The 72,089-nt window shown below is 34.1% G+C and overlaps 2 protein-coding genes across 9 annotated transcripts; both read right to left on the bottom strand.

The window, feature by feature from the left end:
* Window positions 1-52,735: 52,735 nt before the first annotated feature.
* LOC139839979 (pentatricopeptide repeat-containing protein At2g30780-like) lies at window positions 52,736-56,738 on the bottom strand. Of its 4 annotated transcripts, XM_071830197.1 has the most exons (4): window positions 56,484-56,738; window positions 56,146-56,206; window positions 54,264-54,663; window positions 52,736-54,172 (listed from the first exon to the last, which is right to left on the bottom strand). In XM_071830197.1, exons 3-4 carry the CDS (start codon window positions 54,651-54,653, stop codon window positions 53,057-53,059), a joined length of 1,506 nt encoding a protein of 501 aa, XP_071686298.1. In that variant the 5' UTR covers window positions 54,654-54,663; window positions 56,146-56,206; window positions 56,484-56,738; the 3' UTR covers window positions 52,736-53,056. The 4 variants fall into 4 exon arrangements, with proteins under 4 accessions (XP_071686298.1, XP_071686297.1, XP_071686299.1 ...); XM_071830196.1 differs by lacking the exon at window positions 56,146-56,206; XM_071830198.1 differs by lacking the exon at window positions 56,146-56,206 and having other exon boundaries at window positions 56,517-56,738.
* A 1,225-nt stretch (window positions 56,739-57,963) lies between these two features.
* On the bottom strand, window positions 57,964-61,749 carry LOC139839597 (pre-mRNA splicing factor SR-like 1). Of its 5 annotated transcripts, none has more exons than XM_071829702.1 (5): window positions 61,584-61,749; window positions 60,986-61,339; window positions 60,558-60,638; window positions 59,083-59,154; window positions 57,964-58,990 (listed from the first exon to the last, which is right to left on the bottom strand). In XM_071829702.1, the coding sequence occupies exons 2-5, from the start codon at window positions 61,265-61,267 to the stop codon at window positions 58,250-58,252; spliced, it is 1,176 nt and encodes a 391-aa protein (XP_071685803.1). In that variant the 5' UTR covers window positions 61,268-61,339; window positions 61,584-61,749; the 3' UTR covers window positions 57,964-58,249. The 5 variants fall into 5 exon arrangements, with proteins under 5 accessions (XP_071685803.1, XP_071685804.1, XP_071685807.1 ...); XM_071829703.1 differs by having other exon boundaries at window positions 60,986-61,269; XM_071829706.1 differs by lacking the exon at window positions 61,584-61,749 and adding an exon at window positions 59,359-59,404 and having other exon boundaries at window positions 60,986-61,021.
* Between the last annotated feature and the right edge of the window lie 10,340 nt (window positions 61,750-72,089).

Raw genomic sequence — 72,089 nt, 5'->3', positions numbered from 1 at the left:
AGGACTTTAAACAATTTACCCCTTACATTTACTAGCATGGCTAAGATTCAGTGATTTATTTTGGATGCTTCGAGTGCTATTTTTGCAAATCATGCTAACTAGTTGTGGAGCCCTCGCTTCGCGCCGGGGGCTCCATTTGGAATGCGAGTTAAAAAAAAAAGTGTTGATCTATTTTGTAAAAAAAAATAAAAATTTCGACATCTAACATTGAAGGGTTGTTCCTTTGTGAAAGTTGCTTCTTTTAGCGTTCGGGTTTTTTTTTTTTTTAAAGGTAGTTGATCTATTTTGTAAAAAAAAAACATTTTTCGACATCTTTTGGTACCATTGAAGGGTTGTTCCTTTTATGAAAGTTGCTTTTTTATCGTTTGAGACAAAAAAAAAATTAGCACAGTAGTAGCGTGGTGAGTGTTATTATTCAATATTTTTAGTATTAGTGATGGAATAAATAATATTTTTGAATATAGGTATAAAATGGGGGGGTTCGATTTGTATTTTAATGAAAGTTAGGGGGTTGGGTTTGTGAAAAATGAAATATTAAATAGTACTATAAAATGGGGGGTTCGATTTGTATTTTAGTGAAAGTTAGGGGGTTGGGTGTATGAAAAATGAAATATTAAATAGTACTATTCATAACTAATAAGATAAATTTTGTCTATTAGTTATATTAGTAAAGTAATAACGGACTTAATGAGTCTCAATCGGCCACTGACAGAAAGAAGAGAGGCAATCCACAACCGACAACGGATTTGTAAAACTCACTTTCTCTCGGCATTCATCTACAACCAGTAGCCATAGTGTATCCGAATTGTAAAAATGATATGATCTTTACCATCATCAGAACAAATCATTTCAATCGGAACCAATGATTTCAACAATTGGTGATGCATGTGGGGGTGATAAAAGAGCTTCTAGCAACTTCACGTTTGCACCCACATACTACCTGACCTTCTTGAGAATATGTGACTTAGCTAAAATGAATTTCACAAACTCAAGTCTGCTTCTTGTTGAAATAACTTGTAATCTCAAATTCATTATATTATTTCATATTATATATTATTATATTAAATATAAATAGAAGAAAGAAAAAGTAACTTGAAACCGTCAAATCAGCTAAACCGGATCAACTTACATTGTTTGGTTTGATCCAGTAAGACAACTTACTTGGTTTGATCTGGTGTTTGATATATGTTGTTGAAATTGGGGATGCTAGTTTGTTCTGGCATTTAATTAAAACTGGACCGCCAAAGTGAACCGTGAGCATCATTCTCAAAATTGAAAGAAAAATAGAATCGTATACAACCATGAGGGACTAAATTGCATAAACTCTGATTCTTGTCCCACTGAAACCGGCTATGCCCTGGTTGGTACCAACATTCTTTAAAAAGAATTTTCCGAACTCTGCGACGTCCAGTCACTTCTCATACGAGTCTCCTTGATTCTTCCGTTTCCTCATATTATTATATCACTTCCACTTCACCGATCACATCTTCTCACTAAGGTTATGTTTTCCCTCAGATCTGTTTTTTGTTGTTAATTTTAGCTTGATTTGCTATTTGCTATTCGATATGTTAGTTAAATACTTATTAATTCGATTTTGCTTCATAGTCGGTTAACTTGTTCTTTTTCAGTATGCATTACAATTACAATGATTTGATTGTCATGGTGTTCACACTTACATACGTTCATATATAGTTATCTATTGTGAATTTAGAGTTAACTAGCTCTTCGTGATGTTAATTTTGTGCTTAATTACGGTGTACTTAGTTTTAGTTATCTTTGCTGATTTGATTGTATAGGGTCCATGTTGCTCTTTTCTATACTTTGCTGATTTTATTTGGAATATTCTATACTTTGGAATAAGATTTTTAAAAATCTCTTCTAAAAATTTGTAATGATTACAATTTGTTCATGATTTGTCATCATTGAAACTTGTTGATGTGTATTTTTTGGTCAACGAGACTCATTGATATTTTGTATCATATATACTGATCAAGCTTTTCTGTAAAACTAGTTGCAATTTCATGGAGACTGATAGTCATAAGTATGGTATTGTTTCTTATTTTAATAAGCATTTTTTTAACTTAAATTTTAGGTGTTCTACATTAAAAAGTGACGCAGTTGCATTTTTTGTGGTAGGCTAGATTTTATTGTTAATCTTTGCAACAAATGAATTATCAAGATACACAAATGTAAAAAAAAAAAATATTTATCATTCAATCTCGTTGTAAATAAGGTTTAAAAAACTTTTGATGTCATGGTTAGTTAATGGTTTGAGAACAATTATGTATTTAGAATTTGTTGTGAACCGATGGATACACAAATTACACGTATAATCTATCAGTGAATATAAAAAGACTTGACAAAATTGTTTCATGTCATTGTAGATGAAAAAATCCAAGAAACAGATTACTTCTCCTCCAGATGATGATGACGATGATGATGATTATGCTGGTGATGATGATGATGATGATGATGGTAGTGGTGGTGGTGGTGGTGGTGGTGGTGGTGGTGGTCCTTCAGAGTCTGTAAGGGTCAAAAGAAGGTAATATAACTAACTAGTTCCTTCATTCTTTCTTAAAATATTTATATGATTCACTTGTAATTTTTGACTTTCCAATGTGTTCTTCATATTATACATCAAGTTATTCCTTCCAGCCTAATACATAACGAACAAAGACAATCCATTCTCCATTAATTCTTACCATCACAATGCCATCAAAGCTTGAAATTATCAGAAATATCACAACTATTATCCAATGTCTGCCTTGAGCAACAAACTTTCATAAATGATAATCCCAAGGCCAAAGCTTCCTGACTATGGTTTTTTTCCACAAAAAATACATGCGTTTTTAGCAACAACTATGGTTTTAATAATAAAACCTTACTTCCCTTCATCAAGAACCCTAACCCTATTCTGCAAATGGAGCCCAAATCTAAAAACCAAATCTTTTTACACTAATACTTACATGAAACAAACCCTCAATTTTTAGGAAACTCGGAAGTTTGAACGTCTGCGAGAGCTAATGCAACGGTTAGCTGATGCTAAACAAAAGCTCAGGGTATGGTTTTTTGGTTATCATAAATAAGTGTTAATTATTTACTTTTAATGATGGTTTATTTTAATTGATTGTTGTTATTATTATTATTATTTTTCTTATCAGGAAGCTGATTCAGCCCGCGAGGAACGCGTTACAGAGTAAATATCGTCAACAGCAGAGTAGAATAAAAGAACTTCGCGATACAATTATGGTAATTCTAACACTTTATCACCAACGAAGCATTGCTTCAATGGTACCGCTGTTACACTTGTGTACTCGCAGGGCTAGAGGTCTCGGGTTCGAGCCTCGTCACCCGCTCTAGGAATTGAAATATATTCCTTGAAGGTGGCCCAAAGGGAAGGTTTTACCGACCCGCTCCGGGACTAAGATCCGGCCCGCCTGCCCCTCGGGATGGTTAAAGGTTCGGATCCTCAGAGTGTGGTTCGGGTTTCCTGCCCGAAAGCGCGTGTGTGTGCAAATGATGACTAGGCTTCGGTCCGGACTGATGCAAGCTTGCTTTTCAAAAAAAAAAAAAAAAAATTCTAACACTTTATCTATACAAACTGTTCAAGTAGTGTGGGCAGTTTCTGTTCATTTACTTGTATACATGTTAATTGAGGAGGCTAAGATTGTTGTTGTTCTTATTCTTCTTCTTATTATTATTATTATTGTTATTGTTATGTTATTGTTATTAGTTAATTAGTTGTGATTGTGATGGTGATGGTGGTTGTAATTGTGATCGCAGGACTTAGAAAGCGAGCGTACCACATTGAAAAATAAGAAAAGGTGAATGCTGAAGTGGACTAAGAAAAGGCGAACTTGATGCATATCCATTAGATAATCATATTGGGTTGCACGAGTACATTGGGTTTCATGTTTTTGGGCTTTGGAACTTGCTTATTTTGGAGTTGTTTTTGAAGAAAAGTATTAGTTTATGTTTATCCAATTAATAATTAGTTAATTTGTTCCTATCCATATCACAAGTATATGGGGTTTAAATATGACTCCTTGTTTTGTTTTTATATGGTTTTTGTGTTATCGAATTTATTCAAGTGAAAAAAAAATTAAACCGTGAAGGTTTTGTTTCCCAATCGAGAAAGTTGTTTACAGTAAAGCCGAGAAGTTTTTGCTATTTATCTTGTTCTATTATTTAGTCAAGATCCTTTCAATACACTAAAACTACTGTAGTACTTTTGCTATATGCTAGTAAATGTATAGTTAATATAGTTGGCTTACATGTATATCTATAAGGATATAGCTGTATGCTATAGGTGTTGGTGTTGGATTGTTACGCATTTTTGAAATCCATCATCTACAAATAACCGCCTTGATCATTTTAAGTCTGTCCTTTGGCTGTAATTTAGAGATTGGTGTTACCTGTGATGCATGTTTCATTCTGCAATACAACAAATCTATATCTTAAAGTTAAGCTGTACGGAAATTAAAGAATAAAAGAATACTTATATTTTAAAGTACAGGTACAGATGATGTTATGCTAAATGCTTGTGTTGTAGATTGTATCTAGAAACTCTTTGTAGACTATTTTTTTTAAGTATTTTCGTTTTGGTTATATTGCTTCTTTATAAACATTTTAAGCTCGTTCGGTGATTTTGCCCTGATAGAGCAACACAGAGTTGCCTGTGCCCAAAAACAGGTTTAGGCAAGTATATGCCTATTTTAATAAAATGATGACATTTATTTATAGTCGTAGCATAGGATAAGATAACTTTACTCGATATTGTATTCTTTTAAAGACAAAAAAGGTAAAGCAGAATCTTTATGAACTAAATGTATTCTAGGAACATAAACTTTGTGACCAAACTTTGTTCCTGTTATGATTTCAGCCTCAATGATTCTTTGTAAAAAATGTGTCACTATCATCCTTGTTCCCTTACACAACCCCTCCTGATATAACCTTGTAACCGATTGGATCAACTATAGGATCTGATAGTTAAGCAATAATTTATAAGTGTCTCAGAAGAGGAATAAACCCCCCATAATAGAGTTGTAGGATCTGTTACATTTTTTAAAATTTCAATTTTTTTTAGGATATTCGGTTTTAACTGAAACCGAATTCAGTTTTTTGGTTTCGGTTTCGGTTCATTTTTATTTTTGAATTCGGTGTTCGGTTCGATTTTCGGTTTTGCTTCAAAAATTTCAAAATCAAACCGAATAAAACAAACCGAGGAACACCCCTAAATTTGCCACTAAGGGTTCCAATAGAAATGGTATTAGTGGATTTAAGGCTGGGAATATCACCAAAATGCTCAGTTTTTTGAAGCTTGTTAACTGACAGGCCTTAAAAAAAAACTTTGACAAATTACCCTCGCAAGGCGCAAGAGGCCTTGCGCCATTGCGTCCTTGCGACCTTGCGTCTTGCCTAAAAAAAAGCTAGGTTAAATAATCACTTTGCGTTCACTGTTCACCCTCGCAACCCCACACATACGCAAGTTCTCTAGTGCCCACTCGCTCGTCACTCGCAAAATAGTCATGTTCGTCCTTACATACTGGCAAACACTCGCAAATCACTCGCAAAATCTTCATCTTCATCCTCACATCTTCATCCTTACTAGATCATCTTCATCCTTCCATCTTCATCGTCGCTAATGTTAGGATATTAGGACCCAAACAACGCTAGTAATTCTACAAGATTAATAGCCGAGTAGTGATACTACCAAGATCACTCAACCCACTTAATGAACGAAAGATTAAAATGCAAGAAATGTAAGAATGACACAAGATATAACGTGGTTATATGCAATCGTTGTGATTGCTTTACTCCACGGACCAACTAGAGATCGTTTATTTACTGAATATTTGAGAGTGGTATGTTACAATTGCATACAATGAGTTCTATATATAGGAGAAGTAACAAACACAAGTGTGTCAACTTGATCACCACTTGTTCTTTATCATTATCTTCATGGAATCATCATGGACAAGTTGTAAGGCTTTACACCCATGCTATGGCATGATCACAGCCATAAATGGTGGACAAAAGCAGCCAAGCATGCACCTAAAGTGCAAGTGGACTCAATCAAGAACGGATCTTTTGGTTGCAACTTGAGCAAGTGGCAGGCAGCAAGAGATGCGCCGCATCTGAAGGTGATGCGCCGCATCCCTTCAATTTCCACGACAGAAACTAAGAACCAGCAGCAGATGCGCCGCATCTCTGCCCTTGGATGCGCCATATCAGCCCAATGCTCCGCATCCAAAACCTTCGAACTATTTTGCTCTATGAATGCGCCGCATCTAAAGAGTGATGCGCCGCATTTCATTGTTTCACGTTTACCGAAATCTGCAAAATTCGTGCAACACTATAACTCATCTTTTGTGGCGACATTTCCAACTTTGTTTAAATGTCTCCATACTCCAACAATCTCCCACTTGGAGACTTTGAACAAACTCCATTCATATAAATGATCTAACCAAGTACATTAAACCACCTTCGATTACTGCCAAATTCCATTTGGGACACGCACGCTCAACACATTCTTCGGATGAGTAGAATTTCGATAAAAAGGTCTTCAATACTACTTGTTAAACTTGTAACACCATTCACATCTCTAGCTGGGGTCTTCTCTCATCAATTCGTGAGAAGACCAATTGAGGTAATGCAAAACCTCAATTTCTCTGTCGTGACCACTTTAGTAAACATATCGGCAGGATTCTTCGTACCAAGGATTTTCTCTACGAATAAAGTGCCATCATTTATATGTTGTCGAATAAAATGATACCTTATCTTGATGTGTTTCGTACGACTCTGAAACGCCGGGTTCTTCCCAAGATGAACCGCACTTTGATTATCACAATACAAGACGCAATAGTCTTGTCTTTTACCCAACTCGCCTAAGAAGTTCTTCAACTACACTAGCTCTTTAGAAGCTTCCGCAATAGCCATGTATTCGGCTTCGGTGGTTGACAAAGCAACACTCTTTTGCAATCGAGATAACCAACTAATCGCCGTCTTCCCCATTGTGAAAACATAACCCGTAGTGCTTTTCCCCGAATCATCACATACACCCAAATTAGCATCCGCATAGCCTCTAAGTAGGAGATTGTTTTTAGAGAAACATAATCCCATATTAGAAGTACCTTTCAAATAACGAAGCAACCATTTGACCGCTTCCCAATGCTCTTTCCTCGGATTAGACATATAACGACTTACAACTCCCACTGCTTGAGCAATATCGGGTCTTGTACAAACCATGGCATACATTATACTACCCACGGCTGATGCATATGGAACCTTTCCATATCCTTCTTGTCTCTTTTTGTCTTTGGTGATTGACTTTTCAATAGTTTTAAGGTGCTTCCCAAAGGCATAGAACGAGCCTTTGAATCTTCCATGTTGAACCTCTCTACTACTTTCTCAATATATTTAGATTGAGACAAGTATAGAGTACCCTTCACACGATCACGCACAATACTCATGCCAAGTATTTGCTTAGCACCACCAAGATCTTTCACCTCGAATTCTCGGGAAAGTAATCCCTTCAACTTGTTAATTTCGGACATGTTAGAACCTGCAAGCAACATGTCATCAACATACAACAATAAGATTATGTAAGAAGACTTGAATTTCTTCAAGTAGCAACAGTGATCTGCTTCACATCTTAAGAAACCAATCTTCTTCATAAACTCGTCAAACTTCAAGTACCATTGCCGAGGTGCTTGTTTCAATCCATACAAACTTTTCTTTAGCTTACAAACCCACTTCTCTTTACCCTTTACCTCAAAGCCCTCGGGTTGCCTCATGTAGATCTCTTCAACAAGATCACCATGTAAGAATGCAGTTTTTACATCTAGTTGCTCAAGATGTAAGTCTTCGGATGCAACCATAGAAAGTACCAAACGGATAGTAGTCATTTTAACTACCGGTGAAAATATCTCTTTGTAGTCAACTCCTTCCTTTTGTTGAAAGCCTTTGACTACCAAACGATCCTTGTACCTTCTCTTTCCATCTAACTCATTCTTGATTCTATACACCCATTTGCTTTGCAATGCCCTTTTATCATGAGGTAACTTCACTAGTGACCAAGTCTTGTTCTTCTCAAGTGATCCCATCTCTTCTTTCATGGCAAGCTCCCATTGTATGTATTCTTTTGTTTTTCTTGCCTCAAAGTAACTTTCGGGTTCACCATTCTCGTTATAGAGCAAGTAGTTTGCTGATGGAGAATACCTAGGATTAGGTTTAGGCACTCTAGTCGAGCGTCTTGGTATAGGAGTAACCGGAATGGTTGGACCGGCTTCATATGTGTCCTCCTCATCACTAGAACTCGTACTATGTTTGAAATCATCACCGCTTTCCGAATTATCCCCATCATTAGCATTTTCCGACGCCTCACCGTCATTCGGCAATTCATTGTTTCTCAAACTCCTATTAGAACCTGCAAGATTGTAACGACCCGGCTTTTTCGACTTGCTTTTGTGCCTTGTGTTTTTGCGAAACTGCGTATTTGTGCGTACTGTGTTACTTTATACTCTGGAAACTTGATTTACGTGGTTTACTTCCATTTATATGTTAAAACGTGCCTTAGAGTACGTAGGATACATAACTTGATCATTGGAAGCCTTTATAACCGTTAGTGTTATTTGACGTTTCGAATAAACCGCGAACTTGCGCGCACGTTTAACTTTTGTCATAATCGGAATATTATGACTGCGAAATATTAATTATTATTTTATAATAATAATTACCTGGGTTTTTGGATGCTTAATTACGCGTAGTAATTTAATTATGCACAATAGTTAGTCTTGTTGGACTTTCTACCTTGTTGAGCTCAAGCCCACCCTACTCTAGCTAGTGACCCAATTAATTAGTCCTTGTCCATGTCATCAATCCTTTTCAAATTCCTTGCTTATAAATACTAGCCCTTGTCCATGTCATCAATCCTTGTCAAATTCCTTGCTTATAAATACTAGCCCTTGTCCATGTCATCAATCCTTGTCAAATTCCTTGCTTATAAATACTAGCCCTTGTCCATGTCATCAATCCTTGTCAAATTCCTTGCTTATAAATACTAGCCCTTGTCCATGTCATCAATCCTTGTCAAATTCCTTGCTTATAAATACTAGCCCTTGTCCATGTTATCAATCCTTGTCAAATTCCTTGCTTATAAATACTAGCCATTTACCTCTCATTCAAATCACTTGCTCATTTGGTTTTCACACACACTTGTTCTTTCTTTCTTTCCTTTCTAGTATTGCTTGTAAGTCTTCTTTTTCTTCTTCTTTTCCTTTCATTTTCGTGGACATCATCATCATATTATGGAGATCAAAGTTCCTTTTAGCTTTGATCTTGCTTATATCTTGTTGATTCAAGCATGAATCTTTCAAGAACATGGAAGATTCAAGCTTTCTAGCTTTGAATCTTCACCAACTTTGTAGATTCATCTTTCTTTTACTTTAATCTTGTTATTTTGTGATAAAGATTCAAACTTTTGTTTGTTATCTTCATATATCTTAAAGATCCAAGCTTTATGCTTCAAGATCTTCAAGAACACTAAAGGTTCAAGTTTTCTAGCTTTGTGACCTTATAAATTGTGTGAAAGGGATCCAAGCTCTCTAGCTTAGGGTTCCATTACCTCTTTTGACTTGGATCATGTTCATACTTGTTTGATTGATGTAAAGTTTGTAACTTTGTTTGTAAATAGGACTTGTAATTGTGTTAAGACTAAGGATATGATGTAACCTTGGTTCATCATCCATTTAAGACTCTTAAATTAGTTGTGTTACCACTTGGTCTTAACATATTGTGTATTGATGGTAGAATCTTGGTCAAAAGTGATGCTAAACCATCAACGAGTTATACACTTGAAGCTACAGCATCAAGGATGAGAACCGTGATGAGCATCAAGCACCAAGAACCTCACCAGAGCACTTGTCCACTGATTTTCGTATCTGATTAGACCACCTGGGCTACTGGAAAGTTGATTTTCAGTTAGTTCGGTTCGAGTAGATGATTTTCCGTTTATGCCTCATCTTAATCCGAGTTACGGTTTAGGATTTATGGCCCTCCGAGAGTCACTACACCCTATTAACGTTGTGCTGAAATTTCTGACCTACTCGCACTTAAACCGTCGCCACGGTCAAACGAAGACGAGTTAGGTTCTGAAAATTGGTCAGCGGTTAGGGGACTCAAATACGGAGCCATAGCCACTTACTATCCATCTTTTTGATTTACGTAGAGGTCGCAGCAGCTGACTGAAGTCAGCCTATTGTTTCGATCTCTATTCTTGTCGAACTTACTTTGCTTTTATGATGATGAATGATGATGATGATGACACTTAAACTTACTTTATGCACTATTAGAATTTATAAAAACAACTGATGTCGTAGGGGGTGTATACAAAATAGTATTATTTTTAGTGCGAAATACTATTAAATATGCTACAATTTTACACAAGTTATTTATTTATTTATCGAGTGGATATACTTAAACCTTGCTACAACACTTATAGGCAGTGTACCTAATCGTATTATAGTATAGTTTTTAGTAAGTCCGGTTCGTTCCACAGGGAGCTCGTGAAGTTTAACGCTATATTTTTTTTACACACAATATTTGTAAAAATACAAAAATATATATGTACTAGTAGTATTATTATTATAAAGGGGGGTTTTTACCGTTTAATGACCGGTTTGTCGATTTTAAAACTTTAGTCGCAGTTAAAACCAAATGTAAAATATAAATACAAGACTTAAATTAAAGCATAAAGTAAATAACGATAATGAAATTGCGAATAATAAAAGTGCGATAAAATAAACTTGCGATAATTAAAAAGTACGATAATTAAAAGTGCAATACAATAACAATAAAAATGCGATAATTAGAAGTGCAATTAAATATAAAATAAAGGAAATTAAATATGAAATAAAAGAATTATGCTTATTTAAACTTCCGTAATCATGATGTTCGACGTGTTGATTTTAGTTTTATGCCCATGGGTTAATTGTCCTTTGTCCTGGATTATTTAATATGTCCGTCTGGTTTTTGTCCATAACAGTCCATCAGTCATAAATATAAAGTGCGAGTGTCCTCGTCAAATTATCCTTATACCCGAAGTTAAATATTCCAACTAATTGGGGATTTAAACTGTAACAAGATTTTAATACTTTGTTTAATAATTACACCAGGTTGTCGACTGAGTGTAACCCAAGGTTTTAATATTTTGTTATCAATTATACCAAGTGTCCTTGTACATAATTTCACCCCTGTTTTAATTATTCTAGTGGCTATTAATCCATTCCCGTGTCCGGTTAAATGAACGATTATTCGTACATATAAATACCCCGCCCATCGTGTCCGATTGAGTGTATATGGTAATTTATAGGGACGCCCAATTGTAAATCTTTATATTAACATTAACAAACTATCATTTAGTTAAACAAATATAAAGCCCATTAATAGCCCATAGTCTAATTTCCACAAGTGTCGTTCTTTTGTCCAAACCCCAATTATGGTACAAAGCCCAATTACCCAATTTTAGTAATTAGCCCAACATCATGATTACTTCGTTTTAAATAAGCATAATAATAACTTAGCTACGAGACATTAATATAAAAAGGTTGAACATAACTTACAATGATTAAAAATAGCGTAGCGTTACACGGACAGAATTTCGACTTATACACTCAAAACATTCTCTATCATAATCTTATTATTATTATAATTTAAGATTAAAATTAAAATTATTATTATAATATTTATATTAATATTACGATAGAGAAAGATATAAGAAAAGAAAAAGATGTAAAAGGTGTAGAAAAGAGATGCCTTAAAATGGATCGAATGATCTTGATTTTATAGGCGAATTATGAAATGAAATTTTCACTTATGACCCCTGAACTATACTCAATTAACAACTTTTTATTATTTAATATTATTCTTATTATGAATTATTTAAATATTATATTTTATTCTTGTGCATAGTTGACTCATAATTTTTACACCGTTGCGTCGAGCGTTGAAAGTTGGTTCATGTCTTGGTTCCGAATTTTCGAACGCCTTTTCGTACAATTTTATATCGTGTACTTTGCGTTTTGTAACTTGTACTCTTGTCATTTTTAGACGTTCTTCATCAATAATTTGAACCTTTTTGATTGTATCTTGTACTTTTGAGCTTTTTGGACCTTTGTGTCTTCAATTCGTCGTTTTCGCCTTTTGTCTTCGCACTTATTTAATATAAACGAATATTACTTGAAAATGGAACAATTGCAACTAAAATCTTGTCTTTCTTGGGGGATAATGCTATGAAATATATGTTCCTTTTTAGCCTTATCAATATCCCCACACTTGAGTGTTGCTTGTCCTCAAGCAATACAGTCTTGAAATAATATAATACATCACACGAATCACTTCTTTATTCTTCACACTTTGTACATCAGTGATTTTGATAGAGCGGTATAAACAATGATAGTAACGATATGGTTAAAGGTGGGTGTGTCATCCACAGTTGCCTTGGGTTTAGGACAACGACACTTGCAATCAAATAGCCGATTTACTTTCGGTTTCCAAAGCAAAGTGCACATTTGAAAGGCGGTTTACAGTCCCACATGACTATAAAAATTTAGATCCTTTAAGGAAATTGGATCTTTATGAAAACATTTGATCTTTTGAAAATTCAAGCTAGATTTTACCCTAGACAAGTTTTCTGATTTGATCCATCATCGGTGTTGCAAAATATATTTGTGGATCAATATTTTGGCTAAAACTTTTAGGTTCGTGTAATCCACTGCTATCCCGGTATCGAATAGCACACATCCAGTTTACTTGTTCCGTATATTACCTTTCGGTAAACTACCGTCCGGTTGTAAAGGAAAGCGATGAACAAGAAACTGTTAAGGCAATGTCCCGTGACATGCAAATGATTATGGTCTTATTAACGTGTCGGATGCTAGAACTATCCTTGGTAGAAGCAATAGTAAAGATCATCCTATGATTTTTCGGTCTGGCACAAGGTCCTGTCTCTGACCATGCTATGCAACCACCGTTCTTACGGTTGACACCCGATTTGGTTCAGGTGACCTAATGAATTCCAGGTGAATTTCTTAGGATTTTACGTTCAATGGTAATGAACGCATTGAAAATGGTTTTTCAGAAAACAAATCGGTTTGTATTTTTGATCAAAATATTTTCTCGTTCATGCTCGAGTTTAGATATCATTGAATTCCATGAGTTTGAATTCTCAATCTTTAAGATCAATCTCTAGGATTGAGTAATATCAATCTTAAAAGCTGATTTTTAATCTTTAAGGAGATTATCCTTTCTGGGGATCTGATTCATTAGTTGTAACATCCCGCGTTTTTCCGTTAAATTTAATTTTAACACCGTCTTTTTTTTTTAAAAACATAATCTTTCGTATTTAAATTAATAATTTCCGTGAGTAACGTTCATTATATTCCCGCTATTTAATTTTGACATCACCCGTTTACTCGAGCGTTTTAAAAATATTCGATCGGTTAAATCCCGCACCCGCTTCTAAACTCGAGGGACTAAAATTGACACGGGGCAAACTAGTTGACTAGGTCAACTAGTCCACCCCAATCACCACCATTCAATCACCTCCATCTCTCTCTCTTTCTCTCTAGCAAGAACACACACACAAACACCCAATTCAATCATTCATCATCTAAATTCGATCTAGGAGGCTTACAACAAAACAAATTACATATTTGGAATCCTCTCTTCATCCTCTACAATTTGATACCAACTTTATCTCGTTTGGGTAACATTTCTAAAACTCTAGATTTCTCTAAATTCGTGTTTTTGATTTGAAATGGTGTTAGTTAGTGTCTATGGCTCGTGTCTAGCATGAATATATGATTTACTTGCTCGATTTGTTGTTTCGAGTAACTAGTTTGAACATTTGAAATGGGTTTGCTTAATCTTGCATTTTGGAAGATTAAATGTTGTTTGATTGTTAAAGTTCATGTTTTAATTGTGTTACAAGTATCACTAGCTTCGTTTTGATGCGTAGGTTGATTAAGAAAACTTCAAACACATGATTATTGATTTTTGTGAATTTTGGTTAGGGTTTGATAGACTTTGAAATGAACTTTTGATGCGTTGAATGCTTGTTAATGTTGTTAGTAAGTGTTTAGATGCAATGTATGCTTAATTACCTTCGAAACGGCATATCGTATGTGTAAATTGGATTCCCGAATCATAAAATACGTTTTACGAACTTGAAACTTTGAAAATAAACCTTTCTTGATCAATTGACGAGTTTTCGGTTATTGTAAATGATGTTTTTGATTGATGATATGTGGTTAGTTGTATTCCTCGTCAAAATACCTTTTCGACGATATATGATAGGCATTATAAGTGTTTGCGGGTCAAGAGTTGGGTTGGAAAATGTTTTGGTTCGTGCATACTTTGAAAAACTGACCAGAAATCTCTGCCCAGATGGTGGCGCGGCGCGCCCCATCCCCGCGCGGCGCGCGGATTGGCCTGGCCAGATTCTGCTTTGTTTGGCGCATTTCACGCGAAATGTTTGACTAGCTATCGACCTCCGATTCACATGAAACTTGTTTTAATATACTTGTATATGAATATTTAGCATAGAAAAATAGTTCGGGACCCGACCCGAACGCGTTGACTTTTTCGTTGACTTTGACCAAGTTTGACTTTTAGTCAAACTTAACCAAACTTTTATACAATCATTCTAACATGCTTTTATACTTGTTTCTTGTATGAAACTTGACAACGTGATTCACATGCTATACTTAATCGAGTCGTAACGAGCCATAGGACTAATTGAACACATTTCACCCGACCTTGTGTCGTAACCGGTTAATTGATACAACTTATTTGTTTAGGTCAAGGCTAAGCAACTTTCATGCACACGTTTACTTTGTGAAGTACATTTATACTCGTGCACTCGAGGTGAGATCATAGTCCCACCTTTTCAACAACTTTTTATACTTTTAAATTGTGGGCTGAGAAACATATACTTTGTTACATTTTGTACTACTTATTTTTATACTTTGAACACAAGTACAAGGAAAACAAACATTCCACAGCGAGTTAGAACAAAAATCCTCAATTCGATTATCATTAGTTACACTTGCAGGGTGTAAGCGAGAACTTATATTGTGTGGCCATACGGGTTTGACAAACCCTCATTACGGACGGTTCGCTACCGTCTACGGATGAAATATATTTTCGAGAAACAGTGTATGTTCTAACACTATTGTGATGGGGTTCTATGGAAGGAAACGTTAAGTCTTGATAATTGGGTGCTCGCGAACAATACTTTTGGAATGCAAACGATTTTGATAATCAACTATGGGAATACTAAATCTTGTGGTTCAAAAACAACGTTTACAAATACATCTATGATTTCACCAACGTTTTTCGTTGACAGTTTTCTATATGTTTCTCAGGTTCATACTCGGCTACTTGATACATGCTTCCGCACACTTTGATTTCTTGCTTGAGGTCAAGCATACATGCATACGCTAGTGATAGCACTTTTGGATTAAACCTTAAAGCATACATACTTACGCTATTTATAGCAACTGTGATTTTCAACTTATATTATGTCGCAAGTTATTTCATTTATACTTTACAATTTTTGTAATCTTAAACTTGTTGTCGAATTGTTTGTAAACTAAACTTTGCAAGTCTTGTACGTTTCAAATGAATGCGACATAATTTTGGTCAAACGAGTCTCATATAGGGACTACGACCACGCAACGGGACCTAAGTTAACGGCGCCGTCAATAACGGTTTTGGTCGGGTCGTTACAAGTGGTATCAGAGCGTTGGTTGTAGAGAACTAGGATGCATTAGTGTGTCTAACAGAGTCGTTAGGACGCATTAGTGAGTCTAGACTACAACCGGATAGTTAGCATTTGCATTCTGACATACATTTGCTATAGATAGCACTTACTTGACTACTTGTGCATTATACTTGAATCATTCTTAGGCAAACTTTTTAATGGTACCCAACCTTCATCATACGAACTCGTATTCCGCCACTTTTTGGTAACACACGTAAATTCATGATTCATACACGTATGGATGACGACGACTTCATTAGTCACACTTGTTCGGGAACTCTGTCTCCCGGATTGTTATTTGCCACCGTTTCAACTTACTATCGGTTTCCCACTGGTGTTTCTTACTATCTACTTTTTGGTGTTACTACCATCACTACTCTAGGTGAGTATCGTCATCAACATTTATCACTACGGTTGCGTGCTACTCGTTATCATGACTCGTTACTCTTTTCATACCTGAATACCTTATTGTCTGACTCGAACCACATTGACGTGAACAATCATTTATACACTTCCCTCGGGAAATGCATCTTCAGAGTTGCACAAATTCTTTTGATTAATACGAGTCACGTTAGAGACGTCGTTACACTTTGTTTATTTTAAATTTTCACGATTACACGAACTTGATTCTATGGAGTGATGTGGGAATGGAGGTATGAGTTAGCGTAATATAACGTCATTTGATCAACGTAGTTATATTACGGTAAGTCATACCAAAGTTCTAATGACACGTGATGGTGGTTGGACTCGATCAACCTAATCACCACCATGTGCCATGTACATTACTTCATCTTTCTTGATTGGATATCCGAAAACTCCGAGAATATTGATAACAACCATACCCGGGACACATCTTCGATTATTGTCGAACCGTATTTATGCTTCCGAATGAATGACAAATTCTTTCAACTTCAAACATACGTTATACATAAATACTATCTCGTCCTCGCACAGTTTTATCAACGAACTACAATATACCTGTTATGCTCACAACGAGGTGGAAAACTTCTCTCGCCTTACACTCGTACTTCCGTTTAAGGAAATATTTTATCTAAATTCTCAATGGAGAGAGAGACTCTTCACACTATACTAGTATTCGCCTCAAGGGTGAATAGTCCTATCGAACATTTTCGGAAACCGATAAATCTTTCGCGGCGCGAAATTCTTGAGAAACAGAAACTTGTTCCAACAAACATTTTCAAGTCCTAACAAACTTGTTCGAATATACCTTACAGAACTGTACCTCATTTCGGATCGAAGTCCTCGTTTCACTTCTAGATTTTGGAGTACCTTACAAAAAGCCTCGGGACCGCGTTTAGACATGAGTACCGCGTACCATCCACAACCCGACGGACCGAACAAACATGCGATTTAAACCTTGGAAACCATAATACAAGTTTGTATTACCAACTTCAAATTTACTTGAGAAAAGTATTTTCCTTTAACCGAATCCTCGTACTACAATGATTTTCATTCGAGTTTTAACGTCACTCCTTTTGAAACCACATGTGACCGGAAACGTCATTCTCTTTTGTCGAACAAAGTAAACGATGATCAATTCACCGGGGCCGAGTTTATTCATGAGCAACCGAGAAAATTTATTCATATTCAGGTAAAACCCTACGCGACTCGTAATCACCAAGAGCTAAGCCGATGTTAGACGTAAACATTTCAAATTCCACGTGGGAAACCGCGTCACGTTAAGAGTCGCACCTTGGAAAGGTGCAATCCGTTTCGGGAAAATGTAGGAAGCTAAATCCGCGATATTTTGATCCTTTAAATTCTTGGGGTGTTTTGGACCCGTCGCTAGCCGTTTAGACTTTTCCGACTCATTTTGGGTCTCCGTTATCCTACATTTGATGTATCAACTCAAAGACGTGTTTTGCGAAACGAGAACTTGTTATCTCCTTTGATGAACTCACTATCGACGATAACCCTCACTTCCTAGGAGGACCGGTTGAAACCATAAATCGTGAAGCCAAACCTTAAAACAACATATGATCCCGACCGTCAAAATTCGTTGAAATGCCCAAGGGAGTACCTTCACTTATTCGTAGAACCGACAACGCAAGATCTCGAGGAAGATTCAACAACTACTACTTCCAACTAAATTTCGGGACGAAATTTCTTTTGAGGCGTGGATAATGTAACATCCCGCGTTTTTCCGTTAAATTTAATTTTAACACCGTCTTTTTTTTTTTAAAAAACATAATCTTTCGTATTTAAATTAATAATTTCCGTGAGTAACGTTCATTATATTCCCGCTATTTAATTTTGACATCACCCGTTTACTCGAGCGTTTTAAAAATATTCGATCGGTTAAATCCCGCACCCGCTTCTAAACTCGAGGGACTAAAATTGACACGGGGCAAACTAGTTGACTAGGTCAACTAGTCCACCCCAATCACCACCATTCAATCACCTCCATCTCTCTCTCTTTCTCTCTAGCAAGAACACACACACAAACACCTAATTCAATCATTCATCATCTAAATTCGATCTAGGAGGCTTACAACAAAACAAATTACATATTTGGAATCCTCTCTTCATCCTCTACAATTTGATACCAACTTCATCTCGTTTGGGTAACATTTCTAAAACTCTAGATTTCTCTAAATTCGTGTTTTTGATTTGAAATGGTGTTAGTTAGTGTCTATGGCTCGTGTCTAGCATGAATATATGATTTACTTGCTCGATTTGTTGTTTCGAGTAACTAGTTTGAACATTTGAAATGGGTTTGCTTAATCTTGCATTTTGGAAGATTAAATGTTGTTTGATTGTTAAAGTTCATGTTTTAATTGTGTTACAAGTATCACTAGCTTCGTTTTGATGCGTAGGTTGATTAAGAAAACTTCAAACACATGATTATTGATTTTTGTGAATTTTGGTTAGGGTTTGATAGACTTTGAAATGAACTTTTGATGCGTTGAATGCTTGTTAATGTTGTTAGTAAGTGTTTAGATGCAATGTATGCTTAATTACCTTCGAAACGGCATATCGTATGTGTAAATTGGATTCCCGAATCATAAAATACGTTTTACGAACTTGAAACTTTGAAAATAAACCTTTCTTGATCAATTGACGAGTTTTCGGTTATTGTAAATGATGTTTTTGATTGATGATATGTGGTTAGTTGTATTCCTCGTCAAAATACCTTTTCGACGATATATGATAGGCATTATAAGTGTTTGCGGGTCAAGAGTTGGGTTGGAAAATGTTTTGGTTCGTGCATACTTTGAAAAACTGACCAGAAATCTCTGCCCAGATGGTGGCGCGGCGCGCCCCATCCCCGCGCGGCGCGCGGATTGGCCTGGCCAGATTCTGCTTTGTTTGGCGCATTTCACGCGAAATGTTTGACTAGCTATCGACCTCCGATTCACATGAAACTTGTTTTAATATACTTGTATATGAATATTTAGCATAGAAAAATAGTTCGGGACCCGACCCGAACGCGTTGACTTTTTCGTTGACTTTGACCAAGTTTGACTTTTAGTCAAACTTAACCAAACTTTTATACAATCATTCTAACATGCTTTTATACTTGTTTCTTGTATGAAACTTGACAACGTGATTCACATGCTATACTTAATCGAGTCGTAACGAGCCATAGGACTAATTGAACACATTTCACCCGACCTTGTGTCGTAACCAGTTAATTGATACAACTTATTTGTTTAGGTCAAGGCTAAGCAACTTTCATGCACACGTTTACTTTGTGAAGTACATTTATACTCGTGCACTCGAGGTGAGATCATAGTCCTACCTTTTCAACAACTTTTTATACTTTTAAATTGTGGGCTGAGAAACATATACTTTGTTACATTTTGTACTACTTATTTTTATACTTTGAACACAAGTACAAGGAAAACAAACATTCCACAGCGAGTTAGAACAAAAATCCTCAATTCGATTATCATTAGTTACACTTGCAGGGTGTAAGCGAGAACTTATATTGTGTGGCCATACGGGTTTGACAAACCCTCATTACGGACGGTTAGCTACCGTCTACGGATGAAATATATTTTCGAGAAACAGTGTATGTTCTAACACTATTGTGATGGGGTTCTATGGAAGGAAACGTTAAGTCTTGATAATTGGGTGCTCGCGAACAATACTTTTGGAATGCAAACGATTTTGATAATCAACTATGGGAATACTAAATCTTGTGGTTCAAAAACAACGTTTACAAATACATCTATGATTTCACCAACGTTTTTCGTTGACAGTTTTCTATATGTTTCTCAGGTTCATACTCGGCTACTTGATACATGCTTCCGCACACTTTGATTTCTTGCTTGAGGTCAAGCATACATGCATACGCTAGTGATAGCACTTTTGGATTAAACCTTAAAGCATACATACTTACGCTATTTATAGCAACTGTGATTTTCAACTTATATTATGTCGCAAGTTATTTCATTTATACTTTACAATTTTTGTAATCTTAAACTTGTTGTCGAATTGTTTGTAAACTAAACTTTGCAAGTCTTGTACGTTTCAAATGAATGCGACATAATTTTGGTCAAACGAGTCTCATATAGGGACTACGACCACGCAACGGGACCTAAGTTAACGGCGCCGTCAATAACGGTTTTGGTCGGGTCGTTACATTAGTCTTATCCAGCTAATTTTCACGGTGCCCCCCCATTGTACGAGATAAATCCTTCTCATGGTTAGGATAAATCTGACCACTTGGCGACCCTGTTTGATGCTGAGGTCCGTGGATTTCCAGCCGATTTTAGTGATGACTTTTCTAGATTTTTCGTCAACCTACAGCTGGTCTGGACGACAACTTCATGACCTAAATCAAGAAGCGCGTGTCTTTTTCGGAAGACTTTACTTCCTTTTAAATGATGGAATTGATTCATCGTGTAGATCCATCTCTTCTTTTCTTTCATCGGATAAAACAGTTGATTATCGTTCCAAAACAAAAGTATTTTCAAAAATTTGTACAAAAATATGTGATATATGTTTTGAATAGTTTGGTAAAGTTTTCCCACACTTGGCTTTTATTTATGTTTTTCTTTGCCTTTTTCTCCTCTATTCCATTCTTAAATGAATTCTAACATTTTAGTTGTTTCTCAATTTATGTCCTTTCCGAGGTAACGATAATTTCGGCTCAATGACCTAGTTTTCATCGTTCATAAATATGTATAAACATGATTTTGAATTCATTTTGTTGAAAATTTTGAAAAATTTTACTAGAAGTGGGTAGTCAGTATATAAGACTAGGGCTGTTCCTTGTTATCGGAGAGCACTAGATTCTAACACAACTACTGCGTTACTAGTATTTTTAATGGTAACCAAGTGTTTAAATCAAAAATTTTTAAAATCCGAAAGAATTTAACCCCTTCCCACACTTAAGATCTTGCAATGCCCTCATTTGCAAGAAATCAGTAACAATTCAAATTATTGATGAAGAACGTCTAAAAATGACAAGAGTACAAGTTACAAAACGCAAAGTACACGATATAAAATTGTACGAAAAGGCGTTCGAAAATTCGGAACCAAGACATGAACCAACTTTCAACGCTCGACGCAACGGTGTAAAAATTATGAGTCAACTATGCACAAGAATAAAATATAATATTTAAATAATTCATAATAAGAATAATATTAAATAATAAAAAGTTGTTAATTGAGTATAGTTCAGGGGTCATAAGTGAAAATTTCATTTCATAATTCGCCTATAAAATCAAGATCATTCGATCCATTTTAAGGCATCTCTTTTCTACACCTTTTACATCTTTTTCTTTTCTTATATCTTTCTCTATCGTAATATTAATATAAATATTATAATAATAATTTTAATTTTAATCTTAAATTATAATAATAATAAGATTATGATAGAGAATGTTTTGAGTGTATAAGTCGAAATTCTGTCCGTGTAACGCTACGCTATTTTTAATCATTGTAAGTTATGTTCAACCTTTTTATATTAATGTCTCGTAGCTAAGTTATTATTATGCTTATTTAAAACGAAGTAATCATGATGTTGGGCTAATTACTAAAATTGGGTAATTGGGCTTTGTACCATAATTGGGGTTTGGACAAAAGAACGACACTTGTGGAAATTAGACTATGGGCTATTAATGGGCTTTATATTTGTTTAACTAAATGATAGTTTGTTAATGTTAATATAAAGATTTACAATTGGGCGTCCCTATAAATTACCATATACACTCAATCGGACACGATGGGCGGGGTATTTATATGTACGAATAATCGTTCATTTAACCGGACACGGGAATGGATTAATAGCCACTCGAATAATTAAAACAGGGGTGAAATTATGTACAAGGACACTTGGTATAATTGATAACAAAATATTAAAACCTTGGGTTACACTCAGTCGACAACCTGGTGTAATTATTAAACAAAGTATTAAAATCTTGTTACAGTTTAAATCCCCAATTAGTTGGAATATTTAACTTCGGGTATAAGGATAATTTGACGAGGACACTCGCACTTTATATTTATGACTGATGGACTGTTATGGACAAAAACCAGACGGACATATTAAATAATCCAGGACAAAGGACAATTAACCCATGGGCATAAAACTAAAATCAACACGTCGAACATCATGATTACGGAAGTTTAAATAAGCATAATTCTTTTATTTCATATTTAATTTCCTTTATTTTATATTTAATTGCACTTCTAATTATCGCATTTTTATTGTTATTGTATTGCACTTTTAATTATCGTACTTTTTAATTATCGCAAGTTTATTTTATCGCACTTTTATTATTCGCAATTTCATTATCGTTATTTACTTTATGCTTTAATTTAAGTCTTGTATTTATATTTTACATTTGGTTTTAACTGCGACTAAAGTTTAAAATCGACAAACCGGTCATTAAACGGTAAAAATCCCCCTTTATAATAATAATACTACTAGTACATATATATTTTTGTATTTTTACAAATATTGTGTGTAAAAAAAAATATAGCGTTAAACTTCACGAGCTCCCTGTGGAACGAACCGAACTTACAAAAAACTATACTATAATACGATTATGTACACTGCCTATAAGTGTTGTAGCAAGGTTTAAGTATATCCACTCGATAAATAAATAAATAACTTGTGTAAAATTGTAGCATATTTAATAGTATTTCGCACTAAAAATAATACTATTTTGTATACACCCCCTACGACATCAAGTATTTTTGGCGCCGCTGCCGGGGACCGCTGAAAAACGCTATATCTTTGTAAACTATGTTTGTTTAAAAGTAATTTTTATTTTTATTTTGTAATAAGTCTCGAAAAAAAAAAAGTAAAAAAAAAAAAATACGTAAAAAAAAAAAAAAATTAAAAAATTATATATTTTTAAGATTTTGTCTATAAAAAAATTATTTTAAGTTTTATTACCTTTAGTTTTTTTTAGACTATAGTCGCAACTTTTAGTATTAAGTATAGTTTTTGCCTTAGTATTTATTTTTACTTCTAGAATTTTTAGGCTTTGCCGTAAAATCCCTTAAGTGCTTTTTCTTTAGACTAAGATTTAGGTGCCTTAGAATTTTGCGACGCCATTTTTCGTGCTACTTTCTTATTTTTATTTATCTTTCGACGCCGTTTACCTATGTATCAATTACAATTCCAATTAGTAATCTCTATTTGTAGTTTTAATTTTAAGATAGTGATAGTTATAAGGTTGGATTAACCGCGTGTTTACAAACCACTCTTCGTCTTTTTCATTTTTCGACACTTTTCGACGCGCAATCTTTTTCTTTCTTATTTCTCGCCATTCTAGTTTTTAGGACTTAGAATTTTTTCTACTTCTTCTCTAAATTTCTTAAAATTACGAAAATTTATTTTAAGTGGTTAAATTGATAGACATCAAAATTTTCTGGTTCGTAGTAATAGTTGGATTTGTACGTGGACCGGGTTATTGGAGCCAAACAGTACTCAATTATATTGAGACCAAACGAATCCTGCCCCTCTGCTGCATCTTTTGGCTATTCAAAACGTGGGCAAAATCAGAAAAGTCTATTAATTGGATAACTTATTATAATTTTTCTTTCCTTTTTAAAAACTAATAGGATATTCAGTGAATGCACCGAGCAAGACGTTCGCCGCCGGTCATACGTTCACCACCTGTAACTCGATCAAGACATCGTTTAACGAATATCGCCGCCGTTGATTTTTCTTTAGAATCGTCATCAAGTCGACCAAATCCTCAAACTCAAATTTCCGATAATCCAGTTTTTGAAACAAACCTCACAATTGAGAATCCGGAGAATATTCAGGAACGGTTTGTAGATCCCGAACCATTAAACTTTCCTCCGGAACCACCAATCATTCAAACAGAGATTGTTGAGGAACGAACCATTAAATCAGAATCATCTAGTGATACCGATTCAACAAATTCAATTATGGAGAATCTGGAACCTCTAAGTATGGAAGACCGAATGAGAGCTAAACGCACTGGCCAAGGTCACGCAATTACTCATCCAGACATTAATGCGCCAGATTATGAAATCAAAGGACAAATTCTACACATGGTGACTAATCAATGCCAATTTAGTGGTGCGCTGAAGGAAGATCCAAATGAACATCTACGTACCTTTAATAGGATCTGCACACTATTTAAAATCCGAGAAGTGGAGGATGAACAGATATATCTCATGTTATTTCCCAGGACTTTAAAGGGAGAAGCCAAAGATTGGTTGGAATCGTTACCTGAAGGGGCGATCGATACATGGGATGTTTTAGTTGACAAATTTCTTAAACAATTCTTTCCTGCATCTAAAGCCGTAAGACTTCAAGCAGAAATTGTTACGTTCACACAGAAGCCAAATGAAACTCTATATGAGGCGTGGACAAGATATGGAAAGTTGTTAAGAGGATGTCCGCAACATGGTTTAGACACGTGTCAAATAGTACAAATATTCTACCAAGGATGCGACATCACTACAAGGAAAGACATAGATATAGCAGCTGGTGGTTCTATTATGAAGAAAACCGAAACTGATGCTTACAAAATTATTGATAACACTGCTTCCCACTCACATGAGTGGCACCAAGAAAAAGATATCATTAGATCATCTAAAGCAGCTAGAGCCGATTCTAGCCATGACTTAGATTCCATTTCCGCAAAGATAGATGCTGTGGAGAGACGAATGGAAAAGATGACTAAGGATATTCACTCAATACGAATTAGTTGTGAGCAGTGTGGAGGACCACATTTGACAAAAGATTGTCTCAGTATTGAATTAACAATGGAACAAAGAGAGAATATTTCATACATAAACCAAAGGCCTGGAAATAATTATCAGAATAATTATCAACCGCCAAGACCGATTTACAATCAAAACCAAAATTATAACCGAAATATTCCATACAACAACCAACAAGGTCCTAGCAATCAACAAGTATCTAATAATACTTATAATCAGCAAAGACCTAATTTTCAAAACAAACCACCACAACAAACCGATGATAAAAAGCCAAATTTAGAAGATATGATGACGAAGCTAGTTGAAACTCAAACGCAGTTTTTCACATCTCAGAAACAAACCAATGAACAAAATGCTCAAGCATTTAGAAATCAACAAGCTTCTATTCAAAATCTGGAACAAGAAGTAAGTAACCTAGCAAGGTTAATAGGTGAAAGAAAATCGGGAAGTCTACCTAGTGATACAAATGCTAATCCCCGGAATGAAACAGCTAAAGCCATTACCACAAGAAGTGGTACAACACTTAAACCACCTGAAATACCTGTAACTTCTGATGAAACTATTTCTACACCACAAGAACCACAACCTGATCAAGATAAGGAAAAAGAACCGGTAGTTGAAAAGGTTAATGAAGATAACACAGTTAAGGCTAAACCTTATGTTAAACCATACCAACCACCACTTCCTTACCCGAGTAAAATGAAGAAAGAGAAACTTGAAGTCGAGCAATCCAAATTCTTGGATATGTTTAAACAGATAAATGTAAATCTTCCTTTCATTGATGTGATTTCAGGAATGCCTAGATATGCTAAATTCTTGAAAGATCTAATCTCAAATAGAAAGAAAATGGAAGAACTCTCGGCTGTTACTATGAATGCTAATTGTTCAGCAGTCCTGTTGAATAAGATACCAGAAAAATTATCTGATCCAGGAAGTTTCACAATTCCATGTTTTCTGGGTAGTCTTAGTTCAATAGAAGCATTGGCAGACTTAGGTGCTAGTTTTTAGTGCGAAATACTATTAAATATGCTACAATTTTACACAAGTTATTTATTTATTTATCGAGTGGATATACTTAAACCTTGCTACAACACTTATAGGCAGTGTACCTAATCGTATTATAGTATAGTTTTTAGTAAGTCCGGTTCGTTCCACAGGGAGCTCGTGAAGTTTAACGCTATATTTTTTTTACACACAATATTTGTAAAAATACAAAAATATATATGTACTAGTAGTATTATTATTATAAAGGGGGGTTTTTACCGTTTAATGACCGGTTTGTCGATTTTAAAACTTTAGTCGCAGTTAAAACCAAATGTAAAATATAAATACAAGACTTAAATTAAAGCATAAAGTAAATAACGATAATGAAATTGCGAATAATAAAAGTGCGATAAAATAAACTTGCGATAATTAAAAAGTACGATAATTAAAAGTGCAATACAATAACAATAAAAATGCGATAATTAGAAGTGCAATTAAATATAAAATAAAGGAAATTAAATATGAAATAAAAGAATTATGCTTATTTAAACTTCCGTAATCATGATGTTCGACGTGTTGATTTTAGTTTTATGCCCATGGGTTAATTGTCCTTTGTCCTGGATTATTTAATATGTCCGTCTGGTTTTTGTCCATAACAGTCCATCAGTCATAAATATAAAGTGCGAGTGTCCTCGTCAAATTATCCTTATACCCGAAGTTAAATATTCCAACTAATTGGGGATTTAAACTGTAACAAGATTTTAATACTTTGTTTAATAATTACACCAGGTTGTCGACTGAGTGTAACCCAAGGTTTTAATATTTTGTTATCAATTATACCAAGTGTCCTTGTACATAATTTCACCCCTGTTTTAATTATTCTAGTGGCTATTAATCCATTCCCGTGTCCGGTTAAATGAACGATTATTCGTACATATAAATACCCCGCCCATCGTGTCCGATTGAGTGTATATGGTAATTTGTAGGGACGCCCAATTGTAAATCTTTATATTAACATTAACAAACTATCATTTAGTTAAACAAATATAAAGCCCATTAATAGCCCATAGTCTAATTTCCACAAGTGTCGTTCTTTTGTCCAAACCCCAATTATGGTACAAAGCCCAATTACCCAATTTTAGTAATTAGCCCAACATCATGATTACTTCGTTTTAAATAAGCATAATAATAACTTAGCTACGAGACATTAATATAAAAAGGTTGAACATAACTTACAATGATTAAAAATAGCGTAGCGTTACACGGACAGAATTTCGACTTATACACTCAAAACATTCTCTATCATAATCTTATTATTATTATAATTTAAGATTAAAATTAAAATTATTATTATAATATTTATATTAATATTACGATAGAGAAAGATATAAGAAAAGAAAAAGATGTAAAAGGTGTAGAAAAGAGATGCCTTAAAATGGATCGAATGATCTTGATTTTATAGGCGAATTATGAAATGAAATTTTCACTTATGACCCCTGAACTATACTCAATTAACAACTTTTTATTATTTAATATTATTCTTATTATGAATTATTTAAATATTATATTTTATTCTTGTGCATAGTTGACTCATAATTTTTACACCGTTGCGTCGAGCGTTGAAAGTTGGTTCATGTCTTGGTTCCGAATTTTCGAACGCCTTTTCGTACAATTTTATATCGTGTACTTTGCGTTTTGTAACTTGTACTCTTGTCATTTTTAGACGTTCTTCATCAATAATTTGAACCTTTTTGATTGTATCTTGTACTTTTGAGCTTTTTGGACCTTTGTGTCTTCAATTCGTCGTTTTCGCCTTTTGTCTTCGCACTTATTTAATATAAACGAATATTACTTGAAAATGGAACAATTGCAACTAAAATCTTGTCTTTTTTGGGGGATAATGCTATGAAATATATGTTCCTTTTTAGCCTTATCAATATCCCCACACTTGAGCGTTGCTTGTCCTCAAGCAATACAGTCTTGAAATAATAGAATACATCACACGAATCACTTCTTTATTCTTCACACTTTGTACATCAGTGATTTTGATAGAGCGGTATAAACAATGATAGTAACGATATGGTTAAAGGTGGGTGTGTCATCCACAGTTGCCTTGGGTTTAGGACAACGACACTTGCAATCAAATAGCCGATTTACTTTCGGTTTTCAAAGCAAAGTGCACATTTGAAAGGCGGTTTACAGTCCCACATGACTATAAAAATTTAGATCCTTTAAGGAAATTGGATCTTTATGAAAACATTTGATCTTTTGAAAATTCAAGCTAGATTTTACCCTAGACAAGTTTTCTGATTTGATCCATCATCGGTGTTGCAAAATATATTTGTGGATCAATATTTTGGCTAAAACTTTTAGGTTCGTGTAATTCACTGCTATCCCGGTATCGAATAGCACACATCCAGTTTACTTGTTCCGTATATTACCTTTCGGTAAACTACCGTCCGGTTGTAAAGGAAAGCGATGAACAAGAAACTGTTAAGGCAATGTCCCGTGACATACAAATGATTATGGTCTTATTAACGTGTCGGATGCTAGAAATATCCTTGGTAGAAGCAATAGTAAAGATCATCCTATGATTTTTCGGTCTGGCACAAGGTCCTGTCTCTGACCATGCTATGCAACCACCGTTCTTACGGTTGACACCCGATTTGGTTCAGGTGACCTAATGAATTCCAGGTGAATTTCTTAGGATTTTACGTTCAATGGTAATGAACGCATTGAAAATGGTTTTTCAGAAAACAAATCGGTTTGTATTTTTGATCAAAATATTTTCTCGTTCATGCTCGAGTTTAGATATCATTGAATTCCATGAGTTTGAATTCTCAATCTTTAAGGTCAATCTCTAGGATTGAGTAATATCAGTCTTAAAAGCTGATTTTTAATCTTTAAGGAGATTATCCTTTCTGGGGATCTGATTCATTAGTCTTATCCAGCTAATTTGCACGGTGCCCCCCCATTGTACGAGATAAATCCTTCTCATGGTTAGGATAAATCTGACCACTTGGAGACCCTGTTTGATGCTGAGGTCCGTGGATTTCCAGCCGATTTTAGTGATGACTTTTCTAGATTTTTCGTCAACCTACAGCTGGTCTGGACGACAACTTCATGACCTAAATCAAGAAGCGCGTGTCTTTTTCGGAAGACTTTACTTCTTTTTAAATGATGGAATTGATTCATCGTGTAGATCCATCTCTTCTTTTCTTTCATCGGATAAAACAGTTGATTATCGTTCCAAAACAAAAGTATTTTCAAAAATTTGTACAAAAATATGTGATATATGTTTTGAATAGTTTGGTAAAGTTTTCCCACACTTGGCTTTTATTTATGTTTTTCTTTGCCTTTTTCTCCTCTATTCCATTCTTAAATGAATTCTAACATTTTAGTTGTTTCTCAATTTATGTCCTTTCCGAGGTAACGATAATTTCGGCTCAATGACCTAGTTTTCATCGTTCATAAATATGTATAAACATGATTTTGAATTCATTTTGTTGAAAATTTTGAAAAATTTTACTAGAAGTGGGTAGTCAGTATATAAGACTAGGGCTGTTCCTTGTTATCGGAGAGCACTAGATTCTAACACAACTACTGCGTTACTAGTATTTTTAATGGTAACCAAGTGTTTAAATCAAAAATTTTTAAAATCCGAAAGAATTTAACCCCTTCCCACACTTAAGATCTTGCAATGCCCTCATTTGCAAGAAATCAGTAACAATTCAAATTATTGATGAAGAACGTCTAAAAATGACAAGAGTACAAGTTACAAAACGCAAAGTACACGATATAAAATTGTACGAAAAGGCGTTCGAAAATTCGGAACCAAGACATGAACCAACTTTCAACGCTCGACGCAACGGTGTAAAAATTATGAGTCAACTATGCACAAGAATAAAATATAATATTTAAATAATTCATAATAAGAATAATATTAAATAATAAAAAGTTGTTAATTGAGTATAGTTCAGGGGTCATAAGTGAAAATTTCATTTCATAATTCGCCTATAAAATCAAGATCATTCGATCCATTTTAAGGCATCTCTTTTCTACACCTTTTACATCTTTTTCTTTTCTTATATCTTTCTCTATCGTAATATTAATATAAATATTATAATAATAATTTTAATTTTAATCTTAAATTATAATAATAATAAGATTATGATAGAGAATGTTTTGAGTGTATAAGTCGAAATTCTGTCCGTGTAACGCTACGCTATTTTTAATCATTGTAAGTTATGTTCAACCTTTTTATATTAATGTCTCGTAGCTAAGTTATTATTATGCTTATTTAAAACGAAGTAATCATGATGTTGGGCTAATTACTAAAATTGGGTAATTGGGCTTTGTACCATAATTGGGGTTTGGACAAAAGAACGACACTTGTGGAAATTAGACTATGGGCTATTAATGGGCTTTATATTTGTTTAACTAAATGATAGTTTGTTAATGTTAATATAAAGATTTACAATTGGGCGTCCCTACAAATTACCATATACACTCAATCGGACACGATGGGCGGGGTATTTATATGTACGAATAATCGTTCATTTAACCGGACACGGGAATGGATTAATAGCCACTCGAATAATTAAAACAGGGGTGAAATTATGTACAAGGACACTTGGTATAATTGATAACAAAATATTAAAACCTTGGGTTACACTCAGTCGACAACCTGGTGTAATTATTAAACAAAGTATTAAAATCTTGTTACAGTTTAAATCCCCAATTAGTTGGAATATTTAACTTCGGGTATAAGGATAATTTGACGAGGACACTCGCACTTTATATTTATGACTGATGGACTGTTATGGACAAAAACCAGACGGACATATTAAATAATCCAGGACAAAGGACAATTAACCCATGGGCATAAAACTAAAATCAACACGTCGAACATCATGATTACGGAAGTTTAAATAAGCATAATTCTTTTATTTCATATTTAATTTCCTTTATTTTATATTTAATTGCACTTCTAATTATCGCATTTTTATTGTTATTGTATTGCACTTTTAATTATCGTACTTTTTAATTATCGCAAGTTTATTTTATCGCACTTTTATTATTCGCAATTTCATTATCGTTATTTACTTTATGCTTTAATTTAAGTCTTGTATTTATATTTTACATTTGGTTTTAACTGCGACTAAAGTTTAAAATCGACAAACCGGTCATTAAACGGTAAAAACCCCCCTTTATAATAATAATACTACTAGTACATATATATTTTTGTATTTTTACAAATATTGTGTGTAAAAAAAAAATATAGCGTTAAACTTCACGAGCTCCCTGTGGAACGAACCGAACTTACAAAAAACTATACTATAATACGATTATGTACACTGCCTATAAGTGTTGTAGCAAGGTTTAAGTATATCCACTCGATAAATAAATAAATAACTTGTGTAAAATTGTAGCATATTTAATAGTATTTCGCACTAAAAATAATACTATTTTGTATACACCCCCTACGACATCAAGTATTTTTGGCGCCGCTGCCGGGGACCGCTGAAAAACGCTATATCTTTGTAAACTATGTTTGTTTAAAAGTAATTTTTATTTTTTTTTTGTAATAAGTCTCGAAAAAAAAAAAAGTAAAAAAAAAAAAATACGTAAAAAAAAAAAAAAAAAAATTAAAAAATTATATATTTTTAAGATTTTGTCTATAAAAAAATTATTTTAAGTTTTATTACCTTTAGTTTTTTTTAGACTATAGTCGCAACTTTTAGTATTAAGTATAGTTTTTGCCTTAGTATTTATTTTTACTTCTAGAATTTTTAGGCTTTGCCGTAAAATCCCTTAAGTGCTTTTTCTTTAGACTAAGATTTAGGTGCCTTAGAATTTTGCGACGCCATTTTTCGTGCTACTTTCTTATTTTTATTTATCTTTCGACGCCGTTTACCTATGTATCAATTACAATTCCAATTAGTAATCTCTATTTGTAGTTTTAATTTTAAGATAGTGATAGTTATAAGGTTGGATTAACGAATTTTCGTATGCTTCATGTCTTAATTCTTCTAATTCGTTTAGTTGACTTAATCGTAGACGTCCAGCTTCATGTAAATCAAGATTACATGTTTTCAAAGCCCAAAATGCTTTGTGTTCAATTTCTACTGGAAGATGACATGCTTTTCCATAAACAAGTCTAAAAGGTGTGGTTCCAATTGGAGTTTTGTAGGCTGTTCTAAAAGCCCAGAGTGCATCCTCCAATTTAATGGACCATTCCTTCGGATTTGATCCTACGGTTTTCTCTAGAATACGTTTTAAAGCTCGGTTGGTGTTTTCAACTTGTCCACTTGTTTGTGGATGATATGCGGTGGAGATTTTATGAGTTACTCCATATCTTTTAAGAACTTTCTCAAGTTGATTATTACAAAAATGAGTTCCCCGATCACTTATTAAAGCTTTCGGTGTTCCAAACCTTGCAAAAAGACGTTTTAAAAAGTTGACTACAACTCGTGCATCGTTAGTTGGGAGAGCTTGTGCTTCCGCCCATTTAGATACATAATCAATGGCTACGAGTATATATAGATTATTATGAGATTTTGGAAATGGACCCATAAAGTCAATACCCCAAATGTCAAATACTTCACATACTTGGATGATATTTTGTGGCATTTCATCACGTTGACTTATTTTTCCGGCCCTTTGACAAGCATCACAGGATTTGCAAAGAAAGTGTGCGTCTTTGTAAATTGTAGGCCAATAGAATCCAGCATCATAAACTTTTCTTGCTGTTAGTTGAGGCCCATAATGCCCTCCTGTTGGTCCTGTGTGACAATGGTTTAATATTTTACTAGCTTCATCTCCAAATACACATCGGCGTATTATTCCATCGGGACAACTTTTAAACAGATGTGGATCTTCCCAAAAATAGTGTTTTATATCACTGAAGAATTTCTTTCGTCTTTGGTACGATAATCCTTTTTCAAGGAATCCACACACTAAATAATTTGCATAGTCTGCAAACCATGGAATTTCTTTATAATCTATCTTCAATAGATATTCATCAGGAAAGTTGTCTTGTATGGCTGATTCATTTAGAACTTCTAATTCGGGATTTTCAAGACGAGAAAGATGATCAGCGGCGAGATTTTCTGCTCCTTTTTTATCTCGGATTTCAATATCGAACTCTTGTAAGAGTAAGATCCAACGGATTAATCGTGGTTTAGCATCTTGTTTCGAAAATAGGTATCTAAGAGCAGAATGGTCGGTATAGACCACCGTTTTTGCTAGAACGAGATATGATCGAAATTTGTCAAATGCAAAGACAATAGCAAGGAGTTCTTTTTCAGTAGTTGTATAGTTTGTTTGTGCTCCTTGTAACGTCTTACTAGCATAATATATAGGTTGAAATCGTTTTTCAATCCTTTGTCCTAAAACGGCTCCCATTGCAAAATCACTTGCATCGCACATTAGTTCAAATGGTAGATTCCAATTTGGTGTTATCATGATCGGCGCATTAGTGAGTTTCTCTTTAAGAATATTAAAAGATTTGATACACTCATCTGAAAAGATGAATGGAGCATCCTTCTCTAGGAGTTTATTCAAAGGAGTGGCAATTTTAGAAAAATCTTTTATAAAACGTCGGTAAAAACCGGCATGCCCTAGAAAACTCCTAACTCCTCTAACATTGGTGGGATGTGGAAGTTTAGCAATTACATCTACTTTAGCTCTATCCACTTCAATTCCTTCTTTTGAAATTTTATGTCCAAGAACGATGCCTTCTTTAACCATGAAATGGCATTTCTCCCAATTAAGAACTAGATTTGATTGTTCACATCTAATTAGCATTCGTTCCAGATTAACTAGACATGATTTAAATGTATCACCGAAGACTGAAAAGTCATCCATGAATACTTCCATGCATTCTTCTATCATGTCGTGAAAAATCGCCATCATACACCTTTGAAAGGTTGCAGGGGCGTTGCAAAGTCCAAATGGCATGCGTTTGTAAGCAAAAGTACCATAAGGGCACGTGAATCTGGTTTTCTCTTGGTCCTCGGGTGCTATTGGAATTTGAAAATATCCGGAAAATCCATCTAGAAAACAATATTAACTATTTCCGGCTAATCTTTCCAACATTTGGTCAATGAAAGGTAAGGGAAAGTGATTTTTTCTGGTGGCGTCATTTAATTTTCTATAATCAATACACACACGCCATCCTGTTACAGTCCTAGTAGGAATAAGCTCATTTTTCTCATTTGTAATGACAGTCATGCCACCCTTCTTAGGCACGCATTGAACTGGGCTTACCCATGGACTATCAGAAATTGGATATATCAAACCTGCATCTAGCAGTTTAATAATCTCTTTCTTAACTACATCTTGCATATTAGGATTTAGTCTTCGTTGGCGTTGCACATACGTTTTATGACCTTCTTCCATAAAGATTTTATGTGTGCAATACGAAGGACTTATTCCTTTAATATCATGAATCTTCCATGCAATGGCTGGTTTATGAGCTTTCAACACAGAAATGAGTTGTGATTTCTCATTTTCAGTAAGAGAAGATGATATTATTACAGGTAATTCAGATTCACCATGTAAATAAGCGTATTCCAAATGGTTTGGAAGTGGCTTTAACTCTAATTTCGGAGGTTCTTCTATCGATGATTTGTATCGATATTTTTCTTCTTCTTTTAGCATTTGAATTTCTTCTGTTGTTGGTTCATATCCATTAGCTATTAGTGTATCTAACATTTCAGCTTCATCAATTTGTTCTGTTCCTTCTCCTAAAGAACATTCTCCTGTTCCTTGTAATTCTGGAAATTCTTCTAATAATTCTGCATGTGCATCTATAGTTTGAATATAATAACATGTATCATCTGCAGATTGCGGTTGTTGCATTGCTCTATCAACTGAAAAGATAACACTCTCATCCTCTATACTTAGGGTCAATTTCTTACCGAACACGTCTATCATTGCTTTAGCTGTGTTTAAGAATGGTCTTCCTAATATGAGAGGAACTTGAGAATCTTCTTCCATGTCCAAAACAACAAAATCTACTGGAAATACTAAAGTACCAACTTTAACTAGCATGTTCTCCATTATCCCTCTAGGATATTTTATTGATCGATCGGCTAGTTGTATGCTTATTCTTGTTGGTTTCAATTCTCCAAGGTCTAGTTTAGTGTATAGTGAATACGGCATTAGATTTATACTAGCACCTAAGTCTGCCAATGCTTCTATTAAACTAAGACTACCCAGAAAACATGGAATTGTGAAACTTCCTGGATCAGATAATTTTTCTGGTATCTTATTCAACAGGACTGCTGAACAATTAGCATTCATAGTAACAGCCGAGAGTTCTTCCATTTTCTTTCTATTTGAGATTAGATCTTTCAAGAATTTAGCATATCTAGGCATTCCTGAAATCACATCAATGAAAGGAAGATTTACATTTATCTGTTTAAACATATCCAAGAATTTGGATTGCTCGACTTCAAGTTTCTCTTTCTTCATTTTACTCGGGTAAGGAAGTGGTGGTTGGTATGGTTTAACATAAGGTTTAACCTTAACTGTGTTATCTTCATTAACCTTTTCAACTACCGGTTCTTTTTCCTTATCTTGATCAGGTTGTGGTTCTTGTGGAGTAGGAATAGTTTCATCAGAAGTTACAGGTATTTCAGGTGGTTTAAGTGTTGTACCACTTCTTGTGGTAATGGCTTTAGCTGTTTCATTCCGGGGATTAGCATTTGTATCACTAGGTAGACTTCCCGGTTTTCTTTCACCTATTAACCTTGCTAGGTTACTTACTTCTTGTTCCAGATTTTGAATAGAAGCTTGTTGATTTCTAAATGCTTGAGCATTTTGTTCATTGGTTTGTTTCTGAGATGTGAAAAACTGCGTTTGAGTTTCAACTAGCTTCGTCATCATATCTTCTAAATTTGGCTTTTTATCATCGGTTTGTTGTGGTGGTTTGTTTTGAAAATTAGGTCTTTGCTGATTATAAGTATTATTAGATACTTGTTGATTGCTAGGACCTTGTTGGTTGTTGTATGGAATATTTCGGTTATAATTTTGGTTTTGATTGTAAATCGGTCTTGGCGGTTGATAATTATTCTGATAATTATTTCCAGGCCTTTGGTTTATGTATGAAATATTCTCTCTTTGTTCCATTGTTAATTCAATACTGAGACAATCTTTTGTCAAATGTGGTCCTCCACACTGCTCACAACTAATTCGTATTGAGTGAATATCCTTAGTCATCTTTTCCATTCGTCTCTCCACAGCATCTATCTTTGCGGAAATGGAATCTAAGTCATGGCTAGAATCGGCTCTAGCTGCTTTAGATGATCTAATGATATCTTTTTCTTGGTGCCACTCATGTGAGTGGGAAGCAGTGTTATCAATAATTTTGTAAGCATCAGGTTCGGTTTTCTTCATAATAGAACCACCAGCTGCTATATCTATGTCTTTCCTTGTAGTGATGTCGCATCCTTGGTAGAATATTTGTACTATTTGACACGTGTCTAAACCATGTTGCGGACATCCTCTTAACAACTTTCCATATCTTGTCCACGCCTCATATAGAGTTTCATTTGGCTTCTGTGTGAACGTAACAATTTCTGCTTGAAGTCTTATGGCTTTAGATGCAGGAAAGAATTGTTTAAGAAATTTGTCAACTAAAACATCCCATGTATCGATCGCCCCTTCAGGTAACGATTCCAACCAATCTTTGGCTTCTCCCTTTAAAGTCCAGGGAAATAACATGAGATATATCTGTTCATCCTCCACTTCTCGGATTTTAAATAGTGTGCAGATCCTATTAAAGGTACGTAGATGTTCATTTGGATCTTCCTTCGGCGCACCACTAAATTGGCATTGATTAGTCACCATGTGTAGAATTTGTCCTTTGATTTCATAATCTGGCGCATTAATGTCTGGATGAGTAATTGCGTGACCTTGGCCAGTGCGTTTAGCTCTCATTCGGTCTTCCATACTTAGAGGTTCCAGATTCTCCATAATTGAATTTGTTGAATCGGTATCACTAGATGATTCTGATTTAATGGTTCGTTCCTCAACAATCTCTGTTTGAATGATTGGTGGTTCCGGAGGAAAGTTTAATGGTTCGGGATCTACAAACCGTTCCTGAATATTCTCCGGATTCTCAATTGTGAGGTTTGTTTCAAAAACTGGATTATCGGAAATTTGAGTTTGAGGATTTGGTCGACTTGATGACGATTCTAAAGAAAAATCAACGGCGGCGATATTCGTTAAACGATGTCTTGATCGAGTTACAGGTGGTGAACGTATGACCGGCGGCGAACGTCTTGCTCGGTGCATTCACTGAATATCCTATTAGTTTTTAAAAAGGAAAGAAAAATTATAATAAGTTATCCAATTAATAGACTTTTCTGATTTTGCCCACGTTTCGAATAGCCAAAAGATGCAGCAGAGGGGCAGGATTCGTTTGGTCTCAATATAATTGAGTACTGTTTGGCTCCAATAACCCGGTCCACGTACAAATCCAACTATTACTACGAACCAGAAAATTTTGATGTCTATCAATTTAACCACTTAAAATAAATTTTCGTAATTTTAAGAAATTTAGAGAAGAAGTAGAAAAAATTCTAAGTCCTAAAAACTAGAATGGCGAGAAATAAGAAAGAAAAAGATTGCGCGTCGAAAAGTGTCGAAAAATGAAAAAGACGAAGAGTGGTTTGTAAACACGCGGTTAATCCAACCTTATAACTATCACTATCTTAAAATTAAAACTACAAATAGAGATTACTAATTGGAATTGTAATTGATACATAGGTAAACGGCGTCGAAAGATAAATAAAAATAAGAAAGTAGCACGAAAAATGGCGTCGCAAAATTCTAAGGCACCTAAATCTTAGTCTAAAGAAAAAGCACTTAAGGGATTTTACGGCAAAGCCTAAAAATTCTAGAAGTAAAAATAAATACTAAGGCAAAAACTATACTTAATACTAAAAGTTGCGACTATAGTCTAAAAAAAACTAAAGGTAATAAAACTTAAAATAATTTTTTTATAGACAAAATCTTAAAAATATATAATTTTTTAATTTTTTAAAAAAAACGAATTTTTTTTTCTTAAAAAAAACGTTTTTTTTTACAGAATTTTTTTTTTTTTTTTTTACATTTTTTTTTTTTTTTTACTTTTTTTTTTTTTTTCGAGACTTATTACAAAAAAAAAATAAAAATTACTTTTAAACAAACATAGTTTACAAAGATATAGCGTTTTTCAGCGGTCCCCGGCAGCGGCGCCAAAAATACTTGATGTCGTAGGGGGTGTATACAAAATAGTATTATTTTTAGTGCGAAATACTATTAAATATGCTACAATTTTACACAAGTTATTTATTTATTTATCGAGTGGATATACTTAAACCTTGCTACAACACTTATAGGCAGTGTACCTAATCGTATTATAGTATAGTTTTTAGTAAGTCCGGTTCGTTCCACAGGGAGCTCGTGAAGTTTAACGCTATATTTTTTTTACACACAATATTTGTAAAAATACAAAAATATATATGTACTAGTAGTATTATTATTATAAAGGGGGGTTTTTACCGTTTAATGACCGGTTTGTCGATTTTAAAACTTTAGTCGCAGTTAAAACCAAATGTAAAATATAAATACAAGACTTAAATTAAAGCATAAAGTAAATAACGATAATGAAATTGCGAATAATAAAAGTGCGATAAAATAAACTTGCGATAATTAAAAAGTACGATAATTAAAAGTGCAATACAATAACAATAAAAATGCGATAATTAGAAGTGCAATTAAATATAAAATAAAGGAAATTAAATATGAAATAAAAGAATTATGCTTATTTAAACTTCCGTAATCATGATGTTCGACGTGTTGATTTTAGTTTTATGCCCATGGGTTAATTGTCCTTTGTCCTGGATTATTTAATATGTCCGTCTGGTTTTTGTCCATAACAGTCCATCAGTCATAAATATAAAGTGCGAATGTCCTCGTCAAATTATCCTTATACCCGAAGTTAAATATTCCAACTAATTGGGGATTTAAACTGTAACAAGATTTTAATACTTTGTTTAATAATTACACCAGGTTGTCGACTGAGTGTAACCCAAGGTTTTAATATTTTGTTATCAATTATACCAAGTGTCCTTGTACATAATTTTACCCCTGTTTTAATTATTCTAGTGGCTATTAATCCATTCCCGTGTCCGGTTAAATGAACGATTATTCGTACATATAAATACCCCGCCCATCGTGTCCGATTGAGTGTATATGGTAATTTATAGGGACGCCCAATTGTAAATCTTTATATTAACATTAACAAACTATCATTTAGTTAAACAAATATAAAGCCCATTAATAGCCCATAGTCTAATTTCCACAAGTGTCGTTCTTTTGTCCAAACCCCAATTATGGTACAAAGCCCAATTACCCAATTTTAGTAATTAGCCCAACATCATGATTACTTCGTTTTAAATAAGCATAATAATAACTTAGCTACGAGACATTAATATAAAAAGGTTGAACATAACTTACAATGATTAAAAATAGCGTAGCGTTACACGGACAGAATTTCGACTTATACACTCAAAACATTCTCTATCATAATCTTATTATTATTATAATTTAAGATTAAAATTAAAATTATTATTATAATATTTATATTAATATTACGATAGAGAAAGATATAAGAAAAGAAAAAGATGTAAAAGGTGTAGAAAAGAGATGCCTTAAAATGGATCGAATGATCTTGATTTTATAGGCGAATTATGAAATGAAATTTTCACTTATGACCCCTGAACTATACTCAATTAACAACTTTTTATTATTTAATATTATTCTTATTATGAATTATTTAAATATTATATTTTATTCTTGTGCATAGTTGACTCATAATTTTTACACCGTTGCGTCGAGCGTTGAAAGTTGGTTCATGTCTTGGTTCCGAATTTTCGAACGCCTTTTCGTACAATTTTATATCGTGTACTTTGCGTTTTGTAACTTGTACTCTTGTCATTTTTAGACGTTCTTCATCAATAATTTGAACCTTTTTGATTGTATCTTGTACTTTTGAGCTTTTTGGACCTTTGTGTCTTCAATTCGTCGTTTTCGCCTTTTGTCTTCGCACTTATTTAATATAAACGAATATTACTTGAAAATGGAACAATTGCAACTAAAATCTTGTCTTTCTTGGGGGATAATGCTATGAAATATATGTTCCTTTTTAGCCTTATCAACAACCTACTGACCTAGTAACCCTTGATTTAGGTTGACGCCCTTTCGGACCGACTTACTACTTGCGTACTTTCATTACCGACTTTACCGCTTTTATCACTGTGAGTTATAGCATTCCCTTTTTACTTTAACTTATTTTGGGAACTGAGAATACATGCGGATTTTATGTTTTACATACTAGGCACGAGTACTTAAACTTATATATGTGTGGGTTATACAACGGCATAAACATTCCCTTTAGCTCGGTAACGTTTAATCATTGGTTTTTGAACCATGAACGCGAATCTTAGATATGGATCCATAGGGTTTGACATCCCCACTCGGGCTAGTCGCGCTAGCATTTAACGAGTGTTTAATACTTCGTAGACATACGCACTTGTCAAGTGTACTTTCAGGGGGTATAAACGTTAAGTTAGTTACCGAGTACCCACGGTTATACATATACTTTATCATACTGATTTGAATTACTGATTTGAAACGCTTGTTTGAAGCACTGAAATCTCGTGGCCTACATTACATTACTGAATACAAACAAACTATAGCTCACCAACATTCGTGTTGACTTTTTAAGCATGTATTTTGTGACGACCCGTGAATTTCCAACTAAATTTAAACTTTGTTTTTATATGGTTTCGACACGATAAGCAAAGTCTGTAAAGTTGCGTCTCAAAAATTTTGAACTATTTCATATATTCAATTGACATTCGACCATTTTCAACGATTCACGAACAGGTGTTTGTAAGTACATATAAATATGAGTATATACCAAAAATATAAAATAATATACATAATATCTAAGTTGTAATTAAAATGAATTTATATATAAAGATATATGATTTCTATTATGTGTATATTGTAATTAACATGAATTATTATATAAAGATATATATAAGATGTATAAATATTAAATATTAAATATTAAATATATGTTATTATATAAGTAAAAATATTACATAATTAATAATATGTAATATTAATATAATTACAAGTAAAATATAAATGTTATACTTATTACCTTTATTATTATTATTATTATTATTATTATTATTATTATTATTATTAATATCAATATTAATATTAAAAATCAATATTATTAATATGATTATCATATTTAGTATTATTATTACTATATATTATTTTATCATAGATAATACTGTTATTATCATCTTTATAATTATTATTATCAGTATTATTATTTATTATTAGAATCATTATTATTAATATATTTATAATTATTTATTCATTGTTAATACTAAATATAAAATAACTACAAATATAATGGGAGTCTACTTAACATCACAATCAAACTCTTTCCTGTATCTAATCTTGTTTCATGTCGATATCAATTATCAATAACAAACAAATTCTGTTTAACATCCTTTTCTACTTTTATTTTATCCCTGATTGATTTAAGCTATCAATTACATTTAAGTATAAGACAATTCATTTAGCTCAATGTTATGGATGAAAAACCATTCGAATCTTTCATCAACCTGACTTCCTCCTTCTCTCTGTATTACTCTTCTTATGATTCAACTCAACACAAGTTCAAAAGCAGTGATAAACTACAACGCCATTCACACACCAATAAACCACTTTATCACCACCTTTAAACCCACAGTTGATGCTACTAAACTTCTGTTTCTAATTGGCATTCAAACCAAGAACAACCCAATTCGCTTCTTTGTTTTTTTTTTCCCTCTCTTCTACTTTCGGCTGGAACTCTCCATAACCATCTCTTGTTGTAAGTTAATTCATGTATAACCCGTCACCCTACAATTGCTACTTTATCCTACTACTACAAGGATACTGCCGATTCCTATCTTATACAAGGACAACACCACTTTTGAGGTTCGATACCCACACTTAAACTACTACTATTTATATCTCTTAGTATTAATCGAACTACCGACACAATAAGCAACTAGTAAAACATGTTTTCAAATCTTATTCAATCAAGGGGTAACCAAAACCCATAACCAACATCTCTAGCATAAAACCGAACACCTTTAAATCCTTTCTTTTCTGTTCTACGACTCAACCCGCGAACAAACCACCTGCCTTTAAATTTTATGTTTCTTGTTCGATTGATAAACCACCGCAACACCACTATCATTGCCATACCAACTTCGATTGTTATATATTTATGTTATTCAAACGGGTTGTAACAACCATGTTTCTGTTTTCGAATATAGTGAAGAAAATAAAATATAACAATGAGGAATCAAGACAAACCGAAAGATTGGTGTTGTTACTTGAATGTTTTCTTTTACCTCTAACTGCAAACCTCCATCTAAACCACCAATTCTTTTTACTTGTATCGTTGCTACTATTTTGCTGATTATCCTTCGATCATATCACCACCATAGAACTACAAACCTGTGACTTAATGCCTACTGCTTGACAGCTGCCTTATGTTTGATCAAGTTGTATCGAAACCCCACATCAACCACTCGTTGATTAAACAAATGATATGGCTACTGTTGATTTTATTGGAGTTTAGAAGAGCCGACATCTATTATTATACCCACTCGCCTACTTTCAAATATTATAAAATAAAAATGAAAAGTTGTAGGGTTGGTAAACCAAGTGGGCTTAGTTAAATATTTATTTTGGGGACCATGTTAATGACCCACAAAAATTCTAATCAATACTGAAGTTCACTGTTGAATGCTATTTTACGATGGTGAGGACAAATCGAATTATATAATAGACGAAGATGATGTTAAACGAATGATTATGATGTTGTGATGATGATGTACATACAAGATCATGTTTATAATGATGATGATGTTAGTGATAATGAATGGTGATGCCGTTAATATGAGAATGATTATGGTGATGATGAATGTCACGATGATGATATAAGGAAGATAATGAATACGATGATGATGATGTATCGATGTGAAGTTATATGATGATGATAATGATTTTGATGATGTATTGATGATGAAACCGAACCCTACAATACCATCGATTATTATCTACAACATATATATTTTTTCGGTTGTTGGACTTTTGAAACTTTCATTTGTGATCAATCCATTAAGTAAATTAAGCCCAACCTTTGCAGCCCACGAAGAATTGCTGTTGGATCAGGTTGTGTTATTAAACTAGTGAGGCAACATGGGCCGAATTCTTTTGTTTACTGAATGGGCCGAGTTTTTTTTTTTTTTTTTGTGTTGGACCGAAGTTTAATGTTGGGTCGAAGGGAATAGGATAAAAATAAATGGGTTCATATTAAATCACAAAGACAGAAATGGTTGAGTGGTTTGAGATGTTAGCGGATGAGCGAGAGGTCGCGGGTTCGAGTCCTGTCTGCAACATTTCTTTTTACGCAAAATTTTAAGGGTATACACTCTTAACTCTATTTCTATTATTATTATTATTACTAGTAATTATTATGATTATTGTTATTAATGTTTGATTATTATGATTATAAGTATTATTGTTATTATTACTATTAGTAGTAGTATTACAATTATTAGTATTATTAATTAACACTTATTATTATTAGTATGATTATAATTAGCACTAAGTATGGTCATTATGTATTATTAGTATACAAATTGTTATTATTTTCATTAATACTAGCATTATTATCATATGTATAGTTATTATTGTCATTAATATCATTAAGTATCATTATCATTAATATTAGTATATTAGGAGTACCCTTTAACATTAATCTTAGTATTATTAATTATGAACATTAAAAATTTCTATTAAAACGATAATTATTATTATTCTTACCATTACTATTGAAAATGCTATTTTTGCTAAAACTATTATTTTTACTTTATCATTGTTAATAAAATTACTTTTTTTATTATAATTACTATTATCAGTATTATTATTATCCTTAAACTAGTATTACTACAATTGATAATTTTACAAAACAAAAGATATATATATATATATATATATATATATATATACAAATATAGTTACTAAATAAAGTATATTAATACTACATAAAATTTTGTTTTAACTAGTAAGATTAATTAAATATCAAATAAATATCATAATGTAAAGTGAGTATTAATAAAATTATATATATAAGAACATTAATCTTAATACATAAAATACTAGATATACACTTGTTTGATTACGATTATTTGTTTTAATATATATACAAATGATATAGGTTCGTGAATCCGAGGCCAACCCTACACTTGTTCAATGTCGTCATATGTATTTTTACTACAAAATACATTTGGTGAGTTTTCATTACTCCCTTTTTAAATGCTTTCGCAATATATATTTTTGGGACTGAGAATGCATGCGCTGCTTTTATAATTGTTTTACGAAATGGACACAAGTGATCGAAACTACATTCTATGGTTGGATTATCTAATCGAATATGCCCTTTTTATATAGTCTGGTAATCTAAGAATTAGGGAACAGAAACCCTAATTGATGCGAACTCTAAAGATAGATCTATCGGGCCCAACAAGCCCCATCCAAAGTACCGGATGCTTTAGTACTTCGAAATTTATATCATGTCCGAAGGAGGATCCCGGAATGATGGGGATATTCTTATATGCATATTGTTAATGTCGGTTACCAGGTGTTCAATCCATATGAATGATATTTTTGTCTCTATGCATGGGACATATGTTTATGAGAAATGGAAATATGAAATCTTGTGGTCTATTAAAATTATGAAATGATTATTTATGTTAAACTAATGAACTCACCAACCTTTTGGTTGACACTTGAAAGCATGTTTATTCTCAGGTACGAAAGAAATCTTCTGCTGTGCATTTGTTCATATTACATGGAGTCGTTCATGGCATATAGAGGTCAGAACCTCGCAATGAGACCAACTGTTGAAGACTTCGTCCAGATGGATTAGGCTGGGGCATTTCATATTTCTCAGGTGTTTAGACGTTGTTGCTTCTGCTGTTAGCCTTGCTGTTCTAGTCTAGGTGTACAGACTTGCTGTGTTAGACTTCCGCTGCATTACTTAGAGATGTCTCAAGCATGAAACTTTTACTTTGCATTCTCAACTTATGTTATTTTCAAAACAATAGCTTTGTAATGACCTTAGTATCATGTACTCATGTTAATGTTTCCTATTCATCTTTTGTAAAACGTTATCTGTTCATGAATGCAAAACTGGTTTTCAAACAGCATATAGTGTTTGACCTTGTAATGATCCTGTTGTTGATGTACCGTACACGATGATTTTGTACGGGGCATCACAAAGATCATCAATAGAAACATCGTCAAAAGTAACTTGACTCGGTTTAGGACTCCCCGTTTCCGGTTTGCCGTAGACCAAATCTTCATCAAAAGTAACATCTCGCGAACGAATTACTTTTCTAGCTTCGTTGTCCCAACAACGATAACCCATTTTATCGGACCCGTAGCCTATGAAAATACACTTCTTTGACTTAGCTTCAAGCTTGTCTTTATCCGCATCTTTGGTCTTCACATATGCATTACACCCAAAGATCCTAAGGTGACCATAACTCACCTTCTTGCCTTGCCATTCTTCCTCGGAAATTCGGAAACCCAACGGTGTTGAGGGTCCCCTATTTATCAAATAAGCCGCCGTATTAACCGCATCCGCCCAAAACATCTTAGGCAAACCGGCATGTAGTCTCATACTCTTAGCCCTTTCATTTAACGTACGATTCATACGTTCGGCGACCCCATTGTGTTGCGGTGTTTCCGGTACCGTTTTCAACATTCTAATATCGAGCTTTGCACAATGGTCTTTAAATTCAAGACTACCATATTCCCCTCCATTATCCGACTTCAAGCACTTGACTTTCAAGTTAGTTTCATTTTCTACCATAGCTTTCCACTTCACAAAAGTATTAAACACATCGGATTTAGCTTTAAGAAAATAAACCCATACCTTTCGAGTGGAGTCTTCAATGAAGGTGACATAATAGCGAGAACCTCCATGTGATTCTACATTGGTTGGACCAAACACATCCGTATGAACGAGCTCCAATTTCTCTAACTTAGGTGTATTCCCTGATTTCCCAAAAGTCACCTTCTTTTGCTTCCCATAAACACATGGTTCGCAAAATCCAAGTTCTATTTTCTTCAAATCCGGAATCCTCCCACTCGAAACAAGCATCTTCATACCCTTCTCACTCATATGCCCGAGTCTTCGGTGCCATAGAGTTGATTCGGACTCAACATTAACCGTAGCAACCACCGTGTCTTCATCAAACACTTCAACCATATAAAGAGTTCCCCTTTTATGTCCACGAGCCACTACACAACTACCCTTAACCACCTTCCATTGGCGGTTTTCAAAAGTAACTGCGTTACCTTCATCATCTAATTGACCAACCGAAATAAGTTTCCTTTTCAATTTAGGAATGTACCTTACGTTCTTCAAAGTCCAATTAGAACCAAGAGTAGTCTTCAAAACAACATCTTCATTGCCCTCTATGTTGAGTTGCTTGTTGTCCGCCAATCTCACCTTGCCTTGATATGAACGAAAATTCTTCATCATTCTTTTGACATGAGTAGCATGAAACGAAGCTCCCGAATCTAAAATCCAAGACTCCATAGAATTTTCAACACTACACAAAAGTGCATCATCACTTTCCCCTTCGGCCAAGTTTACACCTTTCGCGGAACTATTTTTGCAATTCCTTTGAAAGTGCCCTTTTTGATTGCAACCCCAACAAGTAACTTCACTTCTATCTTTCGATGGATTCCTCTTCTTAGACTTATTCCTACCCTTTTTGTCACCGCATTCAAATTTCCTACCCCGGTTGTCGGTACTTAACAAAGAACCGGACGTTGATTCTCCCGAGTTTCTCCTACGAGTATCTTCACCAAGAATCAAATCCCTTATAGCTTCAAACGCTAGCTTAGTAGTTCCCGTAGAGCTACTAACCGCGGTAACCTTACCCGACCAACTTTCCGGTAATGATGAAAGCAAGATAAGTGCTTTTAGTTCATCATCAAACTTAATCTCTACCGATTCAAGTCTTGAAACGATATTATTAAATTCATTGATATGATCCGTTGCACTCGTACCTTTCTTCATCTTAGTATGAACAATTGACGCATGAGAAATACCTTATTTGCAGCTGTAGGTTTCTCATACATGTTAGAGAGTGCTTTCAAGCAAGCAAACGTCGTCTTCTCATTCACAACGTTGTATGCAACGTTCTTAGCAAGTGAAAGACGAATAGCACCCAAAGCTTGACGATCCAAAAGCGTCCAATCGGCATCGTCCAAGCTTTCGGGCTTGGTCTCTAACAAGGGTTGGTGTAGCTTCTTTTGATACAAGTAATCTTCAATTTGCATCTTCCAAAAGCCAAAGTCTCTCCCATCGAATCGGGCGTTTCTAAACTTTCCATCTTCCGCCATTGTTCCCTTAACGAAACTTTGTGCTCTAATACCAGTTGTTAGGATATTAGGACCCAAACAACGCTAGTAATTCTACAATATTACTAGCCGAGTAGTGATACTACCAAGATCACTCAACCCACTTAATGAACGAAAGATTAAAATGCAAGAAATGTAAGAATGACACAAGATATAACGTGGTAATATGCAATCGTTGTGATTGCTTTACTCCACGAACCAACTAGAGATCGTTTATTTACTGAATATTTGAGAGTGGTATGTTACAATTGCATACAATGAGTTCTATATATAGGAGAAGTAACAAACACAAGTGTGTCAACTTGATCACCACTTGTTCTTTATCATTATCTTCATGGAATCATCATGGACAAGTTGTAAGGCTTTACACCCATGCTATGGCATGATCACAGCCATAAATGGTGGACAAAAGCAGCCAAGCATGCACCTAAAGTGCAAGTGGACTCAATTAAGAACGGATCTTTTGGTTGCAACTTGAGCAAGTGGCAGGCAGCAAGAGATGCGCCGCATCTGAAGGTGATGCGCCGCATCCCTTCAATTTCCACGACAGAAACTAAGAACCAGCAGCAGATGCGCCGCATCTGAAGGAGATGCGCCGCATCTGAAGGAGATGCGCCGCATCTCTGCCCTTTGATGCGCCATATCAGCCCAATGCTCCGCATCCAAAACCTTCGAACTATTTTGCTCTATGAATGCGCCGTATCTAAAGAGTGATGCGCCGCATTTCATTGTTTCACGTTTACCGAAATCTGCAAAATTCGTGCAACACTTTAACTCATCTTTTGTGGCGACATTTCCAACTTTGTTTAAATGTCTCCATACTCCAACAGCTAAGCCGCATCCTTACACCACCACCATCTTCGAAAGAACAAACGATCGACTACGCCACCAACATCATCGAACCACCATCATCGTTCATTATGGCTCAAGAACAGGTTAGTTTGCTTCGATCTATGTTAGTTTTCTTCGATCTTTGTGCCAAAAATGCTTTTTGCACGCCAAGCGTTCGATAAAATGTCTCAACGAAATGTGTTTGTATTTTGTGATTTTGTTGGTATATTATTGAGACAACGTACGATACCCAGGTCTTTTTGCTAGTTTTGAGTTGTATAACTCGGTTGTTATTTAGACGCAAGGTTAACCTTGCGTATTTGCGTATTGCTTATTTTGGACGCATGGTTACTTTTGCGTCCTTGCGTACTGCATAAGGTTAACCTTACATGTGCATGCAAGGTTAACCTTGCGTCTTGCGTCTTTTTTTAAGTTACACGCAAGGTATTCCTTGTGTCCTTGCGTCTTGATTGCATGATGCACGCATGGTACACCTTGCGTCCTTGCGTCGCTTACTATTGGCACGCAAGCTTGATCTTGCGTCTTGCATCTCTCTGTTTTTTTCTGCTGATTTTCTTTGTCTATTTAGTTTTTTACATTTTGAAACTTTAAAAATTTAAATCCCCTAAAAACATTTTGTTTAATATTCATGTTGACATAATAATAGTATTTAAATTTATATATTTAATTTTATAGTTTAATTAATTAGATACTTCAAAAATTCCGTAAAACTGCGGATCTTTAACTAGTTCATATAATATGATTCGGTCTGTATGAATGAAGATGTCCTTATTCCTTAATGCATATGCTTCATTAAAAATCAACCTCATTCCATTTAGTCCATTCTGCATTAAGATACCAATACTTCAATTTATAGGATGAAAAGTGAATTTCCATAGAACTTAAAAGGATTTATGTTGCAAAAATAGTAAAGTGCATATGGAGTTGTCCTAAATCTAAATCCATATCTCAAGATTTTGATTTAAATGAATTTAATAAATATTAAATAGTACATGAGCGATGTACCGAGTTTCAATCACTTTTATAGTACCTTCATTTCCCTGTTATTTACACACACTCTTCAAAAACTTAAACTTCCCCAAAACTTTGAGCATCTATTACACCTTCTTCTCTTACGATTTAAAATTCACCACCACCACCATTATATCAGTCGCGCAATTACGGAAACAACCATATAAACGTTGGGAGTGGTGACCGAATGATGCGTTGTCACGCGCTGCAGACGCATTTCTCGTCCAAAAATATAATTTCCGATTAGCTTGCTTTTCCGGCCAGTTACAGGGCCGTTGACCGACGTTAACGAGTTGAACCTCGAGATCTTGGTAAGCTAGTGACCCACGACCATCCTTCATTACACTCCTTTCATTTCTTGTTTTTGTTTTTGAGGCTAATGGTGGCGGATGATGGCGGTGACCGACAGTGGTCTTCGATATCTAGTTAAAATGAGTTAAAATTGTGGAGGTGGATGGTGGTTGATGTGGGATGTATAGTGGTCAGTGGTGGTAGCCGAAGTTGGTTGTGGGTGGTGACCAAAAGTGGCAGGTGGTGGTCAAAGGTGGTTGTGGGTGGTGGTTAAAGGTGGCAGTGTGTATGGTGGTGGTGGTTTTGGGTAGAGTGAGAAAACGAAGCTTGTAGGTTTACCTTTCTTAGCCCTTAAAGTTTGTGTGGTTTGCCACCTTTGATCAATGGGTAATGTGTAAAATGTAAATGGGTCGGATCTAGGGGCGGTTTGTACAGTGAAAGTAAGGAGAGTTGGCCAATGAAATTTTGACACTTAACTACACCAATTAGAATATTCCTTAAAGTTTGTGTGGTTTGTCACCTTTGATCAATGTGTAAAATATAATTGTAAATGTAAATGGGTCGGGTTTAGGGACGTTTTGTACAGTGAAAGTAAGGAGAGTTGGCCAATGAAATTTTAACACAACTTTTTTTTTTTTTTTTTTTGGCAAAAAAACTTGAAATATATTAAAAGGATTTTCACATAGTAGTGAAAATCTGAGATTACAAGACAAAACCATACTGATATTGCATTCTGAACTTACAACTTACTACCCAAAATCAAAAGTGACACTATATCATTACAAAGAACAAACAATAAATCTCTTCCTACCACAATATCTCTTTGAACCTTCAAAAAAGCTACTGCTCAGACTCCCATTAGCAATCTTGTAGAATCTATCCACACATAAAATATATGGGAAGCACACATCTTTGCACTAACTAACCATTGAAACACCTTTACTTAGAACGATCCACGAAAATGGCCCAACATACATAAACACCATTAAAAACCAAATCAATTCTAGCTAGCCAAAATGCCCAAATAGCAGTCGGACCGATGAGCTTCCAAAGTTTCTTCACATCAAAACCCAACCCATTGCACCAATCACTTGAAAGTTCGATGATCGATGAAGACATGATCCACACTACGATCCACCAATTAAAAAGTACCACCCATATTTTGTGAGACCATATACAATGAAGTAATAAGTGGTAAGGAATAAACATGTACCATCCAATATAGCCGTGTTTCATTGTGTCAAAACCCTAAGAAACAATTAAAAGCGAAGGAAAAGGGAGAATTCGAGAATTTTCTCGAGGGTATGTTTGATAGCAACGAACGCCCGACCAAACCAAAAGCATGTTTGATTGCAACTTGACACAACTACACCAATTCGAATATTGGATAATAAATGATGATAACGATATGATATAGCAACAGTTTGGAGGGTAAGTCAAGCAAGCTCTTTGACGTTCGTTCAAGAAAACCATTTGACGACCCTATCATTTATTTATAACTACTTACAAGATTTTTTATGGTCAAATTTCAGCGTGAGCATATATTTAGATGGCCAAAAAAAAAAGTATAACAGTCACCGAATAATTTGATTAGATATCGTACATCTGACTAATGTATTCTCTTCCCGGATAGCCGAAAAAAGTAAACCTTTATTTACCCGTTTAGATACGGATACAGAGAATAGCAAACAACGTACTTTAATAAGTGTTTTGTTTCATCATATTCATGGTACTACTTACAAAGAAAATTACTTACTTTTTTTCTTCACTTAAATAACAATAACGATTACTATTAAAATTATAAAAACTTCATCAATAAATAAAGGATTCTATAAAGTATAAACCGATACAACAAAATCGATGACCGTTAAAACTCGAAGATAGTAAACAATCTAGAACAAACTTAAAAAACTAGCTATCTCAATTCGAGCCAAAACAAAAACGGCTACAAAATAACAAAACACTACCAATCAAACAACTATCATACCTAGATACAGTGGCGTGTATACTAAGAACTGAAATATTGAAACACTAACAAAACAACAAATGTAAAAATGCAATATATTAATGAAACGTAAGATTAATCTGTATATTATAAAATAAGTACTTAAGTTATAAGTTTTGAGTTAGCAATTAGCATTGCAAACACATTGCCCAGTGGTTGGATGCTTTGGAATTTCCAGAGACCCATGTTCAATCTCCACTAACTATAATTTGAGAAAATTAACTTAGATCTCATTTAAACATGGGATTAGGGGTTAATTATTAGGTTTCAAATCGTTTAACTCAAAACCGAACAATATAAACGTTGAGGGTTACGTACTTACATGATAGTAATTTCTAGACCCATTTCTTTCTTTTTTTTAGCAAGCTGCTATGCTCAATCAGGTCAATGGGTGCGGATCTGATACCAAAAATGTTGAGGTAAAGAAGAATTTGAGGGAATTAATTGTTTCATTCGAATGCTAATTAAATTTCAAACGAGTTACATGAAAGTCAAATAACTAACCATCGACATTCAGCAACTAAGCAACTACTACCACAAAACAAGTAACCATCTAAAGGCTACAACACTTATTCAAATAACCTAACAAACTATTGTTTCGTCGTGGGTTAGACTTATTGCGGAGTTGCAGTTTCACCGTGGGAAAAATAAAGGGAGATGTCCTAAAATTTAGTGGATTTTTGTTGAATAACAATGATGCTTATAATGAGGTTTAACCTGAGACCTTTTGTGATGATATCAGGACCCAACCACTAGGGCACTAGGCTATCTTGGAATGGTTCACCTTTGTACTCGAAGGAGCTTTATTAACTTGATTCAATATGTTTTATTTTTAATTTTGCTTGATCATAAGGCATTTTACTATTTGAGTTATAGTCAGAATTCTCACTAAACTACACCATATATCAAACATTCTATTGTTACAGACAATGAAAATGTGGCAACTTAGTGACAGCAAGTCTGTAAGAAACATAAGTTTTACATTTAATACCACTCTTTTCCAGAACTCACTAGTGATCATTGCAACCCATTTAGGCTGGTACAATAGGATAGTCCTTAGTAAATCAGTTTTGCCACAGCTTGTATAAACTGCATATATAAAACCAATTCAAAAGCAAAACATTTTAAGCTGTAATTACATCTTATTTCAAGAAAACTCAGCATTGCGGTAGGTATACATAGGGACAACAAATAGGAGTTGATAACCAAAAAGTACACGCATTGACATTAAATCATACCGGTGTCAAAATGATATTGCCGATGAGGAAAAAATAATAAAACTCCAATAGTTTCTTTTCTCATTTTCTACATTAACACTGAAATATCTGCTACGGTCGAACTCCATATCCATGCTTATACATCAACCCTAACACCCTATAAAATTTATTTTGATACCCTTGTTCTTGTTCTGAATACGCCTTGTACAATATATAAAACGTTCTTTTCGAGCACGTGAAGTTATACTTACCCATTTCAACTAAAACTTGCTCCATTTCCTCGACCCGTTTTTGTGATGCAAACATCATCATCAGCCCATGGTACAACGACCGACATATTCTCCACCCTGAATCCCCTGCACGCGTTACAAACCTTGCCAGCCTGTCAACTGCATTATTCCTAAAATAATTTGAAGTAATCGCACGCATGGTTGTCACAGTGTTGACACTCGTGTTTCGGTGAAATGCTTCTTCTATTGACCTATCCATTTGGTCAACCATATTCTCGTCAGCATAGAGTTTTATAAGCAACACATTTAACCAAGGTCGGTACTCATACTCAGGGATTAGCAACATTAGCTCCTCGATTCTTTTAACTCTATTTATATATCGATTTTTACAATATGCACATATCATAGATCTAATTAAAGGAATCTGCTTTTCACGAATGTGAGGTCCCACCATATTATAAATCTCTTCCATCTTCTCTACGTTACCTGAATGAGCATACCCACGAAGCATTAGTAAGCGTGTATTGAGATCAGGGCGAACGGGTCCCGTCTCCATCATACGGTAAATATTTTCCATATCATCCCACATCCATGCAGTTAAATAACCCGCCATTAAATTATTGTACGTGGTCAAATCAGGGGCGATATTGTAATCTTTCATTTCTTGAAATGCTGCTTCCATTTGATTTATAAGAACCCGACGGCCGTAAATCGATATGAGCATGTTGAATGTAACTGATGTGGGACAACAACTGGTATCTCGTTTCAAATCACGATAAACTGATTGGCAATTTTCACTAAGGCCATTATACATGTACGCACTGATTAGAGCGTTGTAAGTTGAGGTGTTACGTTTCCGTTTAAATGTAGCATCCAGGAAAATTTCGACAGCCAGATTTACGTTCTTCAATCTACCAGCAATTTTAATGCCTTTTGCATACTCTTCTGATGACATAGGCCTCGTGTTATCTTCTTTTTTTCTTCTCCAGTTAAAAACCTGACACATCAAAATTAAAAATTTACTCCAGAAAATTGAGTAAAAAATTTAATAACATAACAATAATAACAGTAAGAATTGTTAGTTTTACCCTGATAGCCAAATGAGGATCATATTCCAACAACTTAAGAACCTCAATCATAGCAGCACCATCAGAATACATCTTGAACAAATTCCACCCTTCAACTTCCAAAAAATCTTCAAAAGAAGATGACTCATCATCATTCACATTCCTTATCAATTCATCTCTAAATAAACGGACTTTTACAACCAAATCTTCTTTTGCTCGTACCTCAGCGTAAGCCCATTTATCAGCAAATTGTCCATACAAATCTAAAAGAGCAGCTTTAGATACTTCTTCACTCGAAAAATAACGAACGGACGTGGAAACTGTTGTTGGATTCATTATGAAGGATTTGGGTACTGGCAATCGACCATTATGGAAATACAACAGCTCCGGGATCCTAAACACCCTCTTCATATTTTTTAACCTGAAACCAAATATCATTTTACATCTTAGAGTTATTAACATGTGTGTAATAGTGAATGAGAAATGTATGAGACCTAATTTCAAGTATATTCATGCAAGATGGAAACCATATTATCAAGACAATTTAAATTTAAATAATTCAAAAAGCAGCAAAGGGCCATTGGCGTAGCAGTATCAAGGTAAACTTCCAACTGGGCGGTTGAGGGTTCAAGTCCTCAAAATGGAACAAATGTAGATATTCGATGTGTGTATGAGTACTTGCCTATTAAAAGATTGACGATTTAAATGACAGTAACTGCCAAATACAATAAGCCTTAACTTATTAATTCTAACATTTTCAAATTTTCACTCCAGAAAACTCATACACATACTTAAAGCTAAGTACTAAGGTCAGCCGAGCCTGAGAAACAACGTTGGCACTTGAAATTCCGGTAATTGTGTTACCAAGATAAGTAACAACTGATAAGAAGAATTGTTAGTATTTTCTCTTAAATAGTATTGCTACAGTAGAACCCTGTATGTATCACGAAATTTAAGGCAGCATGCCTATTCTTTGATGGCCATGATGCAAAAAAAGGAGTAAAAAACTACTCATAGTAAACGGTTTTAAGACAATAAGGGAAGTTTAAAACGTATATCGTCGTCTTTGAATGTAGTTATCATTCTCTTTAGTTTTTTTGAATTGCATATTTATAATATTATTTATATACATGATTTTCTTATCACAATACTATGAAAATACCAAATAACATGCAAGTTCCAAACTTGAATGTTATATTCATATTCTTTTATTTTTAAGCTCCTGAGAAACATCAACATTACATTCAACACACACTTATACTTACAATGTTTGACTTTGTAAATCGTTTACTAATATGCGTATCACGAAAGCAAAAATTACCGAAAGGAAACTTCAAAACATCTAATAAGATGCATCACAACTTATATCAACCAAATAAACCGAAAACCCACAATGCTAAAGTTGCTACCAGTTTTAACCAGCCCTAAAATATTACCTCGTCAAGAGCCTAAAACATCCATACAGACTCGTTAATCCCAAAGAAAGAAGTAACTTCATCATGGACATATCATATGAATATGGACTAACTGGGCAATAAACCTAATCACACTGCTCCAAACCACTTAAAGCATTCAAATGAGTAAACGGATTAAAAAGCCTAGTAACAATGCTTCTTTAGTGGTGGTAGTAAGACAATATTGCTTTGTAAAGCTCTCAAAAGAACGCGTCATAAAGCTAAAAAGTTGGACAACAAATAATCTATCCCAATCCCATTTTATGCCTATTTCTGGTTAAGTCCATAACATACAAAGACGTAACAAAACTATGAACATAATTGAAAATGAGAATAAACAATTTTATTATGCGCATTATGAAACTGAGAAATGTAAAAATGACTCACATTCACTTGATAAATGAAACAATTGAAAGAAATGAATTGAATAGTAAAAACAAACAAGATACCAATAGAGAACTTCAAAATGGGGTTTTGTTTATAATAGATGTTAAAAGCAGCAGCTCCTATCTGAAACACCATTAATTATCACATAGATACTAATAATAATTAATCGATTATAAAAGTAAAAATTAGACATTGAACCCTACGGAGAATTAAAAACTACAAACAATATGGCAATGGAATTAGAACCATAACCTAAAATAAAAAAATGTTTCAATTTTTTTTAAAAGGGATGTGATTCGAGCAGAAAGTATTACTCATGTAAAAGTCAATTTATAAAAAACCCTAACGTAAATTTAAAAGAAATATTGAAAATAAATCTAACAAAAACCGAATAACCAACCTACGAGAGACATAGAATAACGATGAGAGAGACCTGGAGCTCCGGTGGCGATGGGAAAATGAGGGCGGGCAAAAGAAGATAGTGGCGGTGGTGGTGCAGGGTTGCCAATAAGAAGGGTTACTGTGAGGTAAAAAGTTCAAAAAGACACAAGTGAATAATCAATTGAATTGACAACGATATAGATTTTATTATTCGCTATTATAGTATTTTTTTGACAAAGAGAATAATCTTAAAATCATAATCTTATGTAAGGGAAATAGCATAACTTGGTTTCACGATAGTTAAACTAGATGTCATATGTATTATGTAAATTATGCAATTTTCAGGGAAATAGCATCGACACCAACAATATCGACAATGAGAGGTGAGGAGGACTTTGTTGGTTAGTGGGTTTTGATTTTGGTAGTTTGCAGAGGTCCTTGCCGTTTAGGTGGTGGGTTTATTCATGTTTTTTCAATTCTTATGTTTTTAAGTCGTGTTGTTCGTTAGTTCATGGCGAGACTCGGGTCTAGTTAGCTTTAAGTCGGGTTTTGTTGCTGAGATATTTTATTGCTTTTAAGTCTCGTCTTGTTTTTCTTTCTATCTTTCCGAGATAAAGATTTGTTATAAAGTTTTCGTTTTTAAAAAAAAAAAATATTAACAACAACAACAACAGCACCAGCACCACCACCAGCACCACCACAACAACCACCACCACCACCGCTTCCCTTTCTTACAATTATAGCAAAAGTTAAATTAGCGAAACATCTTATTTAAAAGCAAAAAAAGTTACCTTTAAAAGTAACAGTTATTACAAACATTGAATTAAATTAAATAATAATATTTCTGCCAGTATAAGTCCTGAACCAATATAATTCTTATTGATACATTTGTCTAATTTTCTAAATAGTTTAAGCGTGTGTTTCGATTTCAATTTCAGTTTCAACTCTAACCTAATCTTCATTCAAGTGTAGGACTTAGGCAAGACTTGTAAATCGAGCAGTTATAAAGCAGCTTAATCGCATTTATCGTCTCTCACTTAGCTCTGATTCTAACCTAATCTGATACGTGAATACATCTTACCGCAAACAGAGGGGATCTGCAGCAACACACGACGGACCCCTCACCCCATTAATTATCGTAAATTATCTAGTGCAATATAGGAAAACTTTTATCACAAGATGATTTAGTTGTATAGCTTATGATTATAGTGATTAATTAATACTCCGTGGTAATTATATTTTTAGAAGGTTCAGTTTTACACATTAGGCACACGCCCCAACAATATATACAATCAAGCCAAGGCATTTCATTTGGATGGGTTAAAAAATCAGACATCACTTTTCAGTTGACAAATAGCATGAGACTTTACTACTTAAGTAATGTACCTACAAAGCACTGCAGAAAGACTAGCAGAACATGTTTATTTTCCAACAACTAATGATTTGTTTCTGTACTAACTTTAAATTAAACTGTTGTTTCATTATCGCTTAATCTGTCATTGAATCTGAAAATTGGTCTATTTCTATGAGACATAAAAATCAAATACCCTTCTCAAACATAGTCAAATAGAAACAGACACAAATTCACAAAAAAAAAAAAAAAAAAAAAAAAAAAAAGTAAACAGCCTATAAGATGTGAAGAAGTTACAGTAATACATTGACCAATTTAAAACAAGTCAATCTCAAAGTCAAATTAAATATACATGCCATCGTTTCCTTACCACAATTGAATAGGCGCATGTATATTATATTGTGCCGGGTCCTGATACTGTCAGATGCACATGGTTACCTCCAAGTTGAACCACCGAGCCGTATGACCTCTTCAGCACCATTACTCCTACCAGGACCCCTACCATCAGTCGCACCACCATTTTCAGTAGTCAAATCACCATACATGTCTTTAAGCTTCGCTAGGTTGCTGGTTGCAGATGTTCTATCTTTTATTTCTTCTCTCTTTGGACTTGGTTGACGGTCCACAAACACACTTCGGCTCCTGCTCCTGCTCCTACTCCTACTTCGACTTCTACGAGAACTCGATCCTCTGTGGTAGTCCCTACTGCTTCTTTCCCTGGACCTTCGATCATAATCATGCCTCCTATCTCTATACCTGTCTCTATCTCTATCCCTGTCTCTATCTCTATCCTTTCGATAATAACGGTCGTGGTCCCGATCTCTATTCCTTTCAGGATAATCCCGATCGGATAAATCACGGCTTTGGCTACGGTGACGGGATGGGGATCTTCGAGAATCTTCGTTGTCGTTTCGGTCATAGGAAGGTAGAGGTGGGAGAGTACGCCGAACAGGGGAGGAATCTCGTGTGGATGCACGATGAGGGGCCCGCTGACCGAAAGAAACCGAGAGAGAAGCTTTAACAGAAGGTGGTCGACGTGCCATGTCATCAGACCCACGTGTGGATTCCCCAGTTACTCCACAATGTTTGGTGGGAAGTTTCAGTCTTTCGAGGTTTGCTGTAATTGACCGCATTACTGGAACAGGGATACGGGGAAACAACGTATCAAAGTAGTACTGCAAAAAATAGTTATAAAACCTTGTCAGTTAAAGGATGGATAAAATAGAGTAATGAGGATATGAGATAAGAATTAAGACTGGCACCTGACCTGTCCAAGAAGTAGGTCCCGCACGTAGACGCCCATTGTTGTCATCCTACCATTAGATCCAGGCGAGAACTCCTAACAAAAGAATACAACACAAATCATTGATCAAAACAAATGCCCTTAAGTGCAGATTATACAACAAAAATGGTGCTATGAGGCACCAAATAAACTCAATGCACACACAAAAAAAGTATCTTTTAACTAAGCTAACATATAAGTGACTACAAATAAGGCTCCTAGGACAACGAATAAGTAAGCATCTACCATAAGTAATGCTACCTATGTACGCTTCCAGTTGCATGACAGCCTTCCATTATTGCCTGAACTATTGAACGAGTACAAACAAAAGAAACAGTTAAATGATACAATTAATTCATTTAAGAAAAGAACAATAAATGCAAGAATGCTTATCATACAGTTTACAGAGTACAACTTAAATCCTATTTTCACAAATTCCTCATTTGCATTGTTGATTAAACTTCTAATGTTGTAAACAAGCCAGGAAAGCAAGTTCAGGGCCCATCTTCAATTTTATGATGTTGACACCAAATAACATCAAAGGTTGAGCATTCAAATGGTTTTATCATAAAGTCAAAGCTATACCTCACTATTATGAAAGATTTAAACAAACTTACCGGGTCATCCATGCCGCGATCGAAACTTTTAATTTTAATTACTTTTGTAAGTGAAGTATTTGTGATGTGTAAGCCTCCAAACCCTAGTACCTATCACTCTATCGTCGCCTTTTAAACCAAGCCAACTACGCTTAAGAGCACTTAAACCAACAAGGATCACCTATCGTCGAGTAAAGTAACTCAATAAACTATTCCAAACTCAGGCACAAAGAGCACCCTGAGAAATTATAAAGTTGCAAATGCAAACCGGAACGAGTAAAAAGTCCTATCAATAGGACATTGAGACATTGTACGGTTGTAGCTCTATAAAATGACTACGGGCTTAATCCACAAATCGCACCAAAACAGACTTTCTTTTTTATCTGGTCTACTTTCAGGCCGTGGCTAATAAAAAACAGACATATATAACTAAAAGCAAGAAGTGTGCCCTGAATGGAATCAAGCAGAAAAGATCCCACCTTTCCGACTAGAAAATTACTACAACTTATGGAATTATACTCGTGAAAACCAAACAATAACCACCATACCGAAATCGATGTACCTATATCCAATTTCTAGAAACATGGTTGAGGCTATAGATCATCATAAATCTTAGATAAATAAAATGTATCATACTCTCCACAAAATGTGATGCTCACACTGTCAACTAAAAGCTACAAATGCAGAAAAAACCATTCAAGGATGATAATTTATTATTGTTAACGTCGTGTATAAAAAAATATTTTTAATATACACAACATATTGAAGGTCGAACACCAAGGATCATATACAAACTTCAACTAGCAGCTTCACAATCAAAAGTTGCATAATAAAAAAAAAAAACACAAAAAAAAATTGGAGTACCTCATCATCCTTGATGTACGGTTCAAACCAGCCCCACAAGCTTTTAGGATCTGCAGCATACCTCAAGTATAGAAATCCAATCTGCAGAAACAAATCATAAGTCAATACATGTATGTATGATTCTGCTATAGACACATTGAGTTTACAAGGCATGTGCATTAAAAACTTGATTGAGAACCTTACAAAACATATAGAAGCCTTTAACCAAATACCAGTCAAATCCATGAAAAAATTTGCATTCCAAAAACGACTCAGGTTACAGTAGCGCTACCAAATAAACTTCGTTACGGATTTAACAACCAAGGTCGAGCATATGCAATCCAAAAGGCAATGCACAGGTAAAAAAATTACTAAATATGTCTACTGACACAAAGTATTAATATTTGAACTGAAACTTATGGCACTTAACAACATGTGTTAAAACTTACCGCTCTAATGTACGGAGAATCCGGGTGCTTCAATAGTCCATGCATTTGTTTTACAGTAAGCTTCATAGTAAAGAACTTGTACAGAAGACAAAATGCGGTCGAAGGCCCACGACAATTCCCAGTCATCCACGGTTCCACGTGATCCACTTCATTGTATATCTCATCAACCACCTCATGATATGTTTTGAACCGAATAAGCCCTTTAAAATAATCTGACGAAAGGATGTTCATACAAAGTACCCTTTCCAACAGTTGATCAATCGGCTTAATCGGTATTTCCATACCTTCAAACCAAACAATGTCCAAAAGTCAGCTGCTTTTTACACTTCACTTAAAACAAAACAGCTTTCAATCCTAGCATCAATACATACACAAATCAATCAACAATTGCAAAGCTTAACACATACATATATTACATATATAAATGATCAAACTTGGATTATATTGGGAAGTTAACTCTAATTATTGATTTGAAACATAATATACACGGTAGAAGAATTAAACTTGTAAAAACAATAACAAACAAGATATGATTGATTTCAAGACGGTTAATTAAACGATTAGAAACCCTAAAAAAACTGAAATTAAAGCGATTTACCTTTCTGCTGTGATAAATATGAAAATATGGGCCGGAATTTGAGAAACACAATCTCAGAACGAGTGAATTTAGGGTTTTTTTTGTGTGTTCGTCAGCTAACCCTAGACCCCAAAACTGAAAAGGAGCATATAATAATTTCCTGGCTGAAAGTTTATTGATGCGTACACGGTTTTTAGTGGGTTTTTTAATATACGGGTATAACCCGGTTTACCAAATAGGATTGGGACTTACAGTTAGACCCTTGCATCTTTTGCTTTGTTAAGAAAGAGCCATCAACTTTTAGATAATACTTCACTTTTCCCCAACTTTTATTTTTCTGATTCAGACTTCAAACTTGAATTTGTTATAATTTTACTTTAGATTTGGATCATAATTGGTAATATTTAAATTCAAATATTAGGCTCCTTTTGGTTGGAAGAATGTTTTGAGGATGGAATGGAATCTAATGAAAGGAATGGAATTTGTAGGAATTAGAATGCAAAGGAATTAGAATATGTATTTTATTTGGTTGCTAAAATAATTGACGGAATTGGAATGTAAATACGATCAATTGATATTATTACCCTTTATTATAGATCCACATAGTATAAAGTATATAGTATTGATTATAAATTTTTCTAGAGCTGCTACCTTTTTTTTTTCCAATGTAATAATATATTAAGAACAATACCAATTACAATACAAAGGCAGAGGATAGTCATGCCCCAACCCAAAACAATACATCCAAATACAAAGTGAATACCACTCAAAAAACAAACAACATACAAATCACCCTAGTTTAAGCTGAAGCCTATTATTAACCAGAACAAGATCACAAAGATCTGCAACCTTCTGCACCTTCACATTATCCTTAACCTTCAAGCAGGTTAACTTCAATCGAATAAATTCCCGAATAGTCCACCCAATATCATCAACTGAACTTGAAACATTCTTAAACAATCTTCTATTCCTTTCAACCCATACAAAGTATACACTGGCACCAAAAGCAACTTTATTGAGCACATTACGAATGTCCTTAACAGCAGGATACCTAGCCAAATCTCTAACAATATGGCTAATGTCATTATGCAACCCTTTGAAAACTAACATATTCTTCACCTTCATCCATATCTGATTTGTGAACTCACATTTAAAAAATAAATGTTCATGATTATCTTCCTGTTTACCACAAAAACAACATTTAAAAGTGACATTAGGCTGCCACTTTTTAACTCTATCTTGGGTAGAAAGTCTGCCCTGCACAGCAAGCCAGAGAATAAAGGCATGCTTAGGAGTGTTTTGAGGGTACCAACTGACATGATACTGATGTGCGTAGAGGTGTATATGAAATAGCTTATATTTTACTAGGAAAAACTATTAAATACTATACAATTTTACACAAGATATTTATTTATTTATAGAATGGATATACCTAAACCTTGCTACAACACTTATAGGCAGTGTACCTAATCGTACAGTAGTGTAGTTTTAGTAAGTCCGGTTCGTTCCACAGGGAAAATCTTTTAAACAAAGCTTAACGCTATATTAGTTTTAATTTATAAAAATACAAATATATATAAGTAATATTATTATTATAAAGGGGGTTTTTACCGTTTAATGACCGGTTTGTCGATTTTTAGAACTTTAGTCGCAGTTAAAACCTAATGTAAAATATTAAAAATAAATACAACTTAATTTAAAGCGTAAAGTAAATAACGATAATGAAATTGCGATAAATAAAAGTGCGATAAAATAAAATTACGATAATTAAAAAGTACGATAATTAAAAGTGCAATTAAATACAATGACAATAATTAAAAGTGCAATTAAATACAATAACAATAAATAAAAGTGCAATAATTAGAAGTGCAATTAAATATGAAAATAAAGGAATTATGCTTATTTAAACTTTCGTAATCATGATGTTTGACGTGTTGATTTTAGTTTTATGCCTATGGGTTAATTGTCCTTTGTCCTGGATTATTCAATATGTTCGTCTGGTTTTTGTCCATAACAGTCTATCAGTCATAAATATAAAGTGCGAGTATCCTCGTCAAATTATCCTTATACCCGAAGTCAAATATTCCAACTAATTGGGGACTTAAACTGTAACAAGGTCTTAATACTTTGTTTAATAATTACACCAGGATATCGACTGCGTGTAATCCAAGGTTTTAATATTTTGTTATCAATTATGCCAAGTGTCCTTGTACATAATTTCACCCTTGTTTTAATAAGTCCATAGACTATTAATCCATTCCCGTGTCCGGTTAAATGAACGATTATTCGTACATATAAATACCCCGCCCATCGTGTCCGATCGAGTATATATGGTTATTTATAGGGACGTCCAATTGTAAATCTTTATATTAAAATTAACAAACTATCATTTAGTTAAACAAATATAAAGCCCATTAATAGCCCATAGTCTAATTTCCACAAGTGTCGTTCTTTTGTCCAAACCCCAATTATGGTACAAAGCCCAATTACCCAATTTTAGTAATTAGCCCAACATCATGATTACTTCGTTTTAAATAAGCATAATAATAACTTAGCTACGAGACATTAATGTAAAAAGGTTGAACATAACTTATAATGATTAAAAATAGCGTAGCGTTACACGGACAGAATTTCGACTTACACCCTTACAACATTTGCTAACATACCCTTATTATTAGAAATTAAAATTAAAATTAAAATTATAATATAAATATATATATATATCGTATGTGAGATAGAGAGATGGATTTTTTTATGATGCACCAAAGCTCGATTTTTATAGGCATGTGGGCTGGAAAAGAGCCTCATGCGATTGCATGAGCTTTGCCCTTCAAGGCCATGCGATCGCATGGCCAGCTGGGGAGGCTCAAAAGTCTTTAAAAATGTGGGCTGCTTATTTATTTATTATATAATATAATATATATAATTAAATTTAATTATATATATTATATTATATTCTTATACTCCGTTGACTTGTAATTTTTAGTCCATTGCGTCGAGCGTTGAGAGTTGACTCTGGTCCCGGTTCCGGATTTTCGAACGTCCTTGCGTACAATTTAATATCTTGTACTTTGCGTTTTGAATCTTGTACTCTTGTAATTCTGAGACGTTTCTTATCAATAATTGGAACCTCTTTGATTGTACTTTGTACTTTTGAGCTTTTTTGTAGTTTGCGTCTTCAATTCGTCGAATCTGTCTTTTGTCTTCACCTTTTATTATTTAAACGAATATCACTTGTAAATAGAACAATTGCAACTAAAAGCTTGTCTTTCTTGAGGGATAATGCTATGAAATATATGCTCGTTTTTAGCATTATCAAATATTCCCACACTTGAGTGTTGCTTGTCCTCAAGCAATATAGTCTTGAAATACTAGAATCACCTCTTTATTCTTCACACTTTGTACATCAGTGATTTCTATACGGCGGTATAAACAATGATAGTAACGATATGGTTTACAGTCCCACATGACTATAAAAATTTAGATCCTTTAAGGAAATTGGATCTTTATAAAAACATTTGATCTTTTTGAAAATTCAATCTAGTTTTTACCCTAGATAAGTTTTCCGGAATAACCCTTCACCGGTGTTTGCAAATTATTTTTGTGGGTTTGGTGGGTTTCAGATTTAAAAATTTTCGCTCAAAACTTGTGGTTTTGTGTCACCCACTTGCTAACCTTGTATTAGGAAAGCAACACGTCCAGTTTACTTGTTCCGTATATTACCTTTCGGCAAACTACCGTCCGGTTGTAAAGGAAAGCGTTGAACAAGCAACTGTTAAGGCAATGTCCCCTGACATGCTTTTAATTATGGTCTATAACGTGTCGGACGCAATTACTATCCTTTGTAGGAGCAATAGTAAAGCTCACCCTTATAATTTTTCGGTCTGGCACAAGGTCCTGTCTTTGACCATGCTATGCAACCACCGTTCTTACGGTTGACACCCGATTTGGTTCAGGTGACCTAATAAATTCCAGGTGAATTCCTAGGATTTTACGTTCAATGGTAATGAACGCATTGAAAATGGGTTTTCAGAAAACAAATCGGTTTGTAATTTTGATCAAAATATTTTCTCGTTCAAGCTCGAGTTTAGATATCATTGAATTTCATGAGTTTGTAATTCTCAATCTTTAAGGTCAATCTCAAGGATTGAGTAATATCAGTCTTAAAAGCTGATTTTTGATCTTTAAGGAGATTATCCTTTCTGGGGATCTGATTCATTAGTCTTATCCAGCTAATTTGCACGGTGTCCTCCCCATTTTACAAGACAGATCCTCTCATGTTTAGGATAAGTCTGAACACTTGGTGACCCTGTTTGATGCTGAGGTCCGTGGATTTTCTGCTGATTTTAGAGATGACTTTTCTAGATTTTTCGTCAACCTACAGCTGGTCTGGACGACAACTTCATGACCTAAATCAAGAAGCGCGTTTCTTTTTTGGAAGACTTTACTTCCTTATAATGATGGAATTGATTCATCGTGTAGATCCATTTTTCTTTCAAATATTTTACAGTAAATCGGGTAAAACTGTTTAGTTTAGTCCAAGGCAAAAGTATCTTCAGTTATTTGTTACAGAAATATGTGACATATGTTTTAAAATAACTTGGTAAATTTTCCCACACTTGGCTTTTATTTTCTTTTATTTGCCTTTTTATTGTCCTCTATTCCATTTTAAATGAATTCTAACATTTTGGTTTGTTTCTCAATTTATGTCCTTTCCGAGGTAACAATAATTTCGTTGTTAACACCTAGTTTTATCGTTCATAAATATGTATAAACATGATTTTGAGTTCATTTAATTGAAAATTTTGAAAAATTTTACTAGAAGTTGGTAGTCATTATATAAGACTAGGGCTGTTCTTTGTTATCAGAGAGCACTAGATTCTAATACAACTACTACGTTACTAGTATTTTTAATGGTAACCAAGTGTTTAAGTTAAAAAATTTTAAAATCCGAAAGAATTTAACCCCTTCCCACACTTAAGATCTTGCAATGCCCTCATTTGCAAGAAATCAGTAATAATTTAAATTATTGAGGGTGATTAGCGTAGAAAAATGATTAAATTTTACCAAAGTTTCCAAACATATTGGCGTTTGTTTGCTGAATGATAAATGGTGCACATCATTTGTTCATTCCGTCTTGTTGTTACATCACATTTATTTTTCATCTTGTCGTCAAAACTAGCTTTTGCTGAACTTAATGCCAGTCTTTGAAAATGCGCTGTTTTACCCTGTTTGTACAATCGACAATATACATACAATACAAATATAAACATGCATGACAATGGGACTTAATATCCCACTTTCAAATCCTAAATGTGAAATATTAGTACACAATAATAATAAAAATGATAAAAATTACATAAATATATCCAATAACATAAGTTTAAACATGAATAATTAAAAAGATAAAAACATAAAAATCATAAAAATAACCAATGGAACCAAATCAGTCTGGATAGGGGTTCCAGTTCATCTTGTCAGGTGGGTTCCATTGTTGGTTAAAGGTGTTCTGATAGGCTTGGTTATAGTCATACCGGTTAAAGGGTGGTCGGATGTCGGGGTTGTGTGGCGGAAAATGAGCAGGTCGAGTAGGTACGTAGTTATTTGGTACCTGATATGATAGCTGGCTCATGATTTGGTGCTGATGAACTAACCAGCTATCGTGTTGGCATCGCCTATAATCCTCGTATACTCGCTCGGAGTTCCACTGCTCGTACATACTATGTCTGGCCGCGCTCGTCATTGTTTCCTCATCTATACGAACGTGGACGTCAAGAATAGCATCTCGAAATACATCCCTAATGTCTTCCGCTTCCTCCATTTCCTCGTCTGAGCCCCTTTCTACCTGTGGATGAGGGCCCTCATAGGGTACTGCCTGGTTGCGTCTACTTTTCAATACCTTAGCACCCACATAAACTTTCAATCCTAAAGGCTCAACCTGTTCTCTACAAAGCTGTAATGGACCCCCTTGGTTCCTATCAACACCTAAATACTCTCCAATGAGAGTAACAATAATACCACTCCCGTCCTGCATTCCTTCTACTATTTTAGATAAATAAAAACCAACACAGTAAGGGATATTGACAAAGCTTCTAGGATCCCGAATACACTTTAGGTAGAATAAATCATGTAAGGTTATTTTTTCTTTATTGTTACCTCTTTGTGTAATCGAGTTAGCCAAAAATTTATGAATGATACGAAGCTCGGCTCTGTCAATATGTGTATAGGAGTGTTGATAATGCTAAAAATGAACATATATTTCATAGCATTATTCCTCAAGAAAGACAAGCTTTTAGTTGCAATTGTTCTATTTACAAGTGATATTCGTTTAAATAATAAAAGGTGAAGACAAAAGACAGATTCGACGAATTGAAGACGCAAACGACCAAAAAGCTCAAAAGTACAAAAGACAATCAAAAAGGTTCCAATTATTGATAAGAAACGTCTCAAAATTACAAGAGTACAAGATTCAAAACGCAAAGTACAAGATATTAAATTGTACGTGAGGACGTTCGAAAATCCGGAACCGGGACCAGAGTCAACTCTTAACGCTCGACGCAACGGACTAAAAATTACAAGTTAACTATGTATATAAATATAATATAATATATAATTAATTATATTAATTATATATATATTATATTTATAAATAAAAAAACCGTCGGCAGAGAAAACTCCAAGGACTGAGCTGTAATTTCATTCTCCGCGACTCGCAGAGTTTGAAGAGGATTTTGCCGCGAGTCGCAGAGCCCCAAATTTCAACTCTGTCTATAAAGCAAACCGAATTCTGATCATTTTTCATATTCTATTTTCTCTCTTCTCTATCTATACGATATATATATATATATATAATTTATATTTTAATTTTAATTTTAATTATAATTCTAATAATAAGGGTATGTTAGCGAATGTTGTAAGGGTGTAAGTCGAAATTCTGTCCGTGTAACGCTACGCTATTTTTAATCATTGTAAGTTATGTTCAACCTTTTTATATTAATGTCTCGTAGCTAAGTTATTATTATGCTTATTTAAAACGAAGTAATCATGATGTTGGGCTAATTACTAAAATTGGGTAATTGGGCTTTGTACCATAATTGGGGTTTGGATAAAAGAACGACACTTGTGGAAATTAGACTATGGGCTATTAATGGGCTTTATATTTGTTTAACTAAATGATAGTTTGTTAATGTTAATATAAAGATTTACAATTGGGCGTCCCTATAAATTACCATATACACTCGATCGGACACGATGGGCGGGGTATTTATATGTACGAATAATCGTTCATTTAACCGGACACGGGAATGGATTAATAGCCACTAGAATAATTAAAACAGGGGTGAAATTACATTCAAGGGTAATTGGTGTAATTGTTAACAAAGTAGTAAAACCTTGGTTTACACGCAGTCGATAACCTGGTGTATTCATTAAACAAAGTATTAAAACCTTGTTACAATTCGAATCCCCAATTAGTTGGAATATTTAACTTCGGGTATAATAATAATTTGACGAGGACACTCGCACTTTATATTTATGACTGATGGACTGTTATGGACAAAAACCAGACGGACATATTGAATAATCCAGGACAAAGGACAATTAACTCATGGGCATAAAACTAAAATCAACACGTCAAACATCATGATTACGGAAGTTTAAATAAGCATAATTCTTTTATTTCATATTTAATTTCCTTTATTTTATATTTAATTGCACTTCTAATTATCGCACTTTTATTTATTGTTATTTAATCGCACTTTTAATTATCGTACTTTTTAATTATCGCAAGTTTATTTTATCGCACTTTTATTATTCGCAATTTCATTATCGTTATTTACTTTACACTTTAATTTAAGTCTTGTATTTATTTTATATTTTACATTAGGTTTTAACTGCGACTAAAGTCTTAAAATCGACAAACCGGTCATTAAACGGTAAAAACCCCCCTTTATAATAATAATATTACTTATATATATGTTTGTATTTTTATAAAAGTAAACTAATATAGCGTTGAGCTTTGTTTAAAGATTTCCCTGTGGAATGAACCGGACTTACTAAAAACTACACTACTGTACGATTAGGTACACTGCCTATAAGTGTTGTAGCAAGGTTTAAGTATATCCATTCTATAAATAAATAAATATCTTGTGTAAAATTGTATCGTATTTAATAGTATTTCCTGCTAAAATTAATAACTATTTTATATACACCTCGCACGACATCAAGTATTTTTGGCGCCGCTGCCGGGGAACACTCTTAAACGCCGGAAGCGCAACGCTAATGTAAAAAAAAAAAAAAGATTTTTAGCTTACTTTTATTAAAAGTCGCTTTTGTAAAAATACGTTTTAATTATTCAAAAATATAAAAAGAAAAACAAAAATATAAGTATTTTTTTTAGTATTTTTTTTTAATATTTAAGTTTTATAAGTTTCTTTATCTTTATTTTAGTTTATAATAATATAAATTTTATTAAATATCTTTTATTTATTTAAAAACAGAAAACAGAAAATAAAAAAAAAATAAAGAAAAACGCGTAAAAATTCAAATCTGTCAGCTGAATTCTGGAACCCCGCGACTCGCGGGGTTTGATGCAATAATTGCCGCGACTCGCGGAGCTACTCTGACACGCGAACAGAAACCCTAATCCTGCATTAATTACGGGTTTTAATTTATTATTATTATTATTTAACCTTAATTATTATTATTATTATTATTAGTTTTATTTTAACTTTTACTTTTTATTTATTATGTATTTTGTTTAATTAGTTTTATTAAAATTGTAAAATTAGTAGTTTTATTAAAAAAAATAATATAAAAATAATATTTTTATAAAAATTGTACTTTTTACAACTTTTTATATATTTTTATATTTTGTCCCTTTTTAATCGTTGTAGCGTAATATTTGTATTTTTTAGCTCATATTTAATTTTAAACTTAGTTTTTGCTATAGTCATTTTTACTCCTAGATTTTTAGGCTTTGCCGTAGAATTTCTTAAGTGCTTTTTCTTTAGACTAAGATTTAGGTACTTTAGAATTTTGCGACGCCATTTTAAGTTTTAGTTTCTTTTTAAGTTATTTCCATTTGGGATTTAGTTTTTCCTGTAAGCTTTAATATTTTTAGACGACTTTTACTATGTACCAATTATCATTCCAATTAGTAATCTCAATTTGCGATTATAATTTTAAGTTAGTTGTAGTAATAAGGTTAGGTTAGTAAAGTATTTTTAAGTTTTTATAAGTTTCTTTTATTTTTCCGTCACCTTTTATTTTTCAACCATTTTTTTTTTCTTTTTCGACCTTTTTCGACGAACTCTTTTTCTCTCTTATTTCTCGCTATTCTAGTTTTAGGACATAGATTTTTATTCTACTTCTTATCTAAATTTCTTAAAATTACGAAAATTTATTTTGAGTGGTTAAATTAATAGACATCAAAATTTTCTGGTTCGTAGTAATAGTTGGATTTGTACGTGGACCGGGTTATTGGAGCCAAACAGTCCTCAATTATATTGAGACCAAACGAATCCTGCCCCTCTGCTGCATCTTTTGGCTATTCGAAACGTGGGCAAAATCAGAAAAGTCTATTAATTGGATAACTTATTATAATTTTTCTTTCCTTTTTAAAAACTAATAGGATATTCAGTGAATGCACCGAGCAAGACGTTCATCACCTTTTGTACGTTCACCACCTGTAACTAGATCAAGACATTTAGCAAATATAACCGCCGTTGATTTTTCTTTAGAATCGTCATCCAGTGGACCAAGTACTTCAGTTCAAATTTCCGATAATCCATTTTTTGAACCCAACCTCACAATTGAGAATCCAGAGAATATTCAGGAACGGTTCGTAGATCCTGAACCATTAAACTTTCCTCCGGAACCACCAATCATTCAAACAGAGATTGTTGAGGAACGAACCATTAAATCAGAATCATCTAGTGATACCGATTCAACAAATTCAATTATGGAGAATCTGGAACCTTTAAGTATGGAAGACCGAATGAGAGCTAAACGCACTGGCCAAGGTCACGCAATTACTCATCCAGACATTAATGCGCCAGATTATGAAATCAAAGGACAAATTCTACACATGGTGACTAATCAATGCCAATTTAGTGGTGCGCCGAAGGAAGATCCAAATGAACATCTACGTACCTTTAATAGGATCTGCACACTATTTAAAATCCGAGAAGTGGAGGATGAACAGATATATCTCATGTTATTTCCCTGGACTTTAAAGGGAGAAGCCAAAGATTGGTTGGAATCGTTACCTGAAGGGGCGATTGATACATGGGATGTTTTAATTGACAAATTTCTTAAACAATTCTTTCCTGCATCTAAAGCCGTAAGACTTCAAGCAGAAATTGTTACGTTCACACAGAAACCAAATGAAACTCTATATGAGGCATGGACAAGATATGGAAAGTTGTTAAGAGGATGTCCGCAACATGGTTTAGACACCTGTCAAATAGTACAAATATTCTACCAAGGATGCGACATCACTACAAGGAAAGACATAGATATAGCAGC

This window comes from Rutidosis leptorrhynchoides, chromosome 4 (assembly GCF_046630445.1).
Source record: "Rutidosis leptorrhynchoides isolate AG116_Rl617_1_P2 chromosome 4, CSIRO_AGI_Rlap_v1, whole genome shotgun sequence".
NCBI classification, from domain to species: domain Eukaryota; kingdom Viridiplantae; phylum Streptophyta; class Magnoliopsida; order Asterales; family Asteraceae; genus Rutidosis; species Rutidosis leptorrhynchoides.
The sequence above is the reverse complement of the archived record's forward strand: the minus strand, read 5'-3'. Positions and strand labels throughout refer to the sequence as shown.

Coding starts and splice junctions, on each gene's coding strand:
- LOC139839979 (XM_071830195.1), bottom strand. CDS start 54,704: ATGTTAATAACTCTAAGATGTAAAATGATATTTGGTTTCAGGTTAAAA. Junction 54,173..54,263: donor ATCCTCATTTGGCTATCAGG/GTAAAACTAACA, acceptor TTGATGTGTCAG/GTTTTTAACTGGAGAAGAAA.
- LOC139839597 (XM_071829702.1), bottom strand. CDS start 61,267: ATGGAAATACCGATTAAGCCGATTGATCAACTGTTGGAAAGGGTACTT. Junction 59,155..60,557: donor CGTACATCAAGGATGATGAG/GTACTCCAATTT, acceptor TTCTTTTGTTAG/GAGTTCTCGCCTGGATCTAA. Junction 58,991..59,082: donor GGGACCTACTTCTTGGACAG/GTCAGGTGCCAG, acceptor TATTTTTTGCAG/TACTACTTTGATACGTTGTT.